We start from the raw sequence: 72,089 nt of genomic DNA, 5'->3' as shown, positions 1-72,089 counted from the left end.
CTTTACATTGTGATGAATTTTATTTATTAGCACATCAGGACTTTATACTGTGATAAAGTTTAAATTGTTTTCATTTATTGAGAATTTTGTCACGTTATTAGACACATTACTGCTGTTTATATTGAGAATCTTTTCACTCTAGTATTAATTAGGAGTGTATTCTCAAAAATATTTTTATTAGGAGCGCAACGCCAACTATTTTTGACATTATTCAGTAGTGTTCATTTTTGAGTAGTGTTTGACTCACACGGTGTTTGTAGCACCTCATACTTATACGTTATTATTCCACATTAGCGCAGGAGTACTCAATATTCATTTTTCTTGAGGCCAAAACATTGCCTTCCACATGCCGGTAGAGAGCCGGAATGGCCTTCCGTGAAAAAAAAAGATATTTTGGAACCTGCCATTGAGGTACAGCACATTCCACAAATTCACAAAAGGGGACAGAGTCTACCAGCTGAAAAGGCAGCAGTTACAGTGCTAGCAAATTGGCGAAGCTAGAATTCAGACACTGAGCATGTGGATGGCTGGGACCAAATTTCTTTCTTTTGTTTAGCAACTGGGGTAGGGAAATTTACCTGCTAAAATCAGATGGTGGTGTACCGCTAGCAGATTGGCCACAAGCACTTGGAACATCTATTCCTATACCTTCATTCCTTTCAGTGCAGGGTTCTGAGAGGATTGGAGGCATAGTGGGGTTGGAAATTCCAGATGAGGAGCAAGGAGAAGCCCGCCTTGTTCTTTGTTGTGGGTCTTTCAAGTGCTGTTGCCACTGCATGGGAGATCGTCATATGTCTGGTCAAGCATGTGGTGCCTAAGCGGCTGCTGTTTTGGCCATGCTTGATCCACTTCAGACATAGGTTGCAAACAGCAATGGTACAATCTGCTTCACACTTATCAAAAAATACCCAGACCAAGGAACTTTTCAAAATCAATGGGGAGTCATCAGCGCCCTGCACCTGCTTAGCTCTGTGGTGCGATGCAATAAGGTGGCTCCCCTTAAGCTGTCCCCTGGAGGGCATCCTTCCTCCTTGGAGTTGTGCCTCCGACTCCTCTCTTCTATCAGGCACCCAAGTAGAGTCAGTGACCTCATCATCCCCTCGCTGTTCGTCACGGGAGCAAACTTGGCAGTATGCTGCAGGTGGGGGAACATGACTGCCAGTTTCTTGACCTTCTCTAGGCTCACGTTACTCCCTTCCTCAACCAATCCTCCAGTAGCATGTACTGTGGTTGAATAGTTTGGGGGACTCCTCCATGCATGATCTTGGGGCTACTGAAAGAGTGACTGTGGATAAGGAACCGGTGGAATAGGCCGCTTTGGCAGGCAAACTACTCTGAGCCTGGGTGACAGAGAATGAGGATGGCTTTGTTATCCACTCCACAAACTCTTCTGCATGTTGTGGCACGATAACATGGCCAGCAGCAGAAAAATAGGACAAGTGTGCCCCACGGCCATGTGCAGAGAATGCACCATGTCCACGACCAGAACTGTTGACTGTAGACACAGAGCCTGCTTCCCCTCTTTTAGTGGCCTATAAACATCTGCCTCTCCTTGGTAAACAAGTGTGATTTAATTGTACTTCTGTCTTGGTCTGATTCATGGTTTCTGATAATTAGATAGTGTGTACACCACCAGAAAAGTTGGGGCAAGTGCACTACGACTGCACTGTATTGTGTACACTACCAGAAGTGGCTGCACTGTATTGTGTATTGTGTACACCACCAGAAAAGTAGTAGCAACTGCACTGTGGGTGCACTGTATTGTGTACTGTGTACACCACCATAAAAGTACTAGCAACTGCACCAGTGGCGGTCCGTCCATAGGGGGCGCCTGGGCTCCGCCCCCCCCCCCCCCCTCAGTCACCAAAGAAAAAATGGAAAAAAAAAACTGGCTCTTTAAAAAAAAATAAAAAATTGAAAAAAGGTCCTTAAGTGCACTGTGTCCGGGCGCCGGACGCAGTGCACTATGGGAAACACCACGTCAATGCAATCATGAGATTGCAGACGTGGAGCTTCATTTGCGGGATTTTAACCCGCCTCGTGGCGCATATTAAAGTGCCAATTAGCTTCCGCCCTTAGAATCACTATGGGCGGGAGCATTGTTGTTTAATTTAGCGGTTACTTCCGGGTTTTACGAAAACCGGAAGTGACCTCACAGCTCTGTTCTTTGCATGGCCCGAGCGGAGCTGGAAGCAAGGTAAGTGCCTTGCAGCCCTGAGGCTTTTTGTTAGTACTGAGGAACATTTGCCAGCTCAGCTGCCTAGCTGATGTGTAAATGTAGGGCCTTTGTGCAGTCCTGCTTTTGCACATAATCTTGTCAGTATTCCTAACCTCACTGACCTGCTCTATAAAGCCGTGACAATGCTTTCTCCTTGCTATACATCCCTCAATTACTTGATAAGACTGTCTTATCTCTGTGCAGTTTTCTAGACATAGTCCTTCAGTCATTCCTCATCCCTCCAACTAGACATGTGCAGAGTAAAATATTTTGTTTCGGAATTTCGTTTTCGTCTGAAAACTTAATTTATTTAGTTACTCCCGAAATTCGTTTTTATTTATTTCGTTTTTCGTTCAAAAATTGCATTCGTCCGAAAATCCACATGAATCACGGTTGAATCTGTCTTTGAAGGCTTATGGTGTCTGTCGAATGTATAAAGAAGATTCGACGGAGCTAGTATATAGCATACTTTAGAACCCTATTAAAGTCTATGGGACTCCAACGTTCAAAATCTAAAGTGCTAATTTTAAAGGCTAATTTGCAAGTTACTGTCCTAAAAAGTGTTTGGGGACCTGGGTCCTGCCCCAGGGGACATGGATCAATGCAAAAAAAAGTTTTAAAAACGGCCGTTTTTTCGGGAGCAGTGATTTTAATAATGATTAAAGTGAAACAATAAAAGTGTAATATTCCTTTAAATTTCGTAGGGGGGGGGGGGGGGTTGTCTATAGTATGCCTGTGAAGGGGCGCATGTTTCCCGTGCTTAGAACTGTCCCTGCACAAAGTGTCATTTATGCAGGAAAAAAAGTCCTTTAAAATCACTCGCAGCTATTATGAATTGTCGGCTCCCGTAATACAGAGAACACTCATTGAAAGTCATTGATAAAAAAATAAATAAATAAATTTAAAAACGTGGGGGTCCCCCAAATTCAATTACCAGGCCCTTCAGGTCTGGTATGGATATTAAGGGGAACCCTGCCTCAAATTTAAGAAAAAATTTGACGTGGGGTTCCCCCTAAATATCCATAACCAGACCCTTCAGGTCTGGTATGGATATTAAGGGGAACCCCGCGTCAAATTTAAAAAAAAATTGACGTGGGGTTCCCCCTAAAAATCCATACCAGACCCTTTATCCGAGCACGCAACCTGGCAGGCCACAGGAAAAGAGGGGGGGACGAGAGAGCGGCCCCCCCTCCCTCCTGAACCGTACCAGGCCACATGCCCTCAACATTGGGAGGATGCTTTGGGGGTCTGTGACCCCTCAAAGCACCTTGTCCCCATGTTGATGAGGACAAGGGCCTCATCCCCACAACCCTGGCCGGTGGTTGTGGAGGTCTGCGGGCGGGGGGCTTATCAGAATCTGGAAGCCCCCTTTAACAAGGGGACCCCCAGATCCCGGCCCCCCCTGTTTGAAATGGTAACCATTTCACAAAGAAAGTGTAAAAAATGGTTAAATAAAACAAACACACTTTTGAAAAATTCCTTTATTAAAAATAAAAAAATAAAAAAAAGATTCCAGCGGCGGTAATCCACTCTTGCTATCCAGCGATGGACGATCATCTCTCCAGCGATGTCTCATCTCATCCAGCGCAGCGATCCATCCTTCTTCTGTCTCCTCCACGGAGACACTGCAAGGATTCCGGCGGCTGACGTTTCTTATATACGGAGGGTGGGGCCACCCGTCACCTGACCCCGCCCCCCTCTGACGCAAGGGGAAACCTGGGGTTCCCCGTGATGTATAGGTGACCCCGCCCCCCTCTGATGTAATGGAAACCTGCCTGTGTTACATCAGAGGGGTGCGGGGTCACCCATATGTCACAGGGATGGATTCGCTGCGCTGGATGAGATGAGCCATCGCTGGAGAGATGACCGTCCGTCGCTGGATAGCAAGAGTGGATTACCGCCGCTGGAATCTTTTTTTTATTTTTTTATTTTTAATAAAGGAATTTTTCAAAAGTGTGTTTGTTTTATTTAACCATTTTTTACACTTTCTTTGTGAAATGGTAGGGGTACTTTTGTACCCCCTTACCATTTCAAACAGGGGGGGGCGGGATCTGGGGGTCCCCTTGTTAAAGGGGGCTTCCAGATTCTGATAAACCCCCCGCCCGCAGACCTCCACAACCACCGGCCAGGGTTGTGGGGATGAGGCCCTTGTCTTCATCAACATGGGGACAAGGTGCTTTGAGGGGTCACAGACCCCCAAAGCATCCTCCCAATGTTGAGGGCATGTGGCCTGGTACGGTTCAGGAGGGAGGGGGGGCCGCTCTCTCGTCCCCCCCTCTTTTCCTGCGGCCTGCCAGGTTGTGTGCTCGGATAAAGGGTCTGGTATGGATTTTTAGGGGGAACCCCACGTCAATTTTTTTTTTTATTTGACGCGGGGTTCCCCTTAATATCCATACCAGACCTGAAGGGTCTGGTAATTGAATTTGGGGGACCCCCACGCTTTTTTTTTATTTTTTTTTATTTTTTTTTATCAATGACTTTCAATGAGTGTTCTCTGTATTACGGAGCCGACAATTCATAATAGCTGCGAGTGATTTTAACCACTTGCTTACTGGGCACTTAAACCCCCCTCAGTCCCAGACCAATTTTCAGCTTTCAGCGCTGATGCACTTTGAATGACAATTGCGCGGGCATACAACACTGTACCCAAATGAAATTTTTATCATTTTTTTCCCACAAATAGAGCTTTCTTTTGATGGTATTTAGTTACAGCTCGGAGTTTTATTTTTTGCTAAACAAACAAAAAAAGATGCAAAAAAAATAAAAAAAATAAATCATGTTTTAATAGTTTGTTATAAAATTTTGCAAACGGGTAATTTTTCTCCTTCATTGAAGTGTGCTGATTAGGCGGCACTGATGGCTGCATTGGTGGGCACTGATGGGCTGCATTGGTGGGCACTGATGGGCTGCATTGGTGGGCACTGATAGGCTGCACTGGTGGGCACTGATAGGCATAGTTAAGGCGGCACTAATAGGCACAGATAAGGCGGCACCGATGGGCACAGATAAGGCGGCACTGATGGGCAAAGATGGGCACAGATAAGATGGCATGGATGGGTGGCACGGATAAGTGGCATGGATGGGTGGCACGGATGGGCACTGATAGGTACCACTGATAGATGGGACTGATGGGCACTGATAGGTGGCACTGATAGGTGGCTCTGATAGGTGGCACTGCTGGGCACTGATGGGCGGCACTGCTGGGCACTGATGGGCGGCACTGCTGGGCACTGATGGGCGGCACTGGGTCGCAGCACCTTTGAGGCAGATTGTGGGCACTGTGGGTGGCACTGTTGGTGGCACTGCTGGATGGCACTGTGGGTGGCATTGTGGGTGGCACTGTAGGTGGCACTGTGGGCACTATGGGCACTGATGGGGGCACTGATGGGGGCACTGATGGGGGCACTGATGGGGGCACTTACTTTTATTCAGGATGGCACGGCGGTGGGCAGGTGGGCACTGGCAGGGGGCAGGTGGTCAGCTGTATTGCTGGCCGTGATCGGGACTGATGTCCCGATCATGGCCGCCGGTGATCGGCTTTTTTTTTCTCTCCTCGCGCTGTCAGCGCGAGGAGGAATAATAGCCGATTACCGGCTCCGTTCTATCACATGATCAGCTGTCATTGGCTGACAGCTGATCACGTGATAAGGGGTCGGGATCGACCCCTTGCACGGATCGGTGATCAGGCGAGTCTCACGGACTCGCCGATCACAGAGCGCGCCGCGCGCGCCCCTCAGGGGGCGCGCAGGCCGCTCGTATCCGGGACGACGTCAATAGACGTAGTCCCGGAAATGTAGGTCCGCGCTGATGCCGTCATTTGGCAATAGCGCGGATCTGTAGTGGTTAAAGGACTTTTTTTCCTGCATAAATGACACTTTGTGCAGGGACAATTCTAAGCACGGGAAACATGCGCCCCTTCACAGGCATACTATAGACAACCCCCCCCCTACGAAATTTAAAGGAATATTACACTTTTATTGTTTCACTTTAATCATTATTAAAATCACTGCTCCCGAAAAAACGGCCGTTTTTAAAACTTTTTTTTGCATTGATCCATGTCCCCTGGGGCAGGACCCGGGTCCCCAAACACTTTTTAGGACAGTAACTTGCAGAATCTTTTCTCTCTGTCAAATCTTTTTTCTCTGTCGAATATTTTCTCTATATAATCTTGGACTAAAAGAGGTAAGGTTAGGCACATTCGACCACAGGTTCTATAGACAGATTGTTGTCAGAGTCATGTCGAATCTCCTATTCTATATCGAACTGTTGTAACAATGAAAACTAAAATAAAGCATTTATTTATGTCGGATCTTTCTTTTTTCGGATTTTGTGCTTTCGTTATCGTTTGTCAAAACAAAAACGAAAATAGCTGAAATTCGGACGAAAATGCATTCGGACGAAAACAAATGCACATGTCTACCTCCAACTCCAACACATAATATCATCCTTTTGGTTTCTTATTGTCTGAGTTCCTGCGTTAGTTTACTGCCCTTGCATTCTTGTCTGACCCTGCTAATTATGCCTTCAATTCTTATATTTCTATGCATTTTCATTAAGTTTAATAATGAGGATTTGAATTATAACGTTAATGCTTTGGTTCTGCTGTTGTGTTTTATATTAAATTGCAGATTCTTTTATTACTCATTAACTCTTCCACTGCTTGACTTCTTGCACAACTATTAGTCATAAGGACAGAGTTTAACCACTTGACCACCGGGCACTTAAACCCCCTTCCTTACCAGACCAATTTTCAGCCTTCGGTGCTCTCACATTTTGAATGACAATTACTCAGTCATGTAATACTGTACCCATATGAAATTGTTGTCCCTTTTTTTTTTTTCCACACAAATAGAGCGTTCTTTTGGTGGTATTTAATCACCGCTGGGTTTTTTATTTTTTGCGCTATTAAAAAAGACTGAAAATTTGGTAAAAAAATAAATACAATTATTTGTTTCTTTTAAAATGTATTGCAGAGTATTGTCAGAGTATTGCACAGTGTGTCAGAGTATTAGCACTGTGTGGCAGAGTATTGGCAGAATATTGCACAGTGTGGCAGAGTATTGGCAGAGTATTGCACAGTGTGGCAGAGTATTGGCAGAGTGGCAGAGTATTGGCAGAGTATTGGCAATGTGGCAGAGTATTGCACAGTGTGGCAGAGTATTGCACAGTGTGGCAGAGAATCGACAGAGTATTGCACAGTGTGGCAGAGTATTGCACAGTATGGGCAGAGTACTACAGATTATTGGCACTGAGCAGCACTGTGGGCACTTCACATCCAGCCCACAGAGCTGCTGCCATCTCTCCCCCTCTTTCTTCTCACTGTACAGATCTGTAAAGAGAGGGGAGGGAGGAACCAGTGTTATGACGTGACACCGGTTTGTTTACAAGTGACAGAGTGATCACGTGGTAAACGGGCGCTATCAGCGGCCGTTTACCGTGATCCCTGATACGCCCGGTCACGGATGTTATTCTTCATACATACATATATATATATATATATATATATATATATATATATATATATAATGCAACATGTCCGATGATATTCAAGCATTGAGCTGTTTGTGCTGCTGAGGGACTGAGGAACTATTGTCATAGGCATGGACAGGACATCCTCGGACTTGTACTTCCACAGAGATCAGAACACCATAGGTTTGTTATTTGTGAACATGCACTTTAAGTAATAATACCTTGTGTAGATCTGCTCTGAGTTATGGATTCAAGTGATATTGAACCCAAATGCAAACATGTAAGATATTGCATTATTCCAGTCCCTAAATGTGATGACTGTATTTGTTTTCTTTTTTTAGTCTTTCTTAGACTAAACGTACATGATATGCAGAGCCCTGTGTATAATGTACAGCCTGGTATATGATGTAAAGAGCCCTGTGTATAATGTACAGCCTGGTATATGATGTAAAGAGCCCTGTGTATAATGTACAGCCTGGTATATGATGTACACAGGAGACGGAGTGGGTGGATTCTATAAGGGGTGTGGCTTGTGAAAAGTGGGATGGGTCAGAAAGGAAGGGCGGGGTCTGGCGCCCCCCCATCTTAAAACTTCTACCAGCCGCCACTGAACTGCACTATGGGTGCACAGTATTGTGTACACCACCAGAAGTGTTGTAGCAACTGCACTATAGCTGCACTGTATTGTGTACTGTATACGCCATCAGAAGGTAGTAGCAAGTGCACTATGGGTGCACTCTATTGTGTACACCACTAGAAGTGTAATAGCAAGTGCACTATGGCGGCACTGTATTGTGTACACCACCAGAAAAGTAGTAGCGACTGCACTACAGGTGCACTGTATTGTGTACACCACCAGAAGTGTAGTAACAAGTGCACTACAGCTGCACTGTATTGAGTACTGTGTACACCACCAGAAAAGTAATAGAAACTGCACTACGGGTGCACTGTATTGTGTACACCAGAAGTGTAGTAGAAAAAGTACACCAGGAATGCACTGCAGTCAGATATAGGCTACTCTGGATGCAGAGTATATATATATATACACAATAGACTGTATTTAACAGAAAATTGTTATCAAATACTTACCGTAATTTTCCTTTCCTGGCCCATCCTCCCGTCATCACTTAATAGGTTAACATCTCCTATGGAGCCCCACATTACCACCTGTATAGCTGAATAAAAGGCAGCCCCTCCCCAACTAAGATGTTTGATAACTTATCCTGCGACAGACCACAAATCACTGTTAACATGATTTGACTGCCATCAATAAAATGGAATCTTTAAATTCATATGAGTTATTATTATTAACTGTTAACCGCCTAGAAAACCCCACTATGATGAAACCTTCCCATTTTTTGACACTATTCGGGGTGTGCAGTATGTTTCTTTCCTCCTATATGTGTCTTTCCCTATACAGGATATAGATCAGGACCAAGCTCAGGAGATCTGCCCACCACCAGCAGCGCCAGACTCCAGGAAGAGAAGGCCAGTACAAGTACTGGAATCACACGCCCAACCTGAAGAACCCAGCCCCAGTCCTACCTTCCAGGTCCCCTGGCAAATCCTTTATGTTTGCCTGCCAACTCCGCTATCATCTCCCCTTTCACTGCACAGCCAGGTGTGCAGCCCAACACTACAAATCTTTATCAATTTGATTATATTTGTTTATTTTTCCCACAAGATTTGCTGCAGAATATGGTTGATCAAACTAATCTGTATGCATCCCAATTTATTGCTGCTAACCCCAATTCTTTCCACGCCCACATTTCCAGCGGCGACGCCTAACAATGGACAAATTTAAATTGTTTTTGGGCCTTACATTTAATATGGGGCTTACAAAAAAGAACAAAGTCCATGCATATTGGTCCATCAACCCCATCCACCACATGCCCATATATTCCGCTGTAATGTCTAGGACAAGATACGACATGATTATGCGTTCTCTCCACTTCAATGACAATTCACAGTGCCCTCCCTGAGATCATCCCAAAAATGACAAATTGTACAAGATACGCCCCCTAATCAATTCCTTTTGCCAGCGATTTAGAGGCATATTTATCCCAGACCAAAAAATTTGTGTGATCGAATCCCTCATACATTTCACTGGCCGACTGCACTTCAAGCAGTATATACCAAGCAAGAGAGCCAGGTATGGGCTGAAATTAAATACATTTTGTGAATGAGCCACTGGATATGTCTTCACATTCCGGATCTACGAAGGCAAAGACTCCCAGCTCCAGCCCGTGATTGCCCCATATATATTGGAACCAGTGGGAAAATTGTCTGGGAGCTGGCATACCCCCTGTTTGAAAAAGGATGCCATTTATATGTCAACAACTATTATCCCAGCCTGCCCCTTTTTCGTCACCTTTATAGTCAAAAAAACCCCGGCCTGAGGTACTTTAAAAAAAAAAAAAACAAGGGATTCCCACAAAATCTGTTGACAAAAAAATTGCAAAATGGAGAATCGGCATACATGAGGAACGAGGAGGTGTTGGCCATGAAGTGGAGGGACAAGAAAAATGTCTACATTCTCTCTACCATCCACAATGACACCGTGGTGGAGATCCAAAGAAGACGTGGCCCCATTTTAAAGCCCGACTGTGTCCACGACTACAATATGCACATGGGGGGGGGTGAATTTAAACGATCAGATTCTACAGCCCTATTTATCAACCAGAAAGTCCCGTTATTGGTACAAGAAAGTTGAGTTTCATCTGTTTAACATGGCCCTTTTTAATTTGTTTGTCTGCTGCCAAAAAGCAACTCAAAACCAACAAATCGCCTACCTCGAGTATATTGAATATATCGTCACTGCCCTCATTTACCAACAAGGTCCCGCTCCAGGAAGCATTCACTCTGATAGCGTGAGTTGACTTCACGAGCAACACTTTCCCTATCACATTTCCTCCCACAGAATCTGGAAGAAGACGTCAAAAGAAATTCCGTGTATACAGCAGAGGAGGAGTAAGAAGAGATACCAGCTATTATTGTCCCCAATGTCCCTCCCAACCTGGCCTGTGCATCGGAGATTGCTTCAAAAATTATCATATATCCATCCAATATTAGTTCCCCTTATTATTAACAGACTGACATTTTTCCATTTGCCTGCTACCATGTTAATTAACTGACCCTGGTCTGTTTACCAACGATGTGTTTGCTTGCCGATTTAAACCACGTTTCTGACTTCTACGTGCACCAACCTCAGCCTGTTTGCTGATGAAGCCTCTGCCTGCCTTTAACCCATGTTTCTGACTTCCACGTGCACTGACCTTGTCCTGTTAATCAAAAATAGAACAAACTCCCCCACAAACGGGGTTTTTAGGCAACAAAACAATAAATGTATGACAGAGTAGTATAAAAAATGTTTTAAGATTTATTACCATAAAAAAGCAACAATATGACACATAGGTAAAAACATGAGCTCCACCTGAACAATTGAAAAACTCCAAAAGAAAAAATGATATAACATAAAGGCTGTATAAAAAATACAATAATAACAGTGGATGTGCAGGAACAGACACGACTATTACTGACACTGTGCAAATATAACAACAGTGAAGGTATAGTCCTAATGCGTTTCAACCCACCTAATATTTTAGTATAATTTACCCGTAAAATATACGAAATTATACTAAAATATTAGGTACTCCTAATATAAACAATTAATATTTGATGTATATATATTCATTACATTTTTGTTTTACAACAGAGCATCTCTCTGAAGAAGACCCCTTGAGTGGGTTGAAACGCGTTAGACTATACCTTCACTGTTGTTATATTTGCACAGTGTCAGTAATAGTCGTGTCTGTTCCTGCACATCCACTGTTATTATTGTATTTTTTATACAGCCTTTATGTTATATCATTTTTTCTTTTGGAGTTTTTCAATTGTTCAGGTGGAGCTCATGTTTTTACCTATGTGTCATATTGTTGCTTTTTTATGGTAATAAATATTAAAAAATTTTTTATACTACTCTGTCATACATTTATTGTTTTGCTGCCTAAAAACCCCGTTTGTGGGGGAGTTTGTTCTATTTTCTATATCCGTTTGGGGTGAGCAGCACTATCCAAGCCCTTCGGGCAGTGTGTTCTTTTTTATTGTCCTGTTAATCTACCATATTTTTGCCTGCTACTTGGACTGATCTTTTAGCCATCTACTTTAGAACACAGGGGTCTCACATATGTGAGGGGCTTCAGGATAGCACTCTGAGTAGAGAAAAACAGTTTTTCATTTTCTGTGCTCTCAGAACAGGGTCTGGTTGCCCGGAGGCTTCAACGCGATTTGGGTGGGAGAAGCCTCTACCCCTGCAATGCCTGGCCCTAAGCGTGATGGTCCTTCCTGCTGCCTGGACCAATACTTTGGCTGTGCTGACCATATTGCTGCCTGTAATGACCCATGACATTATGGACCATGTTTCTTTCTGCTGCTTGGACCAATACTTTGGCTGTGTTGACCATATATCTGCCTGCTGCCTCTACTGACTTTGGACAGTATTTCTGCCGGGACACCTCTGCCTGCTACCTGAACCTGTTCTGTGGCTGTGCTCTGGCTGTGCTGACAGTATCTCTGCCTGTACGAACTATGGACAGTATTCCTGCCTGCTGACTGGATGATTGCTTTTGCTGTGGCTGACCTCATTCCTGCCTGCTGCCTTGACCGATGCTCTCCTTTGTGGACCACTGCACTTCTAAAACCACAGGTAATCTTTTGTTATTTGGTATGTACTTGTTATGTGTTAGAAATATGAAGGGCGGGGGGCGTGTCCGGATGTGAGTAGCAGCAGACGTGTTTGAGAGGAGCGGAATCCTGTACTCCATCCTTTGCCATCTCAGCATCTACTAGCCTAAAATCACCTCAACAACTCTGCCATCTGCTCCTCTCTGTCCCCTCCAGAGCCCTGGGGTGAAATTGTGAGGAGATTCGGCCGTGGGAGGCCGCGCACCGCTCGGGCCTGCAATCGCCGCCATCTTGCGGATCGGCTGGAACGAACTGCTCCCGGCCTGGGGTAAGAGACTGCCATCATACCAGGAGATAGTGCCCCATCCTCCCTCCTGCCTGCCCTTCCGCCTGCCTGACGTGAATTGCTGACCTCCTGGGCCGCCGGGAACGCTCGCGGCCTAGTGAAGCCTGCCGGACACCGCTGTTTCCTGCGCGGCTGCCCCGCGGAAGTGCGTCGCGGCCGGCCCGGCCCTAAATCGAGCTCGGGGATCTCTCGGCCTATACCTGCCTCTTCATCCACCCTTCCCCCTGTAGTGACTGAGTGTGCTGAGCGGTGGGGGCTGCTGTGGGGGCTGGTTTGGGTGCACAGTGGCCTGGTGTCTCCCCCACCATTCTTCCTGATCCCCCCCGCCTGAGGCCTTCCCTGGTCTCTCTCCCAGCTGTCCATCCTTCTGAATCTGCCTCTGCTTGGGTGATTGCTGTGGGGGGGCTGCTATCTGCCCGCCTGGACTGTGCCCTCCCTCCCTGACTGGGTACCCAGTGCTCCCCTGGGCTGAACATAGTGGTCCCTTTTGCTCCTCTGTGGGGGTCCCCCTTTTTGTGTCTCGTCAGATGTCTCCCCCTTCCAGGAAGGGAAAGAAGCACTCCAGGGCTGCTGGGACTGCCTCCTCACCCCGACAGCCTCAACGCTCTTCAGATCCCAGCCAACCGGACCACATACTAGTGGGGAGACTCTGGGCCTTGCTGTCTGAACTGGAGATGGGCCCCAGGGAGGCTCCGGCGGCTGAGGGGCCGGCCCCACTGTCGCAAGATAGCACGGCCACGATCCTCGCTGCGATCGAGCAGAGTAGAACCTCACTGCTTGTGCGCATCGACCACCTTGCAGAGGAGTGCAACTTTATCAGGAATGACCTTGACAAAATAAGAGGGAGAATGACTGAAACTGAGACCAGAGTATCCGCCACCGAGGATCTTACCGCTAAGCATGCCTCCTCCATCGCTGAGCTGCAGCGCACGGTACAGTCCCTTGTCGCAAAATCAGATGACGCCGAAAACCGGCTCAGACGCAATAATGTTAGAGTCCTGGGGCTTCCTGAGAAAGAAGAAGGGGACTACCCGGCTGTCTTTGCGGAGGAGTTCTTTAAAAATCTTTTGGGTCTTACCGATGTCCCTCCTACCTACGTGGTTGAAAGGGCCCATCGGGTACCCTCCGGACGCGCCATCCCCGGAAATCACCCCAGGCCTTTCCTGGTCCGCTTCCTTAATTATCGGGATAGAGACCAAATTCTATCTGAAGCCCGCAAACATCCCACTCTCAACTATGGTAACGTCTCCATTCATCTTTTCCCCGACTTCTCGGCTGATTTGCAGCGGAAGAGAAAAACCTTCAATGATGTTCGTAGACGGCTCAGGGACAAGAACATAAAATATAGCATGCTTTACCCTAGCCGCCTGCATGTCCAACATGCTGGAGCAATCCGGTTCTTTGACAACCCAGCGGATGCGGACGACTGGCTGACCACTTTGCATTGATGGCCTATCCTCGTAAAGATCTCTGATGCGCGGATTACCCCTGAACTTACCTGTTTCATCGGTGAAAACCTCCTGTCAATACCGGAGCCACCTCACAAGTACCTGGACGAGTGATCCACATTGAACCCCCACGACAGGGTTCATCCACAAGAAGTTCGGAACCAACTGCTCTCCATCTAATTAGAGGAAATATCACTGGACCCTCTTGCCGTGGGAGGATACAAGTCCCCCCCAACCCACCTTAGGGGAACTCGGTATATCAAGGGGGGTTGTTCTGGCCCTTCAGAGAACTTCCATAGTTCTCATGCACACCAGTGAACTGTTACCGAGTAAACAACTCTAAGGTTGAGTCCGCAGTTCTGCGGAGGACTGTAGTGTGGCCTAGTTTTTGGGTTATCACTCCAAAATGTTACAGTAAGTTTTGGGTATAGACCGGTTCCTGGTCCACCCCCAGTGTTTTTGGGGGGCACCTGGTACCGGTAGGAAAAGCACCCAGTGCTTGGGAAGTTGTATTGTTTTTATGGTTGGTGTATGTTATGTGCGGTTGGCTCCTGCTCCAAAACTACTTATCGGGCAGGACTCAGGTGGGACTCAATCATCCGAACGTTAGAATTTCTCCCCTGGAATCATGGCATTACGTGATCAGGGAACTATGTCGGTGATATCCTGGAATGTCAGAGGCCTCAACTCCAAGTTCAAAAGGGCACTGATGTTCCAGTATATCAAGACGCACAACCCGCAAATACTGATCCTACAGGAGACCCACCTGATGGGGAGCAAACTGATGGCTTTGAAAAAGCATTGGGTTCAGAAAACTTTTCATGCCACGTATTCCTCATATGCCAGGGGGGTCTCAATCCTGATAAACAAATCCTTTCTGTGGCATGGCAGATTTGTAATTGTGGTATTCACGGCCTGGCAACAACGGTATATTTTAGTAGGAGTGTATATCCCGCCACCTTTTAAGCCGGAAGTGTTGTATACTATTTTGGAGAGGATTACCCCGTACTGTCCAGCTAAATTGCTAATCCTGGGGGACTTTAACAACACCCTCTCCCCTGATCTTGATAGGCCCACTCCATCACAATCCTCTAGGGGGGACCTGCTGGGGTGGACACACTCGGCAGGGGTTACGGAGGTGTGGAGGTGGCTGCACCCACACACTAAGGCTTACTCATGCTTCTCTACGTCATATAAAACCTCCTCTAGAATTGATTATGCGTTTGCAAATCAACTTATATTAACTGACGTAGTGGAGGCGACATACCTGCCTAGTGGGCTGTCTGATCATTCCCCCCTCAAGATTACTATGCGGACGAAAGAAAGGCGCAGCGGCTCCATGTGGCGCCTCGGGGTCCACTGGATCTCCCATGAAGAGATAGCGGGGCGAATCCCACAAACATTGCGAGAATATTGGGAACATAAGGCGGGGTCGTCCTCTCCTCCCACAGTCTGGGACGCCTTCAAGGCATTCACCAGAGGGCACTATATGTCAGAAATTAAGGCAGTAAAGGTAAATCAACAGGCCAATACAACACGGTTGGAGGGGGAGATCGAGGAGGCATCCGCTGTCTATGGGTCTGACCCCTCGGTTTCCAATTTTGAGTGGCTACAGTCCACAAAAAGGAATCTTCAACTCCACCTCACTGAGGTCACACGTTTGGAGGTATTTCACACTAAACAAAGGTTTTTTGAGCAGGGTGATAGAAATGGTAGGCTACTGGCAATAATGTCTCATCACGACACTCCTATGACCCTGATCCCCGAATTGGTTTCTCCTACTGGGGAATCTATTACATCCCGGGAGGGTATCCTAAGAGAGTTTCGGACCTTCTATCAGACACTATATAGTACCATGCTCCCTCCTGATGTAAATCCTGACGAGATGGCGCTTCTCCTGGACCCCCTGGCCTTGGGGTGGCTCTCAGATGAGGAGAGATCCCATCTGGTCAGGCCTATTACTGTAGAGGAAGTACATGCTATTATTAACTCGTTGGCAACTGGGAGGGCCCCAGGCCCGGACGGTCTGCCTGTTGAGTTCTACCGGTCCCACGCGGATCTTCTGGCCCCTCTGCTGGCAGACCTGTATACCCAGTGTCTGGAGGGGGGGAGCACTCCCACCCTCCATGGCAGATGCACATATTATTCTAATTCTTAAGCCCAATAAAGATCCCAAACAGTGCGCCTCATACAGACCCATTGCTCTTCTCAACACTGACTTCAAAATTTTATCTAAATTAATTACCGTTAGACTCAACCCACTTCTACCCTCCATTATAGACCCAGACCAGACTGGGTTCATGGCCCAGAAATCGACGGATATCAACCTCCGCAGACTATTCACCAATCTGCATGCCATACATGACAATGTGGGCACTAGAATGGTTGCCTCCTTTGATATCGAAAAAGCATTAGATTCAATCGAGTGGCCATATCTTTGGGAAATTCTGCGGAGGATGGGATTTCCATTGGTTTTTATTGGGTGGCTACAAACATTATACAAATCCCCAAAGGCGGCCATCAGACTGGCGGGAGATGTCTCTGCTCCCTTCCCACTGTCCAGGGGTACCAGGCAGGGCTGCCCTCTCTCTCCGGCACTATTCGCCATTGCTATGGAACCGGTGGCGGAGGCACTGCGGATCTCGCCCCACATAAAAGGACTAAAAATAGCGTGGCTGGAGGAGAGGGTAGCACTGTACGCAGACGACCTCCTTCTCTTTCTGAATGACGCGGATCCCTCCCTTAGAGGAGCGCTGCAAGTACTGACTGACTTCTCCAAAATAACAGGATTGCGGGTGAACTGGACGAAATCCCAGTTACTTGCTATTGACCCTGAGGCAAAGCGACTAGCCCCGCCAGATCTCCAACTGCAATGGGTAGAAGACATGGTGTACCTGGGGGTGAGGGTCTCGAGAGATGCATCCAGCTTTATCCCCCTTAACCTAGATCCGGTGGTCCAAGGAGTCAAGGCCAAGTTGAAAGCCTGGGAAAACCTTCCTCTAACCTAATTAAGATGAAAATCATACCTAAATTTACCTACCTATTCCTTAATTCCCCACAATGGATACCTTCCTCATTTTTTACGAAATTGAACCGCATGTTCTCCTCCTTCCTCTGGGGCCCCGGCCCCCATAGATTTAAACGGATGTTTTAAATTTAAGCTGATGCGTCCGGTGCTGGCATTTCCAGACTGCCAGAAATACTGGCAGCTCAGTTAGTCATGGTAGTTTGGTGGCTGGTACCAGACGCGTCCAACCCTGCGGTGGTTCTAGAGGCTGCAGTAGTCCGTTCTGTGGAGGCCTTAACACATTTACCCCTGCGGGGTCCCAAAGCCCCCTACAACTTGACACCCTCCATGCACACGACTCTAAGGGCCTGGAGGGCGGGACTGGGACTTGAGGGGTTTCCACGGAATGTAATCTCCCCACACGCCCCCCTATGGAACAATCCTACCTTACCCCATCTCTACTCACTACCAGACCCCAAAATATGGGCCAAATGGGGTATTAAACTCATATCTGACCTCACAACCGGCACAACTATACACTCCTTCAACCACCTGGTATCTCGCAATAATGTACCCCCCTCGCAATATTCCAATATATGGAGCTATCCCATGCATTTAAAGCCCAAGTGTTACCCAATGACACGCAAATAGTGCAGTCCGCTCTGAAAAAGGTCACAAGGTTTGAATGCGCCAGGAAGCCGACTTCGGTCCTCTATGCGCACCTCATTAGGGTCTCCTCTCCAGATCTGTCAAAGCTCCGTCAAAGATGGACTCAGGACATCCCGGATATGGATTCCGAGGACTGGGAGGACATGTGGGACTTCCCCTTCAAAATCCTGGTCTCACTTCGAGACCGTCTCATACAATACAAAATACTACACTGGGCATATATTACCCCGTATAGATTACATAAAATGAGAACCTCCCTGTCCTCGGAATGTTGGAGATGTACTGGGGATCCGGGTGACTTCATACACATCTTCTGGTCCTGCCCGGCAATTAAAAACTACTGGTCACAGGTTCTATCTGTAATTCAAGAAGTGGTGGGAATAGATGTAGCCCAAACCCCGCGGATATGCCTTCTAGGCTTAATAGAGGGGTTAGCCCCCAGGATAGCGGACAGAACTCTGATAGGACTCCTACTTTTTTATGCCAGGAAAATGATCACTCTATGCTGGAAAAAGCAGGCCCCGCCGTCAATACTGTTGTGGAAAACTCATGTCAATAAAGTATTACCACATTATAAGGAAACATACCATAATAGAGGATGCCCCAAAAAACACACGAGAGTGTGGGCCAGGTGGCTGACTGAGGCCTCCACAGCGTCCACAAACTGAACATGTACATGATGCCACTCTACGGGTGGATGGGATTTTTGTTGCAGTAGGTGATTAGTATCGATTTATTTCTTTATTTACTTTTTATATAGTGTAGCCACTGCTATGGGTTTAGTTCATTTCTTCTATAGTCCCTTGGGGCCCGACTGAAGAATTTGGTCCTTAGTTATCTCAATTGAGTGGGAGCCAACCTAGCACTAAGTTAGTTGTTGTTTGTTCTTGTGGACGTGCTACAGCTGTAGATTAATAATGTTGGAAGCAACTCACTGGCCCCTGCGTGGATCTAGTCCTAATGCTGTGGCATGTTTACTGTTACCTGTTGACTGTCTGTTTGTCTGTCTTAAACTCAATAAAAATATTTTCAAAAAAAAAAAAAAAATATGAAGGGCCTTCAAAAATTTGATCGGTAGTCAGAAAATGATATGTGTAATTAATGCTGCTAGAATGCCTGGAAGTGCTACTTGGATGTTGGGCCTCTGTATGTGGGCAGACTGTGTAAAAGTCTCAAACATGTGGTATTGCCATACTTCGTCGGAGTAACAGAATGTATTTTGGGATGTCATTTTTGCTATGTACATGCTATGTGTTAGAAATATCTTATAAAGGGAAAACTTTGTGTAAAAAAAAAATGCGTTTTCATTTTTTTTTACATATGTTCCAAAACATGAACAAAAAATGAACCGTTCAAAAAACTCATTATGCCTCATAGATTATACGTTGGGGTATGTGCTTTCCAAAATGGGGTCATTTTGTGGACAATTCCAGTGTCCTAGTGCTCCAGAGCCTTCAAAATTGTAATAGGTGGTTGAGAAAGGATATGTGCAATTTATGATTGTAGAAAGCCTGATAGTGCTACTTCAAAGTTGGGCCTTTGTATGTAGCCAGGTTGGGTAAAAGTCTCAAATATGTGGTATCAACATACTCAGGAGGAGTAGCAGAATGTATTTTGGGATGCCATTTTTGCTATGTACATGCTATGTGTTAGAAATATCTTATAAAGGGACAACTTTGTGTAAAAAAAAAATGCATTTTCATATTTTTTCCACATAGGTGGTTGAGAAAGGATCTGTGCAATTTATGCTTGTAGAATGCCTGAAAGTGCTACTTCAATGTTGGGCCTCTGTATGTGGCCATGCTGTGTAAAAGTCTCACATATGTGGTATCGCCATACTCTAGAGGAGTAGCAAAATGTATTTTGGGGTATAATTGCAATTATGCATATGCTGTGTGAGAGAAATAACCTGTTAATATGACCAGTTTGTGTAAAAAACAAAACAAAAAAAACTTAATTTTCCCAAGAATTGTGATATTCAAAAAACTCACCATGCCTCTTAGTAAATACCTCGGACTGTCTACTTTCCAAAAAGGGGGTCATTTGGGGGGGTATTTGTATTTTCCTGGCTTGTTAGTGTCTCAAGAAATGAGATAGGCATTCAGTACATCAGGTGTGATTAGATGTGATCAATTTTCAGTGATTGGCACCATAGTTTGTAGATTCTATGACTTTCACAAAGACCAAATAATATACACTAATTTGGGGTATTTTTTACCAAAGATGTGTAGAAGTATACATTTTGGCACAAATGTATGAAGAAAAATTACTTATTTGCAAAATTTTACAATAGAAATAAAAAAAGTGTGTTTTTTTCAAAATGCATGCTGTTTTTTAGCTTAAATCGCAAAAAAATAAAAAGCAGAGTGGTAATTAAATACCACCAAAAGAAAGCTCTATTTTTGAGAAAAAAATGATAAAAATGTTGTTTGGATACAGTGTAGCATGTGTAATTGTCATTTAAAGTGTAAGAGCGCTGAAAGCTGAAAATTTTCATGGTATCCTGTATCAATTTTTCCCTGTCTAATTGTGCTACAATATTTATTTTCTCTTTAATGAAATCAACCTGGTATCCTTTTTGTATAAATCTATCTCCAACAAGTTCTGCCTGCTGGAGAAAAACTTGTTTATTGGAACAGTTACATCTCAATCTAATGAGCTGGCCCCTAGGTATATTTTCCAACCATCTATAATGGTGGCAACTGTCAAGGGGTAAATAACTGTTCCTGTCTACTGTTTTAAAATGAGTATTTAAGTATTAAATTTATTGCCTTCTCTCTCAATTTTCTCCGTACTTATCTCCCATGAAAGTTTAATATTTTTCGCGTTCATATTGAGGTTAAAACAAAAATCATTAAGGCTCTCTCTATTGCCAGACCAAATTAAAATTAGGTCATCAATATACCGTTTATATAATTTTAATTGATGGGGCATATTGCTATAAAGTGACTACTCTTCCCATTCTGCCATATATAAATTAGTGACACTAGGTGCGTATTTAGCTCCCATGGCAATTCCACAAATCTGTTTATAATAGGTGTTATTAAACCAAAAATAATTTGAATCCAATCCGAATCGTAAGCAGTCCAGTAGGTATATTCTTTGTTTGCATTTCAAATTGCTCAAATTTCTCAGGCCCCATTTAGTAGCTTGCACTGCTTCCTCATGATTAATAATAGTATGTAATGAGGTGACATCTGCAGTTACCAAATGTATTGGTCTTCATCTAGAGTGATATCTTTTAGCAGCTGGATGAGATGTTTCATATCCCTCAAATAAGATTTTGTTTCTTTTACTATAGGTTGTAAAAATAAATCGGCATATTCACCTATCCTTGCACAAACCGAATTTATCCCATTCACTATTGGCCTACCAGGAGGTTTTTTGTCATTCTTATGTATCTTGGGGATGGTGTATATTACTGGCACTCTACATACATTGGGTATCTATTTACAGCCATTTCATACATAGCGCTATATGGCCTTTAGTGGCCGATTCTAGAGGTGAGAGACTGGGGGAAACGAGGGGTGCACTTGTGAGTACTTTTGGAGTGTGGATCATCGGTGGATTGTCACAGTTTGAAGTGTTTTTGCACTTAGTTTTAACTGAGTGAATCAATCTGAACTTTTGGAAGCATTACTTATCACTTTTGGGACTTTGCAAAAAGAACTGTATTTCCCTATTAGATCACTTTATTATTGTGATACACGGATATATTTGAAGAATCATTTGCAATTTATTTGCTTTTTGCACATTATTTATCTTTCAGTATTTGCACATTTATTGTGGTTTTGCCACTGTTTCAGCTTATTTTGCACAGATCAAGTTATCAGGTTTACTTATTTATAATTGATTGCACATATTATTGATGTGAATTATTTTATATTTATTTGTATTTTGTATTGAGCATTATTTCTGAGTATAGCAATTTAGGTAGCGCCACATACTATTTTAACATTTATTTAAATCGTGTAGAGATCACTTTTATATGTTGGCAGCTTCCCTTATTTAATTGTTATTGTTTATTAGTGACTATTTAGGTAGGTTAGTCGGGGTTGTGCACATTAGTACTCTTCTTTCCATGTACAGGAAAGTGTGGAGGATATAATGGGGGTAATATGTACAGGAGAGGAGTGCGGCGGGTATGATGGGGGCAGTATATACAGGAGAGGAGTGTGTAGGGTATTATGGGGTGGTATGTACAGGAGACGAGTGCGAAGGGTATGATGAGGGTAGTATGTACAGTAGAGGAGTGTGGAGGGTATGATGGGGGTAGTATGTACAGGAGAGAATTGTGGAGGATATGATGGGGTAGTATGTACAGGAGAGGAGTATGGAGGGTATGATGGGGGTAGTATGTACAGGAGAGGAGTACGGAGGATATGATGGGGGCGGTATGTACAAGAGAGGAGTACGGAGGGTATAATGCGGTGGTATGTACAAGAGCGGAGTGCGAAGGGTATGATGGGGTGGTATGTACAGGAGAGGAGTTTGGAGGGTATGATGGGGGCAGAATGGGGAGGGATTTAGTGCAGTGTCTGTGGGGTGACTATGAAATGAGGTCCCTCAGCTGGGGGGTAAGAAGCAGCTCTGAGTGATGTCTGTCAGCTGGATGTATGAAGTTGTCTGGGGGTGATACAAGCTGGAGGGGGGTTGGGGGCAGAGAACTGGCCAGATAGTGATGTGTGTCTATAATAAAAAAAGCTAGTGTGTTCATCCACTAATATATACAACAATAAATCATACAACAATACTACTCAATGAAAAAAATCTCCTGTTATAAAAGATGCCAGCCTGTAGCACTCTGTGTATGCCCAGATGATGTGATAGTAATTGATGACCATTCACGTAACTCTATATTGTGTTATCCAGGCTCTGAGTCTGTACAATCAGAGGTGTAAGCTCACCACATATACACAGGGTTAATTGAGTGGTCATAAATTAACTTCACATTACTGTGAGGCTGTGAAAGGAGCTTTTGAGATTCCCAGCACACTTTTCCAAGACAGTGTATTTCTTTAGAAGCAATGACACTGCGTCTGACTCCACAGCAGATAGTATGCAAAAGCCCCCTGTCCAGGATTCACCCGGACAGTCCGGGTTTTGAATCATGTTTCCGGGTTTCAATCTGTCTGAAATCCAGACACATGGTTCAAAATGGGCTGTGGCTCCCTTACGAACTGAGATAGCCACACAGAGCTGCAAACAGCTGTCTGTGGGCAGATTCAGCATCACTGGGGGGGGGGGGGGGGCACAGGGTATTGATGTCAGCAAGAACAACTTAACCACACCCATTGTTCACCATAGCGTACATAGCGTGCCGCATCACTACTCTCCTTGGGGCACACAAAGGTGTAATCCTATAGCGTATACTATGGGGAAAAAGAAGTGCCCTGTGCCGCTATGGTGTTCAGGTTTGGCTTGAAGAAAAGGGGGCAAACCTAAAAAGCCCCCCCCCCCCACCTGAATGGTCTGCCCCTGGTCTCAGCTGAATAATGTGCTTGGGTCTCCGGCAGTACAAAACTAAGACCATTGCTTACCTTTCTTAGGCCTTACAGGAAATCACCCCGATAGCAGCCCCACCCAGCACAAGGTTTGTTTTCAGAAGAAGTTTCCAACTTAAGCTTAGGAAAAGGAAGAGTCCACACAACGACAGACATTTTACTCTTTATTGGAACACATTTGATTCATAGTTGATTTACACTAGATTATGTCAGTCATCCCAATGGTGATGGTACATTCCTTAAGTTGCAAGCAGATAGAGAACAGCATAGATGGGCGTCGAGGAGCAGCCCAAACCTTTAGGAGTTTTTTCCAGAGTCCTACATCCTAAGCCAAAGAGATATGAGTATCCCCATGAGTCCTGCACCTCCTTTTCTTGTTCCCCCCTATTTTAAACCCCCAGGAAGTTAAAGTCTAACATATATAACTAAATATTAACAAATTGTGAAGAAACATTTACCAACCCATTTTCTTTTCAAGACTAAGATCTGGTGTGGTCCTATTTAGTAAGTTCAGTAATCGGTTAGTCTTTTATTGCCTTAGCAAAAGATTATTTCTGATTGGTTGTTTTGGCTTACTGCCACCGTGCATTATTTATCTTTGGAAAACATCTCTGAAAAAGGTACATATTTAGGAGAAACATCAAAGCTGGAGATACAGTGATAAATCGTAAATAAGATGTCATTTTTCATATAGTCACATGTATTTAATGCTTTTCAGGAGAATAACTGAACACAATCACCAAAATGTATTAAAGTGATTGTAAACCTCAGACATGAAATATGAACAAAGCATATCCCTCTATAGTCTGTACGTATCTCAGTCCAGAGCACTAAGTGTCATTTCTGTCTGCTGCTTCATCCCTCTGCTATGTGTATGAGTCACTTCTGACAAGTTTTTCTGACAGCAAGTGCCTGTGATTGACAGCCTCAGCTCTGTTCCTGTGTGCTGTGTGAAGGGGGGGGGGGGGGTATCTTCCCTCCAATCAGCTCTCAGCGATCCCCTCACTGAGCTCTTCAGTGTGCGTGTGATGCCATCTACCCCATCCTCCCTGCTTTCTGAAAGCTCAGACAAACTGCATAAATTCTGCACTTTGAAGGTCTGTAGAGAATATAGGACTGTAAATAAACAGGTGCAACTTAAGTAGGAAGATTTGTTTCATCTCTGTGTATTATCTGAGGCCAGTCACTTCACTGGGTTAATGTAATTCCATGTACACACGAATGGACTTTCCGGCAGACTAGGTCCGACGGTCTTCCCAATGGACTTTTTCGACGGAGTTCCGATGGACTTCTGAACTAACGGACTTGCCCAGAAACAAACAGACTAAGTCCGTTCGAAAGTCCGTTCATTTTGAACATGATGACGCAAGACAGGACTAAAAAAGGAAGTTCAATAGCCAGTAGTCAATAGGTGCCCTTGCGTTGTATTTGGTCTGTCGGACCAGCATACAGTCGAACAGTTTTCCCGATAGGAATTGAGTCTGTTGGACAGATTTGAAACATGTTCTATTTCTAGGTCCATCGGATTTTTTAAAAGAAAAATGATCGGATTATCCCACACATAATCGGAATGTCCAACGGACTGATCCCATCAGACCTAGTCTGCCGGAAAGTCTGGTTGTGTGTGTACACGGCATAAGGATTTACAACCACTTGGTATATGGAGTCGCGCAAGAGAAAAAAGGAATGTAGCTTCTAAAAGTTTTTTTTTTTTAATTATAAAAGGAGAATTTGAAGGATAAAAGAGGAGCATGAATTTAAAGAATTGGCTTATTTGCACTGATTTAAAACTCACAAATGAAAAAATGTTTGGTTGCGCAATTCTGAACATTCCACGTTCCATCACTCCACATTTCCACGCAGTCCTCATCGTTATGGTAAAGGCTGTTGGGTTCACCTGCATGCCAGTTGAAGTATCTAATGACTTGTCCAGACAGATCTCTATAGTCACCCTCATACTGCAAGTCATTTATACCAATGACTATGTGCCTTTGAGCCTTTTTGCGGAGGGACAAAATGGCCTTGTTTTCTTCTTGGGTCCGGGGTACGGCCAACTGACCTCCGCCACTGGCACAGATGGTTTTGGCCTCGTCGTAAGTAACTTCAAAACGATTCAAAATATAGGTTTTGTGCGTGCTACTATAAATTTCTTTTCCAAACGAAAAAACTATAATAGTGAAAAGAAAGGAAAAAGAAAAATTTTTTATCATGAGACTTCATGGAACACATAGTTGAAAGTAACATCTGACAGTTTTCATTAGGTTAAAGGGATCCTCTAGGTCAGGGGTGTCCAAACTTTTTGCAAAGAGGGCCAGATTTGATAATTTTAACATGCGTGAGGGTCGACCATTTTGTCTGACATTCTTTGAACCGTTAAAATTAAAAGCAAATTAACTAATACACTGTACAACAAGAATTCTCTTGCTTTTGTGGCTGTGTGTGGTGAAGAGTCTAAGGATGAGCTTGGGCATGTTATTTGGATATTTATCAGCATATAACACCCACCTTCACTTTAAGAGGTAAGTTTCAGGAAAAAAACTTACATTTTAGGTAAAGAACTGTGAAGCAAAATAAGGGTCAGTGTCCATCAATGCAGCCTCACCATTTCCCATCTGCAGCCTCTCCATTGCTATGAATGCAGCCTCACCATTGACATGAATGTAGCCTCACCATTGCCATCGTTGCAGCCTGATCCATGCCCATTAGCAACCTTGGAGGGGACAGGGAGGGGGCGGGACTAGCGCCAACCAATTACATACAGGAGAATCTCCTGTTTATGTGGCAGCCTCTTTAATACAACTTCCCACCTACTATGATAGCTAGAACAGTAGTCCAATGATGGCCCAGGAGACAAGACTTCCTATATAAGGTTATTTAATTATGCTATTGAGTAAACAGGAGATTCCCACTGTATGTAATCTGACGGCACTCATCCCGCCCCCTCCGAGGAACGATAAATACAGTATATATGGTATCCCATGCATGGGATTCTTTAGGGTCCACAAAAGATATATATCCAAATCACTAGTGGGGCTGCATTAAACTGGAACGCGGGCTGCAATTGGCCTGCAGGCTGGACTTTGGACATACCTGCTGTAGATGGACAACTGTGGCAGCCATTGATGATCTCCATCTAATAATTGTAATTTCGAGGGCTCAGCTGCTTAAAATCCAGGTGTCTAAACTGTAGCCTCAGCAGTAGCTCTTCATCTAAACATGTACTCTAGGACACCTAAAAATCATCCCTTGTAGTAGGGCTGCATCTGTAAGGCAGGGTTAAATTCTTTTTTATGACTGGAGAACTTGGTAAAGCACTTTTACTAAGCTGATCCTCCACTCCTGCAGGCTCCTCTGCACTGCTAGAGCAGTCCCTGCAGCCTGAACTCTCCTATGCTTCTGTGGTCTAAGGTCTTCTGACTTCAACAAGACCAATGCACTGATTTTTTGCTTACTACTGCAAGGGAATGCTTTTAGGTTTCCAGGAGTTGGGCTTTAAGCTTGGCACACACATTTTTAGCATTTTCATTATTGGCTCAGTAGACTGCTGATGTCAACTATGAGCTGTGGACTTCAGCAGCATAGGTTGGACCTCCAATTCTTTCAACTCTCCTCCCCTTACTGAAGTATCCAAAGCAACTGCCTCTTCTGCGTACCCAACTACCCATTGTTCCCAAATACAAGATATACATTAACCAACTGAAAGTAGCCCCGTATAAAGCATCCAGCTAACCTTTTTCCTGCTTCTCAAGGTTTGATTGCAGATCTCTCATCCGTGACTCCATAACAGTCATTTGCAATTTAAGATTTTCTATAGCTAAGAAAAGAGTTCACACAATCAATTTTGAATGTATTATATGCTAAATAATTTTTATGTTCAGGACTAAACATTACAATATTTTTCTACTTTTTCTTTGCTCATGAGACATTGAGAATTAAGAGGAAACTTTTAATTCCAGTTTTCCAGTGTTTGTAGCGGGCACCATAAAATAATAACATGCCAGACATATGTCGACCTGCCATGCAGTTCGTTGGCAAGTGTACCTAAAAGACCCACACCAAAGAACAAAGCGGACCTCTCCTTGCTCCTCATCAGCTGGGATCTGCAACCCCACTATACCTTCAGTCCTCTCTGAAACCTGCACTGAGAGGAATGAAGGTGTAGAATTAGGTGTTTCACAGCCTAGTACTTGCGGACAATCTGCTATCGGTACACCGACGTCCGATTGTACCAGGCAAATTTCCCCACCCCAGCTGCTGCACCGCCAAAAGAAGTTCACTCTCAGCCACCCACATGCCCAGCAGTTGAATGCTAGCTTGGCTAAAATGCTAGCACTTCAACTAATGCTTTTTTAGTTGGTAGACTCTGCCGCCTTCCGTGAGTTTGTGGAATATGCGGTTTCTCAGCAGCAGGTTCCCAAATGCCACTTTTTCGCACAGAAGGCGATTCTGTTTCTCTACCGGTATGTGGAAGGCAATGTCTTGGCCTCGATGGACAGGGTTGTCAGTGGTAAGGTGCATATTACCGCTGACTCATGGTCCAGCAGGCATGGACAGGGGCATTACCTATCTTTCACGCCGCATTGGGTGACTCCGCTGGCAGCTGGGAAGGATGCAGGACAAGGTGCAGTAGTGTTGGAGATTGTTCTGCCACCATGCCATCAAAATGCTACTACTGGTGATTCTGAAACACCTCTGTCCTCCACCCCCTCCTCTTCTTCTTCCTCCATGGCCTCTTCCTGTGCTTTGTCCTCGGAACCAGCAGTGCTCTGTAGCTGTTCAAGGGGCTACGCAAATACACAGGCAAAAAGATGCCATGTGGTGCTCGTGCTGGTGTGCTTGGGGGACAGGAGCCACACTGGGGCAGAGATTCTGTCAGCTCTGCAGGGGCAGGCTGAGAGGTGCTTGATGCCACACCAGCTTAAGCCAGGAATGGTGGTTTGTGACAATGGCACCAACCTCCTCTCTGCCCTCCAACAGGGACAACTGACCCATCTGCACTGTTTGGCTCGCGTCCTTATAGGATGTCCTGAGGCAGGACAGGAATGTCTGTGTGCATTTCCGCCAGTCATATAATGCCAGTGCTCCGTTGGCTGACCTCCAAAAGGAATTTAAGCTGCCCAAGAGCCGCCTAATCTGTGACATGCTCACCAGGTGGAACTCAACATTGGTCATGCTGCAGCGGCTGCACATGGAGCAGAGGGACATCAATGAGTACCTGTGCCACTATGGCACCAGGACAGGGTTAGGGGAGCTTATTTTTTTTTTCCACGCCAGTGGGCCATGATCAGGGATGCAAGCACTGTCCTGTCATCATTTGAGGAGGCCACGAGGATAGTAAGCAGTGACAGTGCATGTATCAGTGGCACTGTCCCTCTTGTCCACCTGTTGGAGTACACGCTGCATGGAATAATAGACAGGGCACTTGAGGCAGAACAGAGGCAGGAACTAGATGGATGTGGGGAAAGATGGCCCAGAAATCCCAGAGTAAGGGGAGGCCCTTATCCTGCCCACACTTGCCCTTACGGCCACAAAGGCTCTCTTGCAGTGAGGAAGTGTAGGGCTCTATATCCTCCTTTCTGCCAGTTATTGCAGGGATTCTTATATAGCCTGGATGTTTGCGGGTTTCTGGGGCCCCTAATCCCTGAACTCATCATGATTTGAGATGGTCCTGGGTACGGAGACTCTGACATTTCCATTTTGCCACTATGGAGGCAGTCTAAATGTTAAAATGTTAATATGATAAAATGTAATTTGTTTGGACTGTTATTCGTTATTTTAACTGCCGTAACTAGGCTATTAGAAAAAAAGAAATGGCTTGGGGTCCCCCCAAAATCTATACCAGACCCTTATCTGGGCACACAGCCTGGCAGGTCAGGAAAGGGGTGGAATGAGCGAGTGCCCCCCTCGAACCATACTAGGCCACACCACATGCCCTCAACATGGGGGGTGTGTGCTTTGCCCATGTTGATGGGGACAAGGGCCTCATCCCCACAACCGTGGCCGGAGGTTGTGGGGGTCTGCTGTTGGGGGACTTATCAGAAACTGGAAGCCCTTTTAACACACACAGTTTTCGACAAATCCCCTATGTAAACCATCGTCAATCATGCCACTAGACGCACCGAAAAAAGAAAAAAAAACGCTCCCCCCCACTATGAAGGCTGGCTGCCTACTGCAGGATTCACCGTTTGACAGTTCTTATATAGGTAAGGGGGCGGAGCCACCTGGCTACGTCACTTAGTGGCACTGTCCCCCTTTTGACATCACAGACTGTTGCATGCTGGGTCAGCAACATCACAAGAGGCGGTGCCACCAGATTACATTGCCAAGTGGCCCCACCCTTACCTATATAAGAACTGTCAAAGCACAGAGCAGGGATTTGGCGAGCAGACATCCCAGAAGGCAAATCGTTTTTTATTTTTTGGGTCGTTGGTGCGGCAGGCGGCCTGATTGATGATGGATTCACATTGAGGGACACTGTTTTTTTATTTTTTAATAAAGGATTTGTCAAGAACTTGTCTCCTGTTTTTATTTATTTTGTACACTTTTTTTGGTGAATGGATAGAGGTACTATGTACCCAATACTCATTGACATGGGGGATTCAGGATCTGGGGGCCCCTTTGTTAAAGGGGGCCTCCAGATTCCGATAAGACCGCAGACCCCCACAACCACTGATCACGGTTGTGGGGATGAGGCCCTTGTTCCCATCAACACAAAGCACCCACCCCCCCATGTTGAGGGCATGTGGCCTGATATGGTTCAGGAGCGGAGAGGGCACTCTCTCATCCCCAGCTTTCCTGACCTGCCAGGCTGCAAGCCCCGGATAAGGGTATGGATTTTGGGGGCATGGGGTTCCCCTAAAAAAAAACATACCAGACCTGAAGGGACTGTGGGAGGACCCCGTTTTTTTCTTTATTTTTTCAATTGCTGGGTGTCAGCAATTGTCACCACAAGTCCTTTTAAATGGGATTTGATTATTATTATTTTTTTTTTAGAAATGTCTTTTTAGCATGTTCTATATATGCTACAGATGCATTTTTTTTAAACATTTTGGCAGTTTTTTTATTTAGCTGTCAGCGGGGAAACCCATTGACAGCTGATGACAAGTAGATGTACTTGGGAACCTGTTTAGGCAAGACAGTCTAATTGTTGCAGGATTGGGATTAATTTAATCCACATCTTTTATAAGGGGAGAGAAGAAAGCAGAAAGCTCTGGAAAATGAGTGGTGATGTAATAGTGCAGTGATTGGTCTGGGATGGTGGACAGTAGTCTTCCCTTGCCGCACCTACTTTGCCCCTAAGTACTAGTGTTTTGGACCTTGTGAATGCAGTCAACTGCCGCATTGCACCTGCAACCACGTGTGTACTGAGGCCTTGGATAAAGTATAAGTCTTCTCCTTCCCAGGCTTAGCACCATCAGAGAAGCAGAACTGTGTGGTAGAACTGGTGGGGTGAAAATAATTTGGATCTTTTCCATGAAAAGCTCAAGCATTGGAAAACTGGCTTGACAACTCCAGGTTATTGGAAGGCATTATTCAGACCATTTCTTATACGTATGTAAATGCGTTAAAAAAAGCAAACTGGAGAAAAGTGATCCGGGCTACAGAGCTGTAAAGCTAGTACTGACGCCAGGAAGAAAGCATGTGAAAAAATACATTGGCGGCAATGTATGTTTAGCCGCGCTAGATTTTAGCAGCTTTTTTCTACCTCTATTCAAAATCAATGGTTCCCTATGGGAGCCCATTAATTTGAATAGAAGTCAGATCATGTCAGGATCAGCGACTTGTGTGCTGAGGATCTTGAAGAAAAAACGCTCACCAAAATAAAATAAAAATACTGACATGGGGTTCCCCCCCTGCCAAGATCCATACCAGACCCTTATGCGAGCATGCAACCCGGCAGGTCAGGAAAGGGGGGGCAAGCAAGGTTTTGTCCCTTGTGACGTCACCATCCAGGGCATGATGGGGGGCGTTGACATTCCGGGGGCAGGGCCTCTGGATGATATGTCATGGCACACTGTGGACCCAGTATTACACCGGGAGATCACATTGAGTCAACATCGGAAGAAGAACAGAGGGAGAAGACCCGCCAAAAGAGTGAGAAGACAGCGGAAAGAGAAGACCCGGCAGAAGAGGGAGAAGACAGCAGAGAGTGGAGAAGAATTGGAGAGGGGAGAACAAAACCGTCAGAGGGAGAAGAGACGGAGAGGGGAGAAGAAATAGGAAGAGACACTGGATTTGCTTTAAAAAAACCTGTGTACTGTGTTCATTTTTGACACTTTTTTTTAAGGTGAATGGGTATTGATACAATGTATCCCATACTCATTCACATAGGGTGGGGGGCAGGATCCGATAAGCCCCCGTCGCAGACCCCGCCAACCACCGGTCGGGGTTGTTGGGAAAAGGTCAACATGTTGCAGGCATGTGGCCTGGTATGGTCCGGGGGGGTGGCAGCTCGCTCTCCCCCCTTTCCTGACCTGCCAGGCTGCATGCTTTGATAAGGGTCTGGTAAAGATTTTGGGCGGGGGACACAACACCATTTCTTTAGATGTGGGGGTTCCCCTTAAAATTCATACTAGACCGAAGGGGGTGAGCCCCAGGCCAATTATTTTTTTTTTCATTTTGGCGGAAAGGTTCCTTTTCAAGATCCTCAGCACACAAGTTGCACCGCCAGTCAGATCCTCATAATCCGAATTCTGGTGCGACTTCTATTCAAATCAATGCGCTCCCATAGAGAACCATTGATTTTGAATAGAGGCAGAGAAACGCCTGACGAGGCTATATAGCGTTAAGCCGCATTTAACAGCTTTTAACAGCTTTTACCGGTGTCTGTCATTTTTTAAGCTGTAAAAAAAAGCTCCAAAACACGGCTGTAAAAACGTCCATGTGTATGAGGCCTAATACTAAATTAAAATAAAGCAACATGTAATTATGTGAGCATGAAACTTTCCCTTTCAAGAAAAATTGTCTTTTACCTGTATCCATGCTGTCTCCTCTTTCCCCTTTCGGTCCTTGTGGTCCTGTCAGTTATGAAACATATTTAATGAGAGAGTTAGTGAAATAAAAATGCTAAAGTTATATCTTTATATCGAGGGCAGAAGGTCAAAATAAACGACATCCTACAAATATCCTTTAGTCAAAGATCTTTATTTTAACCAGAGGTGTCGATGACAGTGTAGCGGTGCCCCCGTGGGGTCGCTGAGTACAGTAGTTCCACATGTCACCCTGGCCAGTGCGGCATTCACCTCCAGTCACACATTTCTAGACAATGAACAGTCCATCAGCTTGTTTTTGTGGTCTTTATTTGAGAGATTACATTTGGAAGGGGAAAAGGACTTCAGTCACAGATAGGGATGGATGGTGAGCTCACTCACCCCTTGGCAGTCAGTACCTCTCATCCAGATGTATCTGAGGCTGCCGGACTTAACATTTCCAGCTCCTACTTTCCTTTTCTGGAGCACGCTGCCATGGATTGGAGTGTTGGCATACACAGAGGGGTAGGAGTGGGGGGAAGAGGTGCAGATTGAGCCCTCTCTCCTCTCCCGCCTGTGTGTGTGTTTGGGGGGAGGGTTTGGATTGACCTGATGGCATCCACCCACGGATCCTAAAAGAATTGAGCTCTGTAATTTTAAAGCCATTGTATTTCATTTTTAGGGACTCATTAATGATGGGAATAGTACCACTGGATTGGCGCAGGGCGAACGTGGTGCCTATATTTAAAAAGGGAACAAAGTCTTTACCAAGTAACTATAGACCTGTTAGTTTAACTTCTATAGTTGGGAAGATACTGGAGCGTTTAATAAAAGACCACATAGAGGAGTTCTTGCTGGAAAAAAAAAATATTTTAAGCAACAGACAGCATGGATTCATGAAAGACAGAAGTTGTCAGACAAACCTGAAATATTTTTATAAAGTGGTAAGTAAAACCTTGGACAGAGGGGTGGCGGTGGACGTGGTATACTTGGATTTTGCAAAAGCGTTCGATACAGTTCCACACACATGGCTCATGTGTACGGTCACTGATGCTCTCGAGTGCGCGTCCCAGCGGGCGCGCGAGAGCAGAATTCTAGGAGGCCGTTAATTAACGGCCTCTCAGAGTTAAACAACCGCCCTGAAGCCGTTAATCGGCTATGGGCCGGTTGTTAAGTGGTTAAGAAAGTCCTGGATACTTTTCTAAATTCACACAATATAAATGGGTACTAACATTTATAGGTCAAGTTGATCCAGGGAAAATCCGATTGCCTCTTGGGGGATCAGGAAGGATTTTTTTTTCCCCTGCTGTAGAAAATTGAAGCATTCTCTGCTGGGGATGTTTGCCTTCCTCTGGATCAACTGTTTGTATAGAATTGGGTATATTGGATTGCACAATATATATATATATTTTTTTGTGTCTTTTTTCAACCTGACTAACTATGTAACTATGTTTGTTAGTGTTGGCTTTGGGTACTGTGAAAGAGTAACAGTCTCAGCTTAGACAACTGCAGCCAGAAACCCTGCTGGGAAGCCATAGACCAGTCTAAATAATATGTCCGGGTTTCAGGCAGTCTGAAATCTGGACGCATGATTCCAAACCCGAACTGTCCGGGGGAATCCAGGACAGGTGGCAACCCTACCCTGCTCTCCTCTTGGTCCAGTTTCTCCAGTTTACCCTGGTGGTCCAGGTAGACCTGGTTATGAAATACAATTAAAGTGTTAAAATGACCTCTCATTAGATATAATTTTACAAGTTAAGCAGGGTTGTAACTACAGATCATGGGGCTCGATAGCAACATTTATTGAGGCCTTCCAGCGATCTAATGCCCAAAAATGTATTTCAGCGTACACAAATGCAATTTAATCTACATATTTTGCAAAAAATAAAAGATGATAGTGTCGAGTACTGCCAGCTCAGCTGGCTTCAGCTGCCCCTTTTACTAGCCTTCCAGGAAGTGTTGACTGATACTCAATATTTTGGGGGGGCGGCAAACCAACGCCACTCCAAAACCCTCATTGCAGGAAATGGACGGGAATGCAGTGATCCCCCCCCCCACAGGAGTCGGACGGTAATGCAGTCCAGGTAATGCACTCTCTTGCGGGAGAACCCGCTCGATCAGAGGCCTCCTTATCTTAGGGAGGAGGCAGATCAGGCAGACATGGATCCGGGCTGCAGCTCCTCACTCCGGGGCCATCGCTTCTCCTCCAGGCCGAACAGGAAGTGGGTCCTGACTGAGACCCAATTGGCTGGGAGTTCTAATGCCCCGTACACACGAGCGGACTTAAGTCCGACAGACTTCCAAAGGAGTTCCGTCGGAGTTCTGCTGGAATTCCGACGGAGTTCTGACAGACTTTTCGGCCGAACGGACTTGGCCACACACAATCACACTAAACTCCGACGGATTCGAACGTGATGACGTACGACTGGACTCGAATAAGGAAGTTCATAGCCAGTAGCCAATAGCTGCCCTAGCGTCGGTTTTAGTCCGTCGGAGTAGCATACACACGAGCGGAGTTTTCGAAGGGGACCGGGTCCGGCGGAGTTCCGTCGGGAAAATTTGAAGCATGCTTCATTTCTAAAGTCCGTCAGACTTTGGCGAATCAAAAGTCCGTTGCAGCCCACACACGATCGGATAGTCTGACGGACTCGGTCCTTCGGACTTTGGATGTTGAAAAGTCCGCTCGTGTGTACGGGGCATAAGACTCCCTGGCAAATCGGGTCTCAGGAACTGCTTCCTGATTAGACAGGGAGGAGAATCAAGAAGCCACACAAGTGGTTGGGCTCCAGCCCACCCTTTTTTGAAGCCAATTAGAGCCTAAGGCTCCTGTGTGTTGTAGAAGGGACCTTCCAGCACCCGAGAGCGGGCCCGAGGCCAATTTTCTGGGGATTGGTCAAGGCTCTCAAATATTAGGGCAGCCCTCTCCTCAATCCCACCCTCCAGCTCTACAAAGTTTCTACAAATTTCCAGACCAGGGGGAAGTGCCAGAGAGAGCTGCCTGATGAGTCATCTAGCCCTGACCAAAAGTAACCCTGACCCAGATTATGCAGCTCAGGCTTAGCCCTGCGCCATCTATGTTCTGTCTGTCCTAACAGACCTACACTAACTCTAGCACAATTACTAGAGCAGTGATGGGGAATTTTTGAGCCCGAGTGCCCAAACAGAGTCACAAAATAAACGTATTTATTTCAAAGTGCCAACATGTAATTAAACCTACCAGTGGCTCTGTATAGAGGCTGGGACTGATCATCCTGAATGAGCCCTAAGGGACCAAAATGCGTACGATTCTGCCCAGATAAAAACTTTTGTGCTTTATCAAAGGAGTACGTTACACTCAGAATGCAGGGATTAGGGATACGTTGCGCTCAGAATACAGGGATCAGGAATCCAGTGTGCTCAGAATACAGGGATCAGAGATGCATTGGGATCAGAATACAGGGATCAGAGATCTATTGGGATCAGAATACAGGGATCAGAGATGCATTGGGATCAGAATACAGGGATCAGAGATCTATTGGGATCAGAATACAGGGATCAGAGATGCATTGTGCTCAGAATACAGGGATCAGAGATGTATCGGGATCAGAATACAGGGATCAGAGATGCATTTTGGTCAGAATACAGGGATCAGAGATGTATCAGAATCAGAATACAGGGATCAGAGATGTATTGGAATCAGAATACAGGAATCAGAGATGCATTTTGGTCAGAATACAGGGATCAGAGATGTATCGGAATCAGAATACAGGGATCAGAGATGCATTTTGGTCAGAATACAGGGATCAGAGGTGTATCGGATTCAGAATACAGGGATCAGAGATGTATCAGAATCAGAATACAGGGATCAGAGATGCATTGTGCGAGATGCATTGTGCTCAGAATACAGGGATCAGAGATGCACAAGGGGGAAAAAAGCTGGGGGACATGGGGGACAAGGGGACTTTATATGAAATACAACACTCAGGGTTGGCTGAGACATTAATTGTAATATAAATAGTGTTCTGAGGTGACAATAATGGGCATAAAGCAATAATTCATGGAGTATTTAATTGAAATCAATCGGTAAACAATAAGAAATAATAATAAATAGTAACATACATTTAATCCCAATTACTATTTATTATTATTTTTTACCTGTTCTCTACCATTACATTATATTACTGCAGGTAAGAGGGCTAGGATCATAGGTGTTGCTCCCTCTCTTTCCTATATCAATTGATTTTACCATTATTAATTTTTTGCATATAATTCATTGTAGATATTCCCAACCAGCTGCTCCTGATGAGTGGATATAAGTCCACGAAACACGTCAAGCTTTTACCCCTGTTGCTATATCACAGTATTCATAGCTTATATCATGGGTTCTATTAAAGGGTGGAGACATTGATTTATTTATTATTTATTAATTTTTTACTATAATATGTTCATCATGGTCGTGTCGATTCTGGGTGTACTGCTGCTATTTATTTTTACTATGTGATATATTATCTATTATGTTATTATACCTATTATTATTATTATTATTATTATTATTATTATTATGATATATTGTATGATATAGAATTATGTTGTGAGATATTATACTAATTATATTTTATTCAATATCCAATTGATTTAATTACATAGTAATATATTGTATCTGTATCAATTATTTCTTATTGTTTACCGATTGATTTCAATTAAATACTCCATGAATTATTGCTTTATGCCCATTATTGTCACCTCAGAACACTATTTATATTACAATTAATGTCTCAGCCAACCCTGAGTGTTGTATTTCATATAAAGTCCCCTTGTCCCCCATGTCCCCCAGCTTTTTTCCCCCTTGTGCATTTATAGATTAGGGATGGAGACCTTTGTGTGGGATGTCCAAGGTCTCATATAAAGTCCCAACTTTGTTCTCCTTTTATTTTTATTTTTTTTCAGGGATCAGAGATGGATGCATTGTGCTCAGAATACTAGGATGGGGGGGGGGGGGGGGGTGTGAAGGCCAGCAGAGGACACTGCTATGTGTGTGGCCCTTCCAAAAGCAATGTCCTCTGCGCCCCCTCCCTTTCCCCCATACCACTGTCCTACCTATGTATGTACAGCCAGAGTCCTCCACATTGCCATGCTTCAGTGCCCGCTGCCCGAGCCCCTGCACAGAAAACCGCTCTCCTATTGGCTCGCAAAGTCCAGGAAGAGAGGAGTCATTCTTCTCTTCCTCGGTATTGCGGCACTGCTTACAGAGGCAGACACTCTGTGTCCTTCCCCCTGGGCTGCCCTCAGTGCATGCAGGAAGGGTTTTGCTCACATCTGCCACCCCGCTGTCTGATCGATCGCATTGAACATAGGAAGGGAGCCTCCTCCGCTCCTTGACTGCCAGTGCAAGTGACTGCCTGGCAGGGGGATACCCTCCCCTATCCTGGCAGCGTGCTGCGTACCCACAGAGAGGGCTCGGCGTGGCAGCTGTGGCACGTGTGCCATAGGTTCGCCATCACTGTACTAGAGGGTGGTACAATACCTTGACAGCTCATCAGTTTATAAACCATAAATGAGGGACCTTGTGCCCTCTATTCTCCTCAAAAACATAAAAGTGGCCGGGCAATGCTATAGCTGCCCAGATTACCTTTAAACAAAAGCCCAAAGCCTACTGAACAAAACTGGAACAGTTCAAACACTTAAGAATTTGGATGTACTAGACATAGCTGAAGATCCAATAAGGTTAAATTATGTTTCTTTGAAGAACTACAAACAGCAATACGTTTTTAACTGAAGAGATACTCCAGATCACTCTGACTCTGGATTTTGTACAGCCTGAGGAAGACTACATTAGTCATACCGGGTAAATTTCCTGAGGACAATAAGCTTACAATACCAAAACAGGTAGTCAAATCTTCTTCTTACTGCACAGCTTGCAAAGGAGGATCTGTGACCAGTAACAAAAATTTGGAAGGCTCTTCCTGTACTTTTGACCTCAACCTTTGATTAGAAATGTCGGGGGGGGGGGGGGTGGTACAGGGCCACAGCAACTTCTGCAATCAATAATGATTCAGTACTGAATCTGGGTTGTCTATGTCTAAAACCCCCTTAACAGTGCCACTTCCATCACCAGGCCTCAAAGCAACTGTGAGGGCTGCTATGGCTAGTGTAAAGTGTGAGCCTGCTTAATAACGTGTTGGTGTAATACTTCCAGAAAATGTGAAGGGCGTTCCTACTTCTAGAGAATCATGGCTCCCAACTGTCCCTTATTTGGAGGGACTGTCCCTGATTTGGAGCAATGTCCCTTTTTTCCCTCTTTTATCCTCATTTGTTCCTCATTTTGGCCTGATCTATATAGTTGTATATAAAATTGACTATTTATATTTCCAAAAGTGTTTCCCAGTGCTAAACGTTTCATCCAATTTCTAAATTGCTGCATTTGTAAATTTTAAAAGTCAATATAAAGAATGGTAGTGGTAAAAGAAAAGTTCTTGTGGATTTAACTAATCTTTTTTTGTTTTGTTTTTTTGTTAAATCTCCTTTAAAGGGACGTGGCAGGGGTATAGCCCATACCAACATACTTTTGCTAGTAGGTGTCCCTCATTACCATTTTTAAATGTTGGGAGGTATGCAGAATCCACCTTGTGAAGTATTAGGCTACAGATCCTTATTGGTATTAAAATTGTGTTTATTTTTACCTGGTTCACCCTTTTCTCCATTTAACCCATTCAAGCCTGGTAGACCGTTCTTCCCGGGAGCTCCACATGTGATGATTGAGTAGGCATTCTCATCGGGGTTGTGGCATATCTGTGTTCCTGGAGTCACTAATGCCACATGGAGCAAAAGTAGAGAAAGAACTTTCATAACTGACATATTCCAATTACAGCTGGTCTGTATGAGAGAAAGAAACACCTGTGGTTACTATTACAGCAAATAAGTTCATGTTCTGCTCTAGGACATCTACTCTAGGCCCTTTAGGGCTATTCTAGGGAAACTAGAGCCATTCCAGGACATCTAGGGCTAGTCTAGGACATCTAGGCCACTCAAGGACATCTAGGGCTACTCTAGGACATCTAAAGCTTCTCTATGACATCCAGGAACAATACAGGATATCTAGGGCTACTCTATGACATCTAGGGCCACTCAAAGGACACCTAGGGCCATTCCAGGATATCTAGGGCTACTCCAGGACATCTAGGGCCCCTCCAGGACATCTTGAACCACTCTAGGACATCTGTTTCTACTCTATGACATCTAGGGCCTCTCCAGAACATGTATGGCCACTCCAGGACATCTAGGGATACTCTAGGACAAGTAAAGCTATTCTATTACATCTAGGACCAATCCAGGTCATCTAGGAGTACTCTAGGACACCTAGGGAAGGCAATTACTCTCCTGTTGCTTATAGTCACATTCTGTTTGTTCTCCTGCCATACTGTTCGCTCACCCAGACAAGGTTAAATATCTAGTATTTTGGTCCAACTAGGATCTATGTAAGTATGCATGTTGTCCATTAGGTTCAAATACCTTTCTGTTGTTGGAAAATAATATAATCAGAGAGCCTTTTCAGAACATGAGTAAGGGAGAAGTGGGGGATCAGAGCATGCAAAATGCAGTTGAGATCACACGTAATTGAGAGACTGTACTGAATATAAACACGGGGGTCTAGGTACAAAAACATTTACTATGTTGATTTCTTAAGCATTCGCATAGGTGAAAACAAATGATTGCCGCATTGCTTGTAATATCATTATCTCCTATGATTGTCAGCTCCATCTAGTGGCCATAATGCAGCATTTTTCCTAAAATACCTCAATCAAAAATATATTGCATTATGGCCACTAGGTGAAGCTGATGATCTTAGGTGATAATCATTTTACAAACAATGCAGCTCTCATTTGTTGTGTCCTAATGCTTAACACACATCAATGTCTTATATCTAGACCCCTAGGAAACACTGTTTTATTTTGTGATAATTTATTTTGTGAAACAATCTACTTGATATAAACAGGAAAAGTCACTGCAAATTATTTATATAGCTCACTTATTATGATTTATTACATTGCTTTATTAGGTAATTATGTAAGTTAGTGTTTAGAGCACTGCAGATTTTGATTTATATTTATATACTAAAATTAAAGTTTTTGTGCCTGAAGTTCAGCATTAATGATATCAGTTCAGATCATGGAACTGCTGTGGGTCCAGGATCAGAGGGGAACCAGAGCTATCTGGCTAAGCAGTCATTTATATAGGTAACATTAAACAAATACATTCGGATTGCATCAACAAGTATCTAAACCCAAAATAAAAAATGTAACATATTGCAGCTCACTAGTTGTTATTCTGTATGAGGTGACTGCATTCGGGCTTTTTTCTTTATTTTCACCTGGTGATCCTGCCAGTAACACACTTCCTGTCCTATGGAGAGGATGCTTATTCACTGTTCTGTAAGTGATGCCAGCTTTGTCAGCCTGGGGCAGGACTACAGAACACCCCCCTACTTATCTCCATACCATGGAGGGAAGTGCCCTCTAGTCCACAGAGGTGGCTGGGTACAAAGTAACTGATAATAATTCAGCAAAAACCAATAGCCCAGGAAGTTTTCGACTGACAAAATATCTGGCAGGATTGACAGGACTTTTTTTGCACATATTAAACAGATATAACTAAACACTTCTGCTGATATATTTAATCCGATCTTCTACCTCAGTGTCAAAGTGAAGTCGACTTGTTCAATTTGTATCATTGTTAGGGATTATATACCCTTTAATGTGTAAAAAGTTTAATAACCACTATACCAGCCTTTCTCAACTTTTATATCCCAAAGGAACCCTTCAAATGATTTTCAAGTTTCAGGAAAAATAATGTATTAAGGGACAAAGGGAAGAATGCTCCTTACATTGGTGATCATTGAGAAAAATGTTCCTTAATTAATGATCAGTGGTAAGAATGCTCCTTACACTGGTGGTCAGTGGGAAGAATGCTCTTTACATTGGTGTTCAGTGGGAAGAATGCTGCCTACATTGGTGATCAGAGGGAAGATTGCTCCTTACATTGGTGGTCAGTGAGAAGAATGCTGCCTACATTCGTGGTCAATGGGAAGAATACCCAGTAAATTGGTGATTGGGGGGAACAATGCCCCTTATATTGGCGATCAGTGGGGAGAATGCCCTTTACATTGGTGGCCAGTGCAAAAAATGGCCCTTACATTGGTGATCAGTGGGTGCAATGCCCCTTAAATTGGCAATCAGTGGGAAAAATGCCCCTTACATTGGTGATCAGTGGGAAGAATGCTCCTTACCTCTCGCTCGTTTGTTCGCGTTAAGGGTCACTCGTTTTCGCGGTGCTTTACCGCTGTTTAAGTAGAACTTTTGCTCTGCTTTTCGGCTGCTAGCAGAGCGTTTCTAAACTTCTGAGTTGCGGTGCTTCCGAAACGCTTTTCAGACATTACATAAGCACTGCCCTTTCATTACAGTTTCAAAGATGTTGCGTGCAGAACTTTTTCTAACGTCCCACAAGTGCACCGCTTGGGTGTGAAAGCACCCATTGCAATGGATGGGAGGTAGTTTTCAGGCACTTTACAGGCACTATTTCCAGTGCTAAAACACCTAAAAACTGCTTCAGCGTGAAAGGGGTCTTTCAGGTGATCAGTGGGAAAAATGCTCCGTACAATAGCCGTCAGTGGGAAGAATGCTCCTTACCAGTGGTGGCTGGTGAAGTTTTAAGATGGGGCGCCAGACCCGCCCTTTTGACCCCTTCTACTTCTCATAAGCCCCACCCCTTAGTGAATCCACCAACTCCGTTCCCTGTATTCCAGTTGCTTCCACCCATAGTCTCAGGAGAATACAGCTCAGCCTCACAGATCAGGATATACAGCTCAGCCTCACAGATCAGGGTATACAGCTCAGCCTCCCAGATCAGGGTATATAGCCCCCCCATCAGTACAGACCTCCCCAGGAAAAAACACACCATCAGCACAGCCCCCTCAGGACAAACCCCCCAACATCAGCACAGACCCCCCCAGGACAAATCACCCCTCCACCATCATATAAATATCAAATAGTACCTGAAAGTGTAATTCTCATCAGATTTGTTTATTGAAATTTTATAAGCCAGGAAACAAGTTCAAAAGCGATACAGGAATATATAATATTAAGGTACATTATAATTATATTATATGACAAAGTATAAATTAATATTGCTCTATAGTCATAAGGGTAATAACTTAGAGAGACTATTTCCTATAATGTTAAGAGAGCATACATTTCTAAACATAAATTATGATGGGAAAATTGAGTTTCCAAATAATTATAGTTAAAAAATTATCTAAAAATGATTAATACAGGAAGCATTAAGGGAACATCACTCTCATTTTTCAAGCAGGAAACAATTTCTATATTTTATAACTTTATAAGAACAAGAAATAGAATTCAAAGGAACGCTATATGAACCTGATGAAGAGAAAGAGGTATAAGAGAAAAAAAGACAAGTAAAGTAACAGAGGGGTTAGAAAAGAAAGAAAGGAGGAGAAAGGAAGAGAAGTGAAAGGAAAGGGATCTCCAAGGTAATGTGTGTTTTTCAATCAAGTTTTAAATATGGGGAAAAAATAAAAAATAAAAATCTTTGGACAATGGGGCAGGTCCACCATAAATGGAAATGTGATTCAGGTTCAGTGCAGCCTCGAAAACAAAAAGAGGAATAATTCGGAGCAAATTTCGCAATTCTGATAGGAACTAAGTTCCAACGTGTAAGTACTTTGTAGTTAGTTTCTAAAGCAGCTATGTTTTGAGAGGAAGATTTTGTAGTTGTCCAAATGGGGATCATGTTTACATATGTTTTCAAAGTGAGATAATTTATCAAGTATAGTCCTTCCATGAATATTAGGCATGAAAAGATGTTTAATCTGGAGATATCTGAAAATTTCTGAGTTTGGAAGTTCATGACAATTACATAAGTCAGGGAACGTTTTAAAGGAATCAATAGAAATAAGATCATGTACAGGTAGTTGGGTCAATTTAGAAGTGGTCCATGCTTTAAAAGTTTTAGGAAATTTCCAGGTGGGATAAAAAAGAAGATGTTTAAGAACCAGTAAGAGTGGATTATGTGAGCATTGTAGGCCACATAACAATTTAGTTTTGTCCCAAATTACGAGGGATTGTTTAGTAATCGGATTTGTAAGTTTTTTGCGGTTAGAGGGTTGTAACCATAAAAGATTAGATATTGATAATGGGTCACAATCTATAGATTCCAGAGCTACCCAGGGTGGTATTTCATTGATTGCATGGTATTTAGGCAATTGTGCCAAATGAGCTGCATGGTAGTATGTAGATATATTAGGAAATCCAAGACCACCTTGAAGCTTTGGAAGATATAGCGTATGTTTAGGCAAGCAAGGTTTTGAAGAGCCCCAAACAAAGGTTGTTCATTTACGCTGTATTATTTTTAAGAAATATGCTGATGGGTAAAACCTTAAAAAGATACAAGATTTTAGGTAGTATAGTCATCTTGATAACATAAATTTTACCTATCCAGGATATGGGGAGAGAAGACCACAGAGTCAATAAGTTGGTAAAGCAAAAGGGAGGGTCCACGGTGCATAACAAACAACACAGCGCTCAGCAATAGACAACACTAACTGCTGTGTACAGGAGGTGAGGGAGAGCATGTGACCATACTGAGCAATGGAATGTGCGCTTCACTCTCACCATCCCCGACACTGTTCATCCACTCTGAGGAACTTCACATTCTACAGCTGGCCACTGGACTCTCTCATGCCACCCGTCTGCACACGCGGCATTGGGCTGCAGAAGAGCCATGGCCTGGAAGTGGGCCGCGGCCCGGGGGTTGATGACCCCTGATCTAAAGGACCTTCCTTTTTATATAGGGAAGCCAAATGTTTTTGAAACTAAGTGTAATTCTATTCACCGACTTGCGCACGTAGAAATCTGAATCAGGTGTAGTGCAATAGCTCCAATGTGCCTCTATATATACTGATAAGATGCTGGCCTATGTGCATAATCTAAATGAACAACATACTAGAAATATGCAAATCAATTATTCTAAGGAAATTTAATTAATTTGCCAGGATGACATTTCCTGTAAAGTAACTGTGTAATAAAGATCACAATGAAACAATGAAAGTGAACATTTTTCTGCTCCTTATATTGATTTATAATATTTATACACTAAGTCTAGTAAATCAGCAAATCCCAAACTGGGAGGACACAGTATACATTATATATATTATATTATACATTGCTGGGGGGGCACATTGCAGGGGCTTCTATCCTTAAGGCTTCTATCTCTAATGCCTCGTACACACGACTGGACTTTTTGACAGACTAGGTCCGACAGTCTTTCCGATGGACTTTGCAGCAGAGTTTCCGACGGACTTTCAAGTGAACGGACTTGCGCACACACACGATCACTCCAAAAGTCCACCCATTTTGAAAGCGGCGACATACAGCACGTATGATGGGACTAGAAAAAGGAAGTCACAGACACAGTACGCCACCCTTTGGGCTCCTTCTGCTAATCTCGTGTTTATCTCGTGTTAGTTGAAGTTTGGTTAGAGACGATTCGCGCTTTTCAGACCTCAGCTTATTTCAATAGTTTTTCTGCTGTTCAGTTTGTGCTTGTGGGTTTGTATCTGGTTTTCAGTGTGTGTTGGTCAGTTCGTACCTGTATATCAGGGCGTTCTGGTCCGCTCATTCCTGGTCTCCAGGTTGCTCTTCACAGGCCTTGCTGTTCTTCAGTGCGTTCGTGTAAGTTTGTTCTGACTAGCCGACCGTTTTGAAGCCATGGTGCATGGATGTACTCATTCTCGAGTTTGTGCTGTGTGGGGGCTTGGGTTTGGGGTTAATACTTTGACCCGAGCCCACTCCATGAACAGAGCGAGGAGGAGTTCATGGATGAAGACTTGGTTACTCCAGCGTGACTAATTCTCGCACATAACTTTGCTTCGTGAGATCCGTCAGAATAATCCTGAGGATTTCAGGAATTATCTCAGGATGACAGACCCCATGTTTCACCATCTGCTGGCTTTGCTGACCCCTTATATCAGCAGGCAGGATACCTGAATGCGGTAAGCCATCACTCCGGAGCAGAGGCTAGTTGCCACGTTGCGGTACTTGCCGACTTGGAGAAGCCTTCAGGACCTCAAGTTCATGTCAGGCATCTCCCCCCAGCCTCTGGGGATCATTATCCCAGAGACCTGTTGTGCCATTATTCAGGTCCTGCAGAAGGACTATATTAAGGTAAGTTTTATTAAGTTGTATTAATTTCATCATTACCTAATTACCATGATACAATTGCCAAAAATGTTGGTGAACAGCTAGAAAAATGCTGAGGTCAGAATGATAGCCTTTTCTATTTGTTAACATTCAATTTGCAAGTCATGAGCTGAAAATTGTGTGTGATTGATGAAGCAAAAAATGCAACTATGTCCCTTTTTTTATACACAGGACGAGCTCAGCCAGGAGGAGGCCATGATCAGTGGCAGGCAGGAGGAGGCTGTGCTCAGTGGCAGCCAGGAGGTGGCTGGGCCCAGTAGGAGCGTTACAGAATCCCAGGTGTCTCCCCTCTGCCTTCCCACCAAAAGGCCCAGGAACGTGACAAAGACAGAGGAGGCATCACTTGCTCTCATTTGGGAAGCCAGACAATTCCTGTGTAACCCCCCAAATGCTGAAGTGGCCCATGGTATCTATTTGGCCACCAGGTTGGTGGAATTGGAGAAGGGCTAACGCCTCCTCTGTGAGGGGATTTTTTCTGAGGCCCTTCAGAAGGGGTTGAGGGGGCAGCTCACTTAAACCAGCCATATCTATGATCAAGCCCCTACTCCTCCTCCTCCTGCCACAAGTCCACCACCAGAGGCACAGCCTCCAAGGAAGGCTGCAGAGAAGCATGGAGGGAAGGCTGCAGGGCAGCGTGGAGCGAAGGCTGCATGGAAGAGTCAAAAGTGATTGCCTGGCTTCAGTCTGGTCTGACAGAAGATACAGGCTGTTGAAGTACCACAGCCTGGGGACATAGATGTAATCTGCTGCTGTTTCTGATCACTGGGAGTCCTGGACCAGATTGTGCTCCCTATTATATGGACTCTGCAAGATCCCAATTTTGTTGGTACATGTCAAAAAGACTATGGGGGTTATTTACGAAAGGCCAATTCATTTAGCACTACAAGTGCCAACTACAAGTGCAAAGTGCACTTGAAATTGCACTGCAGGTGCACTTGGAAGTGCAGTCGCTGTAAATCTGAGGGGAAGATCTGAAATGAGGGCAAGCTCTGATTTTATCATCCAATCATGTGCAAGCTAAAATGCTGTTTTTTTCGTTTCCTTGCATGTGCCCCTTGGATCCACAGCGACTGCACTTCCAAGTGCTCTTTCAGTGCAATTCCAAGTGCTTTTTGCAAAATTGCAAAATGAATTTGCCTTTCGTAAATAACCCCCTATGTCAAATTTACAAGGGACACCAACCTCATTAAGGTTTCCGGAAAAATACAACATAATAATGTTATTGTGGTAACTTGAACATTTTGAAAACTTGGTCATTTGAAAACTTAAAATTGTAAAATAATAATTGTAAAATAAATATTGATGAAATATAAAATTATAAAAGATGAGTCTAAAAAATGATTGGAAACATTATTTATGGAGATCGGGCTTTTAAAAACTAGAATATTAGTCATGGGATGAGGATAAATAATGAAGAAAGAAGTTTGTGAGAACTCTGTGTGAATATAAGCAGCAAAACAACTTAATTTTTCTAGCATTCTAAAGAAGAAAAGAATGTGCTGTATTAAAATATCACAGAATTAGCAGGGTGAGGAATGTGCTAGCTTCAATATGAACGCTAGTTTTACCATACTGAGCGCTTCCGTCTTTGTACTTGCTTCAGAGCATGTGTCGTTTTTGGTCCATCGGACTAGCACACAGGCAAACGGTTTTCGTCGGACAGATTTAAAACATGTTTTACTTCTAGGAACGTCAGACTTTTGGGGAAAAAATCTGCTGGATCCCATACACGATCGTAATGTCTGACAGATTCATTTCGTCGGACCTAGTCGTGTGTACGCGGCATAAGTGATTCTTTCTACAAGTGATATGCACTTCAATCTCTGCTTCAAGTTCTGCCTCATCTGAACATTCCTTCTCTGTCTCTTTACAGATATGTGTCAGCTCAACCACATCTTCCACCTTTAAATGAAATAGAGATCTGCTTGCTGTTTCTGTGTATGTGTATGTAGCACTAACCCCCGAAGGAGCTGCTGGTTTTATTTGGGCTTACCGTTACCTCTTCTGCTCGCCTCTTAATCTTAGGGGGTCCCGTGGAAAGTAGCCCAAATGAAGATATATCAGACTTGTGGTCCTTTTTGAAGATTTATTTAGGGGTAATACCAAAGATAGACACAAGACACAGTCCTTTAATAGAGGGTTAGAGGATAAGGGGAGTTCAGGCACCTAGTAATTGCGGCTTAGAGGTATCAGTCAGATCCAGAGGGCAAACAGCTCCACAGACTAGATCTAGTAGTCACCAGATAGACCTATCTCACTTGACCTAGCAGCCGATGACATGCCAAACAAAGTCTCTGCCACAGACTTGTTAATTAAACTTAGTGGTTCTTGAAAGTAGATGCGCAACAAAGTCTTTGCCACAGACTTGTTAACCGAACTTAGAGATTCTTGAGAGTTTTTAGGAAGAACTACCATGCAGTACCAGATTCTTTCAGCCGACCCGGTGATACTGTAAGGATTTTGATCCGGGATGCATCCTCAAACTGAGTCTCCAGGCTCTTCCAGAGACACCAGCCTTGCGCTCGGTCCTCCACTGGAGAAGTCCTCCCCTGGATCCTTCAGCTTTCCTTGGATTCTCCCCACGGGCAAGACAGCACAGGACAACCCTTGGATCAGCAGGCCCCAAGACATTCCTGGGCCTACACTCACTCTCAGTTGCAAAGCCTCGGGCCAGTAGGCGCAAGACCATGCGACACAGACCCCAGGCCAGGAGGGCCCTGGGGTTGGCATCATGGACCCCGGGAAACGGACACAAAAAAATGGCGTCAGTACCTTAAATACCCTCTCTCAGAATGCACAGCAGGGCAACCACCCCACTGAACCATTTCTGCTGCTGTTCCACACCCACTGATGGTGACAGCGACACCTACGGTCAGGTGGGAATCAGTGCAACCCAACTGGACTGTTACAGAAACCTGAACTTTTAGAGAAATTATTCTGAGCAATATTGTCTGCTCATCAGGAGCAGGACGCTACATGTCTTTGGTATGTGGCCTTCTCTATCTGTTGCCCTGTGTGCATAACCTTGACATTGTTTTTTGTTGCTCTGGACTAGCTTACCTAAGTTTTATGTGTTGATCTTATCTTGGCCTCTGGCCTCTTGCTATTCTGACTTTAGAAAGAAAGATCCACGTTGATTGTTAGCCATTCTTATATTAACCCATGATTAATTAACAAACTTCCACCCCACCCTCATAACAGTATAAATTTGAGCATCCCTAAGGGGTCAGCACATTGCTGGGGGAGCACATTGCAGGGGCTTCTATCTCTAGGTGATTCTTTCTACAAGTGATATGCACTTCAATCTCTGCTTTAAGTTTTGCCTCACCTGAACATTCCTTCTCTGTGTCTTTACAGGTATGTGTCAGCTCAACCACATCTTCCACCTTTAAATGAAATTGGGATCTGCTTGCTGTTTCTGTGTATGTGTCTTTGGTAGGTGGCCTTCTCTATCTGTTGCCCTGTGTCCATAAACATGACGTTGTTTTTTGTTGCTCTGGACTAGGGATGAGTCGAACACCCTCCAGTTCAGTTTGCACCAGAACCTGTTAACGGACCGAAAATTTGCGCAAACTTTAGAACCCCATTAAAGTTTATGGGACTCGAACGTTTGAAATCAAAAGTATTCATTTTAAAGGCTAATATGCAAGTTATTGTCCTAAAAAGTGTTTGGGGACCAGCTCCTGCCCCAGGGGACATGTATCAATGCAAAAAAAAGTTTTAAAAATGTCAGTTTTTTCGGGAGCACTGATTTTAACTACTTCCCATCCGGCCAATGTATATATACATTGGCCGAGTGGGAGCTCTCTCCTTCTGACTGGATGTTCAGGAACGTCCTTCAGAAGGAGGGGGATTGTGCATGCGCCCGCACAGCGGCCCAATTCCGATGCACTCGTGTCACCCAGACACGGTGCATCTCGGATCAGCAGGGGGGCTTTGTGATTGGCCCTCCTGATCACATTACGTCCGTGTCCAATCACAGCCGTCATGTGATATAACAAACAGCCGGTTGCTAGGCAATCTGCTCTCCTCTCCTCACACAGTAGTCGTCGCTGTGGAGAGGAGAGCAGATCCCTGCATCCGGCTGGTGATCAGTGAGTATGAGCTGTTTTTTTACAGCTTTTCACTCACTGATCACCAGTCTAGTGTAAAACACACATGCACACATGTCCCTAAAACACACATGTCCCCACACGTCCCCAAAATACACATGTCCCCAAATAATAAAAACACATGTCCCCCACATATGTCCCACTAAAATCACATGTCCCAATGATTTTCTGCATACATATGTCCGTGATCACCTGCACACATCTGTACATGATCACACAAACCAATTATTATGCACTTGACAGAATTTTTTTTACCAAAAAACATGTAGCAGACTAAATTTTGGGTTAAATTTATGACAAAATTTTATTGGATTCCTTTTAAAATAGAAAGAAAAAAATATTGTTTTTTTTTTTAAATTTCCGCTCTTTTTTCGCGTATATTGCAAAAAATAAAAAACTGAGTCATGAATAAATACCACAAAAATAAAGCTATATTTGTGCAAACAAAATTATAAAAATTTCATTTGGGTACAGCGTAGCATGACCGCGCAATTGTCAATGAAAGTGCGAGAGCGCTGAAAGCTGAAAATTGGGCTGGGAAGAAAGGGGGCGAACATGCCCTATATTGTAGTGGTTAATGATGCTTAAAATGGAAAAAAAAGTGAAATATTCCTTTAAATATCATGCTTGGGGGGTGTCTATAGTATGCCTGTGAAGTGGCGTGTATTTCCCGTGTTTAGAACAGTCCCTGCACAAAATGACATTTCTTTGTTTACAAACGGTTTTTATTATAGATAAGGTCAAGGTACAAAAAATTGACAGTAGAATGAATTGTACAAGTAAAGATATAAAGTGATAATACAATATTTCTTATTTGATAACATTTCTAGTGACAGAATTCACACGTTGTAAGGCTGGCCGCAGGCCAGCCTGTATTTGTGGGAGGAGCCCGGGCGCTATTTAAGCCTCCCTCCCTGGCTGTGACGACGTCTGTGACTATTTCCGGGTCACGACTTCACTTCCGGTATCGTGATTTCCGGTTTGCGTTCCAGCCGTGGTTCTTGCAAACCGGAGCACCAGGCTGTTCGTGGAGCGAGGCGGACGGGCTGTTGGACTGGCGGGAGGTAGGTGGTGTTGGGGGGGGCATGGGGGAGGATGGCTCTGACACATCGATGGCGCCGATCACGCTGATGGTGGGGGTTATTCCTGTGTGGGGACCATCTTTTGGGGGATCTTGGGGGCATGTTTCTGGCCCAAGGAAGGACACATCATGGGGGGAGGGTCGGTTTTCAGCACGGCCGCCGTTCCGAGGGGGGGGGGGACGTCCATCAGGGGTGATACAGCTAAACCCCCCCCCCCCCCCCTTCGCACAAGCTGGCTTGATCAAGTCTGCTGTCATTTTTATCAGGTACATTGCTGGTTCTTTGTCAGGGTACAGGGCAGTGCCCCGGTCGCATGTGTCAGCCATGCCAGGTACTCGCACAATCACTCATGCGACAGGTGGGGTTCATCGGCCATGGGTGGTGCCATGGTGCAGTTCATCTCAGCATTCTCTCAAGTACGCGTCAGTGCTTGTTCATTCATTTATGCATTCATTCATTCATTCGTTTGCATCACTCATTCAGGTCTGGAGCATGACGCATATGGTTAGCCGGTTTTGCACATTTCACATTCCTCGTCAGTCGCAGGTTGACGGGGTCATGGCGGGGGCAGCTACTTAGCTATTTGGTGGTCTTACTTGGGGGGGGGGGGGGTGGGTTTCTTGGCTCACTGAGGGCATCTCAGGGCGGTCAGGTGCATGCAGGGGCGTTTGGGGCATGCGGCATGGTTATTGTGGGCTCAGTCGGTGAGGGGGGTGGGGGTGTTGGGGGGGGGGGGGTAATCTGATGACCATCCAGGTTTTGTACCTTTTCTTCAAGGTTTCACGTTTGCTCCACAGGTTCTGTTCCTAGCTCAGGCGTTGTATGATTGTCAGGAAACCGTGATTTGATTGCCATTATCAGGTGTGTTCAGGGATGGGTGTCAGGGTTAGTAGGGGTTTGTCAGGCGCTTCATTTCTTCAACAGGGTAAGTAATGTGCTTGATTTTCTGTCCGTGTTAACTCATGTTAGGTACATTACCTTGCGGGTGACTCGTTCGTCTTGTCGCAACTTTTCGCAAACAGAAGGTGCGTGTATTTCTTCAGGTTTCATGGGTTCTTCACATGGGGCAGGTCAGGTTTTCATCTCGTCTTTAGATCCTTACGGGCCAGGATTCACTTAGTTTTCGTAGGTTACAGGCTCGCGGCCAACATTTCATACGTCATACGTCGCACTTCACTTCATACGCTTATTTCGGTACCCACCACGCTCCGTGGGTATTTTTGTTATTAGCCCTGAGTGTTCGTTATTAATTTACCTGTGGTAGCGCCGCAGGTCGCTCGGGCTTTCTCAGCACACTCATTCAGGTATGGGGGGGGGGGCGCTTCAGGTTTTATTCATGCACTGATTGTTACAGGATTACATCCTTGGCAGGGTTAGGTCCGTACTTTCAGGGAGAGAGGGAGGGCCCGGTCAGTATGTAGTTTCTCATGTTCTTGTGCTTTTACCGCAGATTCATCATGTCACATGTTTCTGAGAGTGACGAATTTGCGTTCATTCCGCCATCTGTCACCGGGGGGTCTGCGCATGGCAGCACCCCTTCATTAAGGAGCTGGACGGTGCCCAGGCTCACGGCGGAACTTCGGCGCAGGGGAATTTCTTTTCCAGCTACTGCCAGGAAGGCTGAACTTTTTAGACTATTGCAATCCGGCACGGGACAGCCACTCCCGGACAACAGCATGTCGCAGGTTTCGGTGCAGAATTCCCTTACGCAGATTCATGCTTTGTTGAACTCATTATCCACTTCCATGTCCCAGATGCAGGATAGAATGGAGGTGGTGGAAGCGCATGCGGCCAGAACGCAGGCGCTTCCTGTGTCCCCAGCTCCAGTCCTTGCCGGGGCTCTCACAGGTAACATGGCCGTTCCCCTGCCTTTCACAGCTCCATCACCGTTGGCAGCTCCCCCATCTGTGTCACCGTCTCACTTCATTCCTGCCAATTTGAAAAGAGACATTTTGGATGGGAAGGATGTGAATCTAGCCTCTTTACTAATTGCTTCACAAGACATCACTGAAAACAAATCGTATGCTTGCGGTGAGGTGTCGGTTGTGCTTAAAGTCAAAGACCCCAGACTCAATCGCAAACTCAATGTGGCTGAGTTTGTGCTGGCTTTCGGCATCTTCCGGGACATCATTTGCGCGGTCAGTCCGGATAGGAGGGTGGAGTTGGACCTTTATCTCCACAAGGTGGTAGATCTGGCTCACAAGTATGGGGGTTGCAGTTTCTATGACTATCACCGTTCCTTTTCGGCCAAGGTGGCGGCCACTTGGACTCAGTTCCAGGTGGTCATGTGTTGGAGCAACGTGGACATGGAGCTGTTTTGCAGGCATTTTGCCAATCAGAAGTCCCCGGTATGCAGCTCCTGTCAGTCTTCAACGCATACCGCTGCTTGGTGTCTTGTGGTTGAGGCCCCGGGTCCATCAGGGGTTAGCAGACAGGGGGTTGGTGTTTCTTCCACGGGTCCTTCAGGCCAGGTGGACAAGCTGGGCAGGACCATTCATTTTTTAGGGAAATCGCAGGTTTGCAACAATTTCAATCATGCTGGCTGCAATTACAATCAGTGCAGACTCCTGCATGTGTGTTCTAATTGCTTCCGGGCTCATCCCAAATCGTCCTGTATGGTCAAACCATTTGGGACCACATGACTAGGCCAGGTGAATGTTGCTGCTTTAGGGGGTTATTTAGAGGATCACCCATACACGGTGGTCAGGGATTTTCTGTTGAATGGCTTCATGGTTGGGTTCCACACAGGGTTAATCACGTTGCCTACGGAAACGTTTGAGTGTAGAAACCTGGTGTCTGCTGACCAACATGCCTCATTAGTTGATCAATTGTTGGGTGTAGAAGTTGCCAAAGGGTTTGTGATCGGCCCTTTTTCTTCCTCTCCGTTCGGCATGTGGAGGGTTAGCCCCATTGGGGTTGTATGTGGCAAATTTTCAAATAAATACCGTCTCATCTACGATTTGTCCGCTCCTCATTGCTCACACATTCCCAGCATCAACTCACTGATTCCTTCGGAAGAGTTTTCTTTGAAGTATTCTTCGGTTGATTCAGCCATTCAGCTTATTCTTCAGTTGGGTCAAGGGGCTTGGTTATCCAAGACGGACGTTGCTGATGCGTTCAAGTTACTCCCAATCAGTGCGGCACTCTGGCAATGGCATGGCATCAGGTGGCGGGACTGTTATTATTTTGCCACAAAGTTAACTTTTGGGGCCAAAAGCAGTCCCTGTTTGTTCGATATTTTCGCCCAGGCTCTCCATTGGATCCTGGGTCATCACAAAGGCTGCCAGGGGGTGGTGCACTATCTCGACGATTTTTTGCTCGTGGAGGATCCATCCAGGGCTCCTAGGGACCTGCAGTATCTCATGGATTTGTTTACTGAGCTGAACGTGCCATTGGCTGTCCACAAAGTGGAAGGTCCCGCCAAGGTCATAAATTTTTTAGGCATCACGCTGGATTCCAGGCGCATGATTGCAAGTTTGCCCAAAGTGAAGCTGGACAGAATACGTCTGACCATCCATGCGTTTGTTTGTTCGGCCGTCTGTTCAAAAAAGGAGTTGCAGTCACTCTTGGGCATGCTCAATCATGCGATGCGAATCATTCCGCAAGGCAGGGCTTTTGTTTCCAGACTTTTGGCCCTCTTGCCCCTTAGCCAGGATGCGGACGCTCGTGTCAGCTTGCAAGCTGACGCACGCGCTGACCTGATCATGTGGGATCACTTTTTGCGGGACTGGAATGGCATCTCATTGCTTGTGCCACAGCCTTCCAGCTCTTCACCCAGGGTGTTCTCAGATGCAGCGGCATCAGGAGGGTTTGCGGCCATGTGTGGGGTGGAATGGCTGGCTGGTCATTGGCCTCGGGAGGTGTTTCAGTTACCGAAATTCGCGCAGACTTCGGCTTTATTTGAAATCTACCCAATTGTGGCTGCAGCTGTCACTTGGGGGCCGGTCTGGACGGGAAGTTCTGTTATTTTTTTCACAGACAATCAGGCCACGGGAATAGGAGTCACAAAAGTATCGGTAGAAAAGGGTTTGCAAAAATGCTTGAGAAAGTTAAAAAAATGACAGTAGTGAAATTACATCAATAATGAGGCTTCCCATATCGTCCATTTATTTTGGTAAATATGCATGGTGTCAAACAACATGTGGTGTATTCTCTCTGAAAGCTTAATATTGGCCATACGGTTAAGAACCTGGGGCCATGGAACAACTGATGAGCACCAGTTGAAGGCAATGGTCCAGTGTATGGAGCTAGTACAAAATGACATTTCTAATGGAAAAAAGTAATTTAACCACTTGACCACTGGGCACTTAAACCCCCTTAATAACCAGACCAATTTTCAGCTTTCGGTGCTCTCACATTTTGAATGACAATTACTCAGTCATGCAACACTGTACCCATATGAAATTTTTGTCCCTTTTTTCACACAAATAGAGCTTTCTTTTGGTGGTTTTTAATCACCGCTGGGTTTTTTATTTTTTGTGCTATAAAAGAAAAAAGACCGAAAATTCTGTAAAACAAATGAATTTTTCTTTGTTTCTGTTATAAAATTTAGCAAATTAGTAATTTTTCTTCATAAATTTTTTCCACACGTTCTTGAGTGCGCGCTCCAGGGGGGCACGTGAGAGCATAATTCTGGGAGGACGTCACTGTACGTCCTCCCAGAGTTAAGCAACTGCCCTGTAGCCATCATTCGGCTATGGGCCGGTTGTTAACTGGTTAGGTCATTTTGGCAGCTGGACCTACCAATACATAGATATAAATGTATTGAGAAATAGAAGTAAGGTGCTCATTTAAATGGTACTTAATTGTACAATGGTACTCACCAAGGTAGACACAAGAGACCTGACCAAGATATACACAAGAGACCTGGAGAAGATGAAGCAGAAGATCCAGAGCGATCATCTATATATACTGATATGTTATCTGACTATGTACATATTTCTACCTGCAAACTACAGTAAATAAATCAAAAACAGCAAATACAAACTTTGACCCCAAATCTCTCCTAAATAAAAGAATGATTCCAGTAAGCAGATTTTTAGTGTTTACAAAGACATGCTTTGGTTTACCATGAGACATAGAAGATCTACAATTATTAAAAATTCTGTGGGCATAACCCTTTTTTTACAGAGATGACAGTAAATGAAAAATGGATTTCAGGAAACATGGCACTGCCAAAATTTACTTTACAGTATTGCACAAATAATTACATTTTTTAAAGTCAGATTTTATTTAAAGATAGAAAAGTTTCCCATTTACATAGTAACATAAAAACACGTTGACACACAGGAAAGATAGACAATGAAAGATAAGGATAGGACTAAAAGACAGCACTGAGCACACAAATTCCCGTCACCTGAAAACTTTGGTGCCATTCTATAAACATTCACTCTAACCACAGTTAGCATTGAAATTGATATATGAAATAAGCAATTGAGAGGTTCATTACATCTATCCAACTGGACCATATTGAATCAAATTTGCCATTGTATTGTGGAGGAGGTGTGTATGCTTTTTTAAAATGAAATATGTCTTTGATTCAGATTTCCACTCTTCTATAATTTGTGGAATAGCAAGTACCCATTTTAGAGCTAGCATTTTCTGTGCTATAAAGAGTGATCTTGAAACAGTTAAGGTTAAGTTATTTTCCAACACAGTGGAGTCAACATAGCTTAGTATACATGTTAGAGGATCAGAATTCATGTTAATACCATAAAGTCAACTTAAGGTTGTGATGACCTTGTTCCAATACCTCCTAAGCTTTGGTCATCTCCATACTAAATGTATAAGGTTACCCTGCACGTGGTTACACTGTGAATTCTCTTCACAACCAGTTCTATAAAGAAAGTCAGCTGTACAATGCACTCTATGAAGGATATAAAGCTGTGAATATGGGAGAGCAAAACCAGTTGCATGTGCTATAGTGTATCTTCTCAGAGCTCCTCGGAGAGAGAAACCAGATCCTCCTGCCATTTTTGTTGGCAGGGGAGTGGAAACTTAAAAGAGAAGTAAAGAATTTTTTCTTTTCATATTCATTAGACATGTGCACCATTAATAAATTTGGTTTCGTTACGTTCCATTTCGTTAATTCGTATTTTTCGTTAAATTTGTTAACTTTTCGTAACAATTACGAACGTTCGTTATGATGAATTTATCATTATGAGGGTCTCCCACCATCCCTGTGCTGTGCTCATTATGATGGGCTCCCACCATCCCTGTTCTGTGCTGACTTCCTGGGTTTTAACTTCATCATAATGAATAATTGTAATTAACGAAAATTCTTATTTTGTCTCCCACTCCCATATTAAAAAAGGTAATTTTCCCAACCCTCACTCAGCAGCAGAATAAAACCTCTGATTGGTCAACAAAATGGCAGTCACGTTTCCGTTATAACAGAATTTGGTTCTGAAATTTGTAAACAAAATTTCGTATTTCGTACAAAATTCGGAAGCATAGCAATTCGTATTTCGGATCCTCCTGAATGTACGAATTTACAGAAATTCGCACAAATTTTTCGATTTGTACGTAACTAATTGCACATGTCTAATATTCATACTTACCTAGGTGGATGCAGCATTAATCCGATGCTGCATCTGACCCCTGCGTCTCTGCACTGAGAATCGAATGATCGAACAGCGCTAACAGTCACAGCTCTCTGCTCTGCCCCTTCCTCACTCACTGTAGTGATGGGCTGTGTAGGGGGCGGGTGTGGACAGCTCAGGCTCTCAGTGGCTCAATCCTGGCACCTGGCCGATCCAGACTTTGTCGTGATGACGCAGTGGACTGACATCCGTGAGGTCAACAGACAGTGGACTTCAGCCCACTCGCTGCTGAAAGTTGGTCACAGGAGTGTAAAACTACCTGCACTCCTGTGATCCATAAGAGAAGTACAGCCAAACAAGCTTTGGCTGGACTTCTCCTTTAAGAAGAAATTTCATTACCAACTGTGTATATGGTATTGAGAGAAGCCCCTTTGGTGGATTTAGCTTAGAGTTAGGCAGGCCATAGATGATGCGATTTTTCTTTCCTGCAATCCATGCTTGATTCCCTCATCAACACAGCTAGTGTTAATGGGGGAAAACCTTCCTGCAGAGCGATTGTGTTCTCCCGGCAGCTGTCCCTGCAAGGAAAACACTGATTATTGCTAGCAGCTATAGCCACTAGAAAATAATTGCATGTAAAAATCTGACTTTCTGGTTGTGCCCAAGTCGATTAATGGATCGACTTGGGTACTATCAGTCTGCCCATTGATGGTTAGAAATCTCTGCTGGTCCCTGATGAACTAGCCAAGATTCGAACCATCTATGGCTGGCTTTAGCCCTTGTACACACGGTCGGACATTCCGACAACCAAATCCCTCGGATTTTGTCCGACGGATTTTGTCCAAAACTGTTGCGTACACACAGTCGGACAAAGTTGTCAGAAAATCCGATCGTACTTAACGTGATGACATTATTTCCTTAGGACGGGACTACGTTCAGGCAAGTAGCCAATAGCTTTGGTCTAGGAATTTGATCTGAGCATGCGTGGCACTTTGTCCGATCGGAATTCTCTACACATGATCAGACAAAGTCCGATCAGATCATGTTGACTGAAATTTTTATAACCCAGCTGAAAAACTTGGTCCGTCTGATACTCCGACAGAAACAGTCCGATGGAGCCCACACACTGTCGGATTATCCGACAACACGGTCCTATCGGACATTGTCCATCTGAATGTCCGACCGTGTGTACAAGGGCTTAGAGTATAAAATAGGGGCTCAAAAGAGAAGGAGAAAATAGGACTCAGACATTTTGTATGAAGCTCATTGCGTAATTGCAAATATTGATAAAACCATTTTTGGTCTAAGGTCGAATTTTAAGCGAAATTGTTGAAATGTTTTTAAAATTTCTTAAAGAATAGAGTTAAAAAGAGTTGTGACTCCTACCCCCTCCATCTCTGAAAGTTGAGTTCAGACAGAATTTCATGTGGCCAAAATTGGGTATACCTAGTGTGGCTAGTTACTGCCAGCAAGTTTTTAGCTGCCTGCCATGCACATCAAATATGAAGTGGGACATAGGGGCTTTAGAGTAAAAATAGAAGAGTCCAATGCGTGCAATGGATTTTTACCAAGCAATAAAAAGTAAAGTATATTATAGGAGGACGTGTATGGGGAGTAGGGATGAGCCGAACACCCCCCTGTTCGGGTTCGCACCAGAACATGAGAACAGGCAAAACATTTGTTTGAACACGCAAACACCGTTAAAGTCTATGGGACTTGAACATGAATAATCAAAAGTGCTAATTTTAATGGCTTATATGCATGGTATTATCATAAAAAGTGTTTGAGGACCTGGATCCTGCCCCAGGGGACATGTATCAATGCAAAAAAAAGTTTTAAAAACTGCAGTTTTTTCGGGAGCAGTGATTTTAATAATGCTTAAAGTGAAACAATAAAAGTGTAATGTTCCTTTAAATTTCGTACCTGGTGGGTGTCTATAGTATGCCTGCAAAGGGGCGCATGTTTCCTGTGTTTAGAACAGTCTGACAGCAAAATTACATTTGTAAAGGGAAAAAACTCATTTAAAACTACTTGCGGCTACAATGAATTGTTGGGTCCGACAATACACATAACAGTTCATTGATAAAAACGGCATGGGGATTTCCCCACAGGGGAACCCGAACCAAAATTAAGAAAAACAAATGCGTGGGGGTTCCCTGAAATTTCATATCAGGCCCTTCAAGTCTGGTATGGATATTAAGGGGAACCCGGCGCCAAAATTTAAAGAAAGTGGCGTGGGGGTCCCCCTTAAAATCCATACCAGACCCTTATCTGAGCACGCAACCTGACAGGCTGCAGAAAAAGAGGGGGGGAGAGAGAGCGTCCCCCCCTTGAACCGTACCAGGCCACATGCCCTCTAAATTGTGAGGGTGCTTTTGGGTACATCTTCCTCCACGTCGTCTTCTTCCCCGCTTCATTCTTGGTCGTCACTGGGTGGCCCCGCTCTCCATTATATAAGAACTGTCAGAAGAAGAGAAGCATCACACAGTGGGAGCCTCCCATGGATGCGGAGCGGCCTGAGAACAAAGCGAGGAAGAAGACATCGTGGAGGAAGATGCCGGACGAGAAAACCGGAGCAAGAAGCAGAGGATAGGACGAAGAAGCAGAGGAAGAAGAAGATGGAGGAAGAAACAGAAGGAAAAAGGAAGGAAGAAGACCCGAGGAAGATGTAAAGAAGACTTTAAATAAAGGAATTGTCAAAAACTGTCTCTTGTCATTTTTTACATTTTTTACACTTTTTTTTGTGAAATGGTAGGGGTACTTTTGTACCCCATTACCATTTCACACGGGGGGGGGGCGGGATCTGGGGGTCCCCTTGTTAAAGGGGGCTTTCAGATTCCGATAAGCCCCCCACCCGCAGACCCCCACAATCACCGGGCAAGGGTTGTGGGGATGAGGCTCTTGTGCCAATTAACATGGGGACAAGGTGCTTTGGGGGGCTACCCCAAAGTACTCTCGCAATGTTGTGGGCATGTGACCTGGTATGGTTCAGGAGGGGGGGCGCCTTCTCGTCTCGTAAACAAGGCATTTCCCCGTTCTGCCTTGTGACATGACAGAGATCGTCACTCCCTGTCAACGGGAGCAGTGATCACTGTCATGTGAGTGGAAGCCCCCCCCCCCACAGATAGAATCACTCCCTAGGGCACACTTAACCCCTTGATCTCCCCCTAGTGTTTAACCCCTTCCCTGCCAGTGTCATTTACACAGTAATCACTGCATTATTATAGCACTGATTGCTGTATAAATGACAACAGTCTCAAAATAGTGTCAAAAGTGTCTGATCTGTTCGCAATAATGTCGCAGTCACAATAATAATCGCAGATCGCTGCCATTACCACTAATAAAAAAAATAATAATAAAAATGCCATAAAACTATCCCCAATTTAGCAGACGCTATAACTTTTGCGCAAACCAATCAATATACCCTTATTGCGATTTTCTTTTACCAAAAATATGTAGAAGAATACATATCAGCCTAAACTGAGGAAAACATTTTTTTAGGGGATGTTTATTATAGCAAAAAGTAAAAAATATTGTTTTTTTTTTCAAAATGTACACTCTTTTTTTATAGCGCAAAAAATAAAAAATGCAGAGGTGATCAAATACCACCAAAAGAAAGCTCTATTTGTGGGGGAAAAAAAGGACCTCAATTTTTTTGGGTGCAACGTCGCACAACTGCGCAGTTGTCAGTTAAAACAACACAGTGCCAAATCGCAAAAAGTGCTCTGGTCAGGAAGGGGGTAAAATCTTCCGTGGCTGAAACGGTGAAGTGTACGGGAGCTGAACATGAAAAGTGCCCATTTTGAAGGCTTATATGCAAGTAACTGACCATAAAAGGGGCATGGGGGTCTGGGTGCTGCCCTGAGGGACATGTATCCATGAAAAATACAGTGGTGTGAAAAAGTGTTTGCCCCCTTCCTCATTTCCTGTTCCTTTGCATGTTTGTCACACTTAAGTGTTTCGGAACATCAAACCAATTTAAACAATAGTCAAGGACAACACAAGTAAACACAAAATGCAATTTGTAAATGAAGGTGTTTATTATTAAAGGTGAAAAAAAATCCAAACCATCATGGCCCTGTGTGAAAAAGTAATTGCTCCCCTTGTTAAAACATACTATAACTGTGGTTGTCCACACCTGAGTTCAATTTCTCTAGCCACACCCAGGCCTGATTATTGCCACACCTGTTCACAATCAAGGCATCACTTAAATAGGAGCTGCTTGACACAGTAAGGTCCACCAGAAGATCCTTAAAAGCTACACATCATGCCGAGACCCAAAGAAATTCAGGAACAATTGAGAAAGAAAGTAATTGAGATCTATCAGTCTGGAAAGGGTTATAAAGCCATTTCCAAAGCTTTGGGAATCCAGCGAACCACAGTGAGAGCCATTATCCACAAATGGCGAAGACATGGAACAGTGGTGAACCTTCTCAGGAGTGGCCGGCCGCCCAAAATTACCCCAAGAGCGCAGCGACGACTCATCCAAGAGGTCACAAAAGACCCCACAACAACGTCCAAGGAACTGCAGGCCTCACTTGCCTCAGTTAAGGTCAGCGTTCATGCCTCTACCATCAGGAAAAGACTGGGCAAAAATGGCCTGCATGGCAGAGTTCCAAGGAGAAAACCACTGCTGAGCAAAAAGAACATCAAAGCTCGCCTCAATTTCTCCACAACACATCTTGATGATCCCCAAGACTTTTGGGACAACATTCTGTGGACCGATGAGACAAAAGTGGAACTCTTTGGAAGGTGTGTGTCCAAGTATATCTGGCGTAGAAGGAACACTGCATTTCATAAAAAGAACATTATACCAATAGTAAAATATGGTGGTGGTAGTGTGATGGTCTGGGGCTGTTTTGCTCCTTCAGGACCTGGAAGACTTGCCGTGATAAAAGAAACTATGAATTCTGCTGTCTACCAAGAGATCCTGAAGGAGAATTTCCGACCATCTGTTCGTGTACTCAAGCTGAAACGAACTTGGGTTCTGCAGCAGGACAATGATCCTAAACACACCAGCAAGTCCACCACCGAATGGCTGAAGAAAAACAAAATGAAGACTTTGGAGTGGCCTAGCCAAAGTCCTGACCTGAATCCTATTGAGATGTTGTGGTATGACCTTAAAAAGGGCGTTCATGCTCGAAAACCCTCTAATGTAACTGAATTAGGACAATTCTGCAAAGATGAGTGGGCCAAAATTCCTCCAGGACGCTGTAAAAGCCTCATTGCACGTTATCGCAAACGCTTGGTTGCAGTTGTTGCTGCTAAGGGTGGCCCAACCAGTTATTAGGTTTAGGGGGCAATCACTTTTTCACACAGGGCCATGATGGTTTGGATTTTTTTTCACCTTTAATAATAAACACCTTCATTTACAAATTGCATTTTGTGTTTACTTGTGTTGTCCTTGACTATTGTTTAAATTGGTTTGATGTTCCGAAACACTTAAGTGTGACAAACATGCAAAGGAACAGGAAATGAGGAAGGGGGCAAACACTTTTTCACACCACTGTATTTTTTTTAAAACAATAGTTTTGTCAGGAGCAGTGATTTTAATGATGCTTAAAGTGCAACAATAAAAATGAAAAAATATTTTAAATTTAGTGCCGGGGGGGGGGGGGGGGGGGTGGTTCCCTTAGTCTGCCTGTAAAGTGGCACATCTGTAGCATGTATAGAACATGCTGCAGCAAAAAATAGATTTCTAAAGAAAAAAATAGTCAAATCACATTTATGTAGCGGGGTCTCTTTAAGGACTATAAAACTACTGTTCCCAGAACCCCGCTGGTTCCCAGGATGTTTGGAGTTATGCCCCAGAGACTCATGGGGGAGGGCATATAAGGAGGGGGAGAGGCCTAGTTCGCTCTCTTTGGACACCCCCCCCTCTCCTAGCAAGAGGAGGTCTGTGCTGAACTGCTGGAGGGACAAGGCCTGAAGCCTGGGCCTTGTGCTCTTTTCCAAAGAGCCCTCTGCCAGCCTAGCTGCACCTGAGAGACATTTTCTCATCCTTGCTGCAGTACACCAGAAGGATTGAAGACTCGGAGGTCGGTGGATTCCTGTTCCTAGACGAATCGGCGGAGGAAACGGACTTGGACTTGTCCGGGTGGTGAGAGCTGTTTAAAGACAGATACTTTATCTTTATTATTCGTTTGGATTACAAAGTTGTTCTTCAAGTGCACCACCAAAAAATTGCTAGCGAATATTGTTTCATTGGACTTCCATCTAGATCAGTCAGGCCTGACTGCATAGGTAGATAGTGCTGGGTGTTAGTTTACCCATGCGGGGAAGTAGCTGAAAAAGGGCAGCGCTAGAGTTGCATAGCAATACTTTATTATGCTGATTACTCTGTTTATCTTTATTACTGGTTACTGCAGGGACCTGCTTATGTGTTGCAAACCAAATGTTCGATTCATGTTATTCCTTTTATAAAAACAACAAGTAAAGTCAGTTATATACTTTCAAAGATTGTCTATGAGCTTGAGTTATCCACCCACGCACACACACATATTTAGAGTATAAGCGATTTAATGTGTATTGCTAGATACTAACTGTGCCAGAGTGGGTAGAGCAGATTGCCGGGGGGGTTGGCAGAGCTGTGCTCAGGGCCCAAACCAAACTTGCGGCCCTCTTAAGTGAGGGTATCGCTATATTTACATAGTTACATAGTCAGGTTGAAAAAAGACACAAGTTTATCCAGATCAACCAATAGAAAAAAAAAAAAAAAAACAACCATACAATCCCATATACACACTCCTATATCGACAGTTGATCCAGAGGAAACCTCTTAGCCCTTGTACACACGGTCGGAGAATCCGTTGAAATGTGTCCTATCGGACCGCGTTGTCGGATAATCCGATTGTGTGTGGTATGCATCGGACTGATTCTGTCGGAATATCCATCGGACCCAATTTTCCAACTTGTTGGAAATATTTTCTGACCAACTGGTTCGATCGGACATACTCCGATCATGTGTAGAGAATTTTGATCGGACCAAGTGCCACGCATGCTCAGATCAAATTCCTACATCAAAGCTATTGGCTACTAGCCTGAACGTAGTCCCATCGTAACAAAATTACGTCATCACGTTCTGAATGATCGGATTTCTCGACAACTTAGTCTGACCGTGTGTATGCAACAGTTTCGGACAAGATCCGACGGACAAAATCCGACGGACAAAATCCGACGGATTTGGTTGTCGAAATCTCTGACCGTGTGTACAGGGGCTTACTGTGAAGAAACCTTTCCGTATTTGGAGATTAATCTCTTTTCCTCTAGTCTTAAAGTGTGCCCCTTGTCCTCTGTGATGACCTTAAAGTGAATAACTGAAAACCAAGGTCACTATATGGACTCCTTTTGTATTTGTACATATTGAACATATCACCCCCCCTTAATCTCTTCTCAAGAGAGAATAAATTCAGTTCCTCTAATCTTTCCTCGTAGCTGAGCTCCTTCATGCCTCTTATCAGTTTGGTTGCCCTTCTCTGCACTTTCTCCAGTTCCCGTATATCTTTTTTTGAGAACTGGTGCCCAAAACTGAACTGCATATACCAGATGAGGTCTTACTAAGGATTTGTACAGGGGCAAAATTATATCTCTCCTGGAGTCCATACCTCTCTTAATACAAGAAAGGACTTTGCTCGCTTTGGAAAACACAGCTTGGCATTGCATGATATTATTAAGCTTATGATATACCAAAACCCCCAAATGCATAGCTTGGTGTCATCTGAAATGGTACTTATAATCCCAGACACTATATAATTTATAAAGTTATTAAAAAGTAAGGGTCCCAACAATGAACCCTGGGGTACACAACTGATAACCTTAGACCATTCAGAGTAAGAATCATTAACCACTACTCTCTAAATTCTGTCTTTTAGCCAGTTTCTGTCCATTAGCCATGTGTGGGGAACTGTGTCAAACGCTGTGTGAAACGCTTTTGCAAAATCCAAGTAGACTATGTCCACAGCCCCTGCTCTGTCCAACGTTTTACTTACCTCTTTATAAAAAGAATTCAGGTTTGTTTGACATCTTCTGTCTTTCATAAATCCATGCTGTCTGTCTCTTAAAATATTTTTTTACAGCAAGAACTCATCTATGTGGTCTTTTATTAAACTCTCCAGTATCTTCCCGAGTCCCGGCTATAGAAGTTAAACTAACAGGTCTATAGTTACGCGGCAAAGACTTTGATCCCTTTTCAAATATAGTCATAACATTGGCCCTATGCCAATCTAGTGGTACTATTCCAATCATTAACGAGTCTCTAAAAATTAGAAAAAATGTCTTTGAAATGACAGAGCCCAATTCTTTTAGGATCCGTGGGCGAATGCCCTCTGGTCCAGGTCCTTTATCCACCTTTATTCTGTCTACATACTCTTTTCATATAATTATAGCCTTTTTAACCTTTTTCTTTGCCTTTTAACCACTTACCGACTGGTGCACGATGATGTACGTCGGCAGAATGGCACGGGCAGGTATATTGGTGTACAGGTACGTCAATTTGTATTTTCCGCCGGCGGCGCACTCGCGTGCCAAAAAAAAAAAAAAACACAGGGGTGATCAAATACCACCAAAAGAAAGCTCTATTTGTGGGGAAAAATTTTGTTTGGGAGCCACGTCGCATGACTGCGCAATTGTCAGTTAAAGCGTCACAGTGTCAAATCGCAAAAAGTGGTCTGGTCTTAAGCTAGCAAAATGGTCCGGTCTGAAAATGGGTAAACTTTTGCCCACGGGAATATACTTTGCAGTAAGTTTTTCTGTTCTGTGTTCATCAATGCCGATATTCAATCCCAGTCCAAGTCTTTGAGCGCAGCTCTCATCCTTGGAAAATATTATATATTATATTATAATATTATAATATTATAATATTTATATTACCCATATGTGTTTGTTGCTACAGCTAATATTAAATTAAATCATGTTATGGTCACTGCTACCCAGATGTTCTTTTATATGAATATTAATGGAAAGATAATGGTGATTTCTATTCCCTAATGTGCCACATCCTGTATATATCTGTAAAGCGGGAAAACCCCTAGGGGTCGGACTTTGAAGGCATTCAATAGTAGTACAATTGAGTAATTATAAAATCTATTTATTAAATAGAAAATGCTTAAAAAAAAAACATGGAATAGACATGACCTAAACAACTGGAAATGCATCATGACAAAAATACATGACAATACATTGTAATATCTTTCACCCTTAGGGGTTTTCTCGCTTTGCTTTTATATGAATATTCGTAATAAGCTCTGCATGGTTTGAGATTACCAGGTCCAGCACCTGGTATCATTCCTAGTCAGAGCAACAATAAACTGGACTAGTGATGGCCAAACTGTTCGCCCGGTGGTCGGTTTGCGGCGAATTTGGCGTGTTCGCGATTCGCCCGATCAGCGGACTATTTATTTACTTTGACCCATGATGACACATCCATCATGGGTACAGGACAGCCAATTGAGACATTTCAGCACATGGACAATTGGACATTCCCCCTACTTTATAAATAGACCTGATCTGGCAGCCATTTTACATTCTGTCTTATGTCAGTTTAGGGACAGGACGCTGTGTGGAGCAGGGAGAGACTGTAGTGACACAAATCACTAGCTATTAGGTCCACAAAAGTCCTTTTAAGGACTGGTATGTCATGGTTATGCAATAGAGTTCGTCTGCTTACCTGTCTGCATGTGTTCATTTCTAGAGACCAGCCGAGCCTCACCTGACTGCTTTTATATCCATCCTCTGGCATGGCTCCACCCTAGCTCCTATCAGACAACTCTATATTAACCTGTGCACTGCCAGCCTATCCTGCTGATCAACCTTTGTGTGTTAGCTTCCTGTTTCCTGCTGTGTGCTCTGCTGATGGTTTCCGTTACCGACTTTGGCGTGTCTTGACTATCCCTGTTTGCCTGTGATCCTGACCTTTTGGCGTGTACCCGGCTATTCTTGTCTGCTTGTGGCCCCGACCTTGGCTTTGTCTCTCACCATCCCTATCCTCCTGTTGTCTACTGTGGGTGTGAGCTGGGGGACCCTGGGAGTCGCGACCTGGAGCCAGTTGCAGCCAAGTCCATCCTCACCACCAGAGGCGCTGGTGAACACCTGCTGGCTCTTAGACTCTGCGCCCCAGGGAATCTTACGCTCTTACCCCAGTGGGATTTGTCCCCCGTCTGCAGCAGTCAGCCGTAGGGTCCACAACCTTGCGGTGCACTCCTAAGCCCTACGGTGTGCATCTGTCACCTGGGCTCTAGGTGACCCGACAGTTTGATCAGCCATGGACCCGGCTGACGTGCCGCTCCCTGCAGTCGATCCATTGCAGGGCATAGTGCGGAGACTTGAGACCCAAGAATCGCATCAGACCCAGGTGATGCGATTCCTTCAGGATCTGGCTTCCCGCTTTGAGCAGCTACAGGCTTGCTTGGGAACCCCGAACCTGCAGCCTCAAGTACAGTCTGCGACTGCACCTATCGCACCAGTCGCATCCACACATTCATTATTACTGCCAGCTCCGTCCCGTTTCTCTGGGGACTCCAAGGCCTGCAGGGGCTTCCTCAGCCAATGCACCATTCATTTTGAGCTCCAGCCTCAAAAATTTCTGTCTGATCGGGCAAAGGTAGCCTATATAATTTCCCTCCTCTCCAGTGAAGCTTTAGACTGGGCTGCTCCCCTGTGGGAGAAAGATGATCCAGTAGTTTCCAACCTGTCCGACTTCTTGAAGCTCTTTCGTAACATCTTCGAGGAGCCAGCTCGGGTTTCTTCTGCGGCTAGTGCCCTTTTACGCCTTCGCCAAGAATCTTGTTCAGTGGGCCAATATGCACTTCAGTTCCATATCCTTACAGCGGAATTAAGCTGGAACAATGAGGCCCTGGTTGCAACCTTTTTTACATGGCCTCTCTGACCGAGTGAAGGATGAATTAGCAGGAAGAGCTATCCCCGCCGGTCTGGACGATGTAATCTCCTTATGTAATCAGATTGACATTCGCTTCCAGGAGAGGTCCTTAGAAAAAAGATGCCAGCACCCCCTAGGTCCTAGTCAGCCTGAGCTTTTTCCCTGTCGCCCTGTGGAGCATCCTCTGTCTGCTGAGGAACCCATGCAGCTGGGCCAGACCAGACTAACCCCCGAAGAACGTGCTAGACGCAGAACTCTAGGCTTGCGTCTTTATTGTGGGGGCAAGGGTCATTTTCGTGACTCCTGCTTGCTCCGTCCGGGTCTAATACATTTGGAAGGTGGAGTATTGGACCCAGAAAGATCACCTTCTCGTCTCCTTCTTCCGGTGTTCCTCCATGTAGGCACTTCTCCCCAATCGGTCCTAGCATATCTGGACTCCGGGGCTGCCGGCAATTTTATGGACTGGAGAACTGCTTCTTCTATGAAGCTTACCCTTTCTCCCCTCACTACTCCACTGGTAGTCTCGGCTATTGATGGCACTGTGCTCCCAGGGGGCCCTATCCGTTTCCAGACGCTACCTATTAGGATGTCGGTAGGGATACTCCACCAGGAGTGGATCTCCTTCCTCATCCTACCCAAGGCCTCTACCCCCATTGTATTGGGCCTTCCTTGGCTACAGCTCCACTCGCCACATGCGGACTGGGTCTCTGGGCAGATCCTGGCCTGGGGTCCTTCGTGTTTCTCGTCCTGTCTTCCCAAGGTGACCCCCAAGAGGAAACTTCCCATTGCTACCACATCTGTATCGTCCGATCTTCCCGCGGCATACAGCGATTTCCGGGATGTGTTCTGCAAGAAGTCTGCTGAGGTGCTTCCTCTCCACAGATCTTTTGACTGTGCTATTGACCTTGTCCCTGGAGCAACCCTGCCCAGGGGTCGTACCTACCCTTTGTCCATTCCAGAGACCCAGGCCATGTCTGAGTATATTGCCGAGAATCTGGAGAGAGGTTTCATCCGGAAATCCTCATCGCCTGCCGGAGCAGGGTTCTTTTTCGTTGCCAAAAAGGATGGTACCCTCAGACCCTGCATCGACTATAGAGGTTTAAACGCAGTGACTATTAAAAACCGATACCCCTTACCTCTAATATCTGAGCTATTTGACAGGTTGAAGGGGGCTTCCATTTTCACTAAGTTGGATCTCAGAGGTGCATACAATCTCATTCGAATATGGGAAGGTGACGAATGGAAGACCGCGTTTAACACTAGGGATGGGCATTACGAATACCTGGTTATGCCTTTTGGTTTGTGTAATGCTCCAGTTGTGTTCCAGAACTTTGTCAATTAAATATTCAGAGATCTACTGTACCAGTTTGTTGTCATCTATCTGGATGATATTCTCATCTTTTCCGAAAATCTGCCTGCTCACAGAAACCATGTATGCACCGTACTTCAGCGCCTTAGAGAGAACAATCTCTATGCCAAGATGGAGAAATGTTCCTTTGAATGTTCCGAGGTCCTGTTTCTGGGATGTTTTGTTTCTAGTGCGGGTCTTCGCATGGATCCCGGAAAGGTCTCAGCCATTACCAACTGGCCCCTTCCCGCTAGCCTCAAGGCCACACAGTGCTTTCTTGGCTTCACAAATTATTATAGGCAGTTCATAAGGAATTACTCTTCCATTGCTGCGCCTATTATCGCTTTGACCAAGAAGGGTGCGAATGCCAAAGACTGGCCTTCCAAGGATGTCTCTGCGTTTCACGATCTGAAACAGGCCTTTGTCTCTGGACCCCTCTTGAGGAGACCAAATCCTGAGGACCCATTTTTTATTGAAGTAGATGCTTCTTCGATGGGGGTGGGAGCTGTGCTTCTTCAGGACTTTGAGAAGAAACGTCAACCATGTGCGTTCTTCTCCAAAAAAAATTCTCAGGCAGAGAGAAATTATGCCATTGGTGATTGGGAACTTCTCGCAATTAAATCGGCATTGGAGCAGTGGTGTCATCTCTTGGAAGGTTCCCCTCACTCCATAACGATCTTTACTGATCATAAGAATCTACAGTACCTACAGAATGCTAAACGTCTGAACCCCAGACAGGCCAGGTGGAGTCTCTTCTTTTCTCGTTTTAAATTCACGATTACGTACAAACCTGGTTCCAGCAACGGTCGAGCTGATGCGCTCTCTAGGTCATTTGACACTTTGGACGAGGAGTCCAACCCTGATCCTGAACCGATCATTCCTACCTCATGCATTGTTGCCCATTCTACCACCCTGGAATCAAAAATTCCTCCTGGTAAGACCTTTGTTCCTACGGAGCTAAGAACTAAGATCCTTCGTTGGGGACATGATTCCAAGGTGGCAGGTCATGCTGGGTTCCTCCGATCCTTCCTGCTCATCAGTCGTCACTACTGGTGGCCTAATCTCCGCTCGGATGTTAAAGACTATGTTAAGGCTTGTCACGTCTGTGCTCAGTCTAAATCTTCCACTCAAGCCCCTGCTGGTCTTCTCATGCCCTTGCCCATTCCTAAGGAGCCCTGGTCTCATATCGCCATGGATTTTATCACTGATCTTCCACTGTCGGAGAATAATACGGCCATTTGGGTAGTAATCGATCGGTTCTCCAAGATGGCTCATTTTGTTCCTCTTCCTGGTCTCCCTTCTGCCCCTGCCTTGGTTCCCATTTTTGTACGAGAGATTTTCTGCCTTCATGGTGTTCCTTCTCATGTCGTTTCGGACAGGGGTGTGCAGTTTACTTCTCGTTTTTGGAGAGCCTTTTGCAAATCCCTCGACATTACCTTGGATTTTACCTCTTCTTATCATCCCCAATCCAATGGCAAGACTGAGAGAGTTAATCAGGGGTTGGAGGTCTTTCTCTGTACCTTGGTCTCTGCCCATCATGATGATTGGGCATCACTATTACCGTGGGCTGAGTTCTCCCACAATAATCATGTTAACGTCAGTTCTCAGAAAACACCCTTTCTCACCGTTTATGGAAGACATCCTCAGCTTCCTCTTCCTATGACTTGTTCTTCTGACATTCCAGCTTTGGCTACTGTTCAGGAATCATTCAATTCCATGTGGGCTGACATTCATGATTCCCTCCAGAAAGCTGCCAACAAATTCAAGAGTTTTGCTGACCGTCGCAGGCGTAAGCCACCTTCTCTTCAGCCAGGAGACAAAGTCTGGCTCTCCACCAGGAACATCAAACTCCGGGTTCCTTCCCTCAAATTTGCCCCAAGATTCATTGGTCCATACACCATAATTTCTAAACTGAATCCGGTTTGTTTCAAGCTCCAGATTCCCAAAAGCCTCAAAATCTCTAACTCCTTCCATGTTGCCCTTCTGAGGCCTTTAGTCCTCAATAAGTCTTCTCGTCCTCTCTCTACCGTAGCACCGGTTTCTGAGGATGATCAGGAGTACGAGGTTAGCCAAATTTTGGATTCCTGACTCTGTAGAGGCTTTCTCCAGTACCTCGTGCACTGGAAAGGTTTTGGTCCTGAGGAGAGGTCGTGGATTTCGGCTTCCGAGGTCTTTGCACCTCGTCTGTTGAGGAAGTTTCATTTGAAGTTCCCCTCTAAACCTGGTCCCAGGCGGGGAAGGGGGAGGCCTCGTAAGAGGGGGGGTACTGTCATGGTTATGCAATAGAGTTCGTCTGCTTACCTGTCTGCATGTGTTCATTTCTAGAGACCAGCCGAGCCTCACCTGACTGCTTTTATATCCATCCTCTGGCATGGCTCCACCCTAGCCCCTATCAGACAACTCTATATTAACCTGTGCACTGCTAGCCTATCCTGCTGATCAACCTTTGTGTGTTAGCTTCCTGTTTCCTGCCGTGTGCTCTGCTACTGTTTTCCGTTACCGACTTTGGCGTGTCTTGACTATCCCTGTTTGCCTGTGATCCTGACCTTTTGGCGTGTACCCGACT

The 72,089-nt window shown here is 44.6% G+C and overlaps 1 protein-coding gene across 3 annotated transcripts; it reads right to left on the bottom strand.

Moving 5' to 3' along the window:
• Positions 1–23,495: 23,495 nt before the first annotated feature.
• LOC143958165 (pulmonary surfactant-associated protein A2-like) lies at positions 23,496–65,471 on the bottom strand. Of its 3 annotated transcripts, none has more exons than XM_077467625.1 (6): positions 65,291–65,456; positions 55,584–55,602; positions 38,973–39,165; positions 32,317–32,361; positions 27,075–27,158; positions 23,496–25,511 (listed from the first exon to the last, which is right to left on the bottom strand). In XM_077467625.1, exons 3-6 carry the CDS (start codon positions 39,145–39,147, stop codon positions 25,129–25,131), a joined length of 687 nt encoding a protein of 228 aa, XP_077323751.1. In that variant the 5' UTR covers positions 39,148–39,165; positions 55,584–55,602; positions 65,291–65,456; the 3' UTR covers positions 23,496–25,128. The 3 variants fall into 3 exon arrangements, with proteins under 3 accessions (XP_077323751.1, XP_077323750.1, XP_077323749.1); XM_077467624.1 differs by having other exon boundaries at positions 55,584–55,626; positions 65,291–65,455; XM_077467623.1 differs by lacking the exon at positions 55,584–55,602 and having other exon boundaries at positions 65,291–65,471.
• Between the last annotated feature and the right edge of the window lie 6,618 nt (positions 65,472–72,089).

The sequence above is a fragment of the Lithobates pipiens genome, unplaced genomic scaffold (genome assembly GCF_037356315.1).
Source record: "Lithobates pipiens isolate NorthernLeopardFrog02 unplaced genomic scaffold, aLitPip1_a1.2 Scaffold_59, whole genome shotgun sequence".
NCBI lineage: Eukaryota > Metazoa > Chordata > Amphibia > Anura > Ranidae > Lithobates > Lithobates pipiens.
Note: the sequence above shows the minus strand (reverse complement) of the source record. Positions and strands in the feature narration are given on the sequence as shown.

Coding starts and splice junctions, on each gene's coding strand:
- LOC143958165 (XM_077467623.1), bottom strand. CDS start 65,338: ATGAAAGACAGAAGATGTCAAACAAACCTGAATTCTTTTTATAAAGAG. Junction 39,166..65,290: donor TGAATTCTTTTTATAAAGAG/GTAAGTAAAACG, acceptor TCTCTCATACAG/ACCAGCTGTAATTGGAATAT. Junction 25,512..27,074: donor CCTTGAGAAGCAGGAAAAAG/GTTAGCTGGATG, acceptor TCACTATTATAG/TTTTTTCGTTTGGAAAAGAA.